The 64,548-nt window shown below is 51.5% G+C and overlaps 2 protein-coding genes across 2 annotated transcripts; both read right to left on the reverse strand.

Annotated features, from left to right (window-relative positions):
* Positions 1-35,966: 35,966 nt before the first annotated feature.
* Positions 35,967-37,283, reverse strand: FOXD2 (forkhead box D2). Its single transcript, XM_062581600.1, is given in 3 exon segments — positions 35,967-36,452; positions 36,454-36,494; positions 36,497-37,283. Coding segments are annotated over 3 exon segments (1,314 nt in total).
* Positions 37,284-55,686: 18,403 nt separating this feature from the next.
* On the reverse strand, positions 55,687-56,883 carry FOXE3 (forkhead box E3). Its single transcript, XM_062581874.1, has one exon. The coding sequence runs from the start codon at positions 56,881-56,883 to the stop codon at positions 55,687-55,689; it is 1,197 nt and encodes a 398-aa protein (XP_062437858.1).
* Positions 56,884-64,548: the final 7,665 nt, after the last annotated feature.

A 64,548-nucleotide genomic window follows, 5' to 3' on the forward strand; every position in this document is an offset into this window, starting at 1 on the left:
TTCTGCACAAGATCTCAGCAATTTTTTCATAGTTTAAAGGCAGTCAAAATTTGTCTTGTCCCATTTTTCAAGTGAAACTTGTGGTCTCCAGGTATCTAGGAAACCTTTAAGCTATACACAGAGTGCAGAGCAAACACAGGGTCTACATCTACTCCCCTCAAATCAAAGATAAACCAAATGAAAGGCCCAGCTAGCCCTGTGAGGCAGTTTCAACAGCGGAACAGCTAGAAAGTACCATGTATTGGCTAACAACTGCCGTAGGACCATGGTGGGTGTCAGATAAATAATACAAGAAATCAGGCTTGCACAGCACATTCCTTCTCTTGATGCACTTTTTCCTACAAGCTTTGTTACTGACTTGCAAAGTAAGACACAAAGAACCTGCAGCATCAAGACAGACTTCCAAGATGGAATCCAAAAAGAAATCCAAGATACTCAAGTAAACTATACCCCTACTACGGCTAATTTCTAATCCCATTTGGTTTCAACCCTGCCTTTATTCCAACAGCCAAAAAACCTGTGTCCATAAACTGGTACTTTAGTAACCCAGAACAGCAGCATCCGTGGTCAGAACCCAAGGCAGGAGACAGAATGAGGTGGCTCTGGTCCGGGCTCCTTAGCCACTGAGCTGCTACCAGATGCTTTAGGCAGCACTACAGGGTAAAGCTCTGCAGTGATACCTGAAGGAAGATAGAAAGGTAAACCAGTATGGTTATTAAAATACCCCCAGGTCTTAGAAATCAGTCCGAGTAAATGAAAGCTCAGACAGGCATGGCCATGAAAGAGGTTCTGTTTCCCAGATCTGTGCTCTTGGGCTGCTAACACATGTGAATTATTAGACCACACTCTGCCCCATAAGACAAGTTACTGTAAAACTTTCTGTTCTCCGTTGCATTTCAGATATCCAAAAAGGGAAGGCAAGGCCCTCCAAAGTAACATGTATAACAGCACTTTAACCTCCAACCAGCCAAGACAGGCAAGATAATTTCCCCACTGATTTTAAGACAAGGGATGAAGACACCATAATTTCCCTTTGTAGCTTGCTCCTCATTATATATGTATATATATAAAATACATTTTTTTTAAAAAAAAAAAAAAAAGAGAGAATTTTGTTTTCATTCTACTTTGGATATAAGTCTAGTATACAGCCACTGCTTTTCTTTTCCTCTCAGGGAGGAAAAGAGAGGCTTTTTCTCCTGGTGATGGCACTTAACATTAATAAATTCATTTCTCTGGCTCATTTTTCTAAGCTGAAGATATTGAACTCCCTTCTCTTAAGCTTATCAATTAACTTTAATGGCATGAATGCAACAATTCTGTCGATTTCTCCAGTTCCCCTAAAAACATTGAGCTCTTTGTCCAGCTTCTATCCTTGTTGAGTCTTCACTAAATTCACAAAATAAAACTGCTGTGAATTGGATGAGGAGGAGGCAAAAAACAAAGGAAAGCAAGCCCAATTTGTGTTCCTCAAGACAAAGAAAACACAGACAGTTCAGCTGTCCCACAAACACATAGATATGGCCAGCTAACAAACACAGCTCGGAAACAAGATGCAACTTCTGCACGCTCCTGCCCAGAGAATCATTAGGATATCAGAAAAATGAGATACCACTTGGGCAAGGGTATGTGAGGTGTGAAGGTTGCAATGGTGTCAGTGTCACTAGACCATTGCTCAGGAAAGTCTCATTTTCCTTCATTAAAATGCAATTGCCTGTATTTCAGGAAAAGGGCAAGACAAAACCTTACCATTTGAGCTAGCTTCTCCAGATCGTAGCTCTGGAGCTCACATGCCAAAGAACTGGCCAAAAGACTGCAAAGCAGTCAGCATCATTTCCAGTAGAAGACATCCTCCCTAGGTACAGGGCATCATCTCAGCCCTTCATCCCCAAAACTGAACACATCAGAAATGCTCTACTCCCCTCCCTCTGCCCACCACACACACAATACCAGAACCAATGTTGCTTTTGGCAAAAAATCAAACAAAGCCTGAGTAGTTCCCATATTTGTGGGCTCTGATCTCCAGGATACAGAGTTGAAATTGCCAGAGACTGGTTCTTTTTTGTAAAAGCCATATCCTATTTTGTTGCTGAGTCTTGGCCCAGCAAAACTTGATCTTTGGCATATCTCCCCTCTCTCCACCACTTAAATATCACTGACACATATAATTAACACCAGGTCAAACATACCACTCTAACATTTTAGAGAATCTGGTTTCAGCTGCTGTGCTGAAGCTCTTTGATTGTGCCAAAGATGGGTAACAGACACCAGGACATATAGCAGGGTCAAGAAATATCTGCAGAAAGTTTTTCACTCAGAGAGGATGTTAATCCACGTTTTATTAGCTAATGGAAAAGTGGTTTGTTAGGATTACTCTCTCCCTACTGATATGAAACCTGTTTTCACACAAAGAACTCTATTTTATATCTAGATAGGTCTAAATGAACACCTGCCAAACCTAGCTAAATTTGAATCTAAAGCTAAAGAGACTTATCTGGGTCCTGACAGTTTGTCAGGGAGAGAAATCATCCAGAAGAAGAGGGGGGAAAAAAGAAAAAAAAGAAAACAACAACAAAAAACCCACAGCCCTAAATTCCTTTCAGGCCTGCTTGAGTTCCATTGACAAATCTTTATTCCTTCTCAGAGAAAATGCCCAATGTTGTCCAGATACCTGAACCAAATGAGTGAGACTACGCCAGAAAATCTCAGTAGAGCGTGAAGTTAATCAGAGGAGTAGACCATTTTTCCAACACTTAGCTATGAATTGAAATCAATTTTCTTTCTATGACATATGACACTGGTCAGCCCAGGACTTTGTGCTGGATGCAGCTCTGGCCAGAGACTTCACCTAAGCATGGAAAGGCACATTAGATGCTGAACAGAGCTTCTACTCGTAATTAAGCCCATCCAGAAGAAGGAATTCCCAGGTACCCCAAATGCTGCAAAAACCTCCTTCCCCAAGAAGAAAAGGCATATTTTCAACACATTTCCACAAATCCAAGAGACCCAGCTTGTTGAATCAGTGTTTGATTACGTTCCTAGTTACACTTGACCTTCTCCACAGCTTGTTCATCACCCCTGAAAAACACCTGCAGCAAGCCCTTGTGCCATAAAACAACATCACTGGTTTAAAAACACACACATGCACAAAATCATACTTAAAGAACTGTTACACACACTCTTGAAAGGCCTGCTTTCCCACCCTGAATCTCTGCAAGCAAGTCACAGGCCCACATACATCATTCAGCAGGTTTGTTCACTATGAAACTTCAGCCTCTGCAGGCAACTCTTTACATCTTACATGCCCGCCTTACTAAATGGGACAAATCAGCAAACAGCACAGTAGATACATCCAGTTCCTTATCTCCAGGAGGCCTCTAAATACCACACAATACAACAAAACATTTCTTTGCAAAAATGAACAACCAAAAAAAGCAAACAAATTCCAATAACATTTTCATTCAATAAAAACATATATCAAGATAACTCAATTAATTAACACAATAAATAAAAGAGAATACTGTCTATATCTCATCCCAGTCCTCAAACCTACACAGAACCCTGTTCATCAGGCAGGGAGAGAGTTAGCCATAATCAGCATCACAAAGAACTTATCTAGGACGAATTTGTAGAAGGACACATGAGAACTGCAGCCAGATACAAACAGGGTAGTATTGTGAGAAGCCCCATATAAGTACAGCAAAGCCTCTGGCAATGCCCTTACCTTGTAATCCAGGTGTATGTTTACGAACAGGTACCACTGTCCTGCTAGATTGCTGATCCCATCTGCTGGCACACCAGAGGATGCAGGCAAAAGATAAAGCAGGGCACAGTCCTAAGTTCACCAACACGCTTCTCTTCCCCTCATACTCCAATCTTCAAGCTCTCTGTCAGTCGCTATAATTTTTCTAAAGCAAGTCCTAGTGGGTCCATGAAACATGGGTTGCCCTGGTAATTGAGGCTTAAAAGCAGCAGCCAGCAGCTCATTGCAAACAGGCAAGGGAAGCCAGGGCACTTTCCCCCTTTTCTCATATGACATCCCAGATGGTGTCTCCTCCTGGAGCTGAAGGTTGACACTTTGGGCAGATTTCATTAGCTAACGCTTTTCACCTGGGATACTCGTAGCTAAGCCCAAAATGGATCTGCTGGCAGTGCTCACCCCTTACTGTCATATTGCTGGCACCTGGCCATACCCTTGAGTAATGAAGCAGACAAAAGCAGAGAGAAAGTGATGGGATTGCTTCTCTAGGAGAAGCAATAGGCTTGTGCTAGAGTTTCAAGCCCCTTGTGTGCAAATCAGCTCTGACTGACAGTATGGCAACCAGGCCACAAAACTCTTCTCTTTCCAAGAGGAGGGAGGAATTATAGCTCTAGTCCCATAGCTTATTGCCTTCATGTTCAGCACTAAAAGCTTTATTCAGACTACAGTTATTTCAGTATTGACTTACAACACAGTCAGGTTTAGAAGATCATCAGGAAAAAAGCATGTCTACTCAGCAGCACCTCTCTACTGCTCTGCCTGAAAAACAGATATTAGAGTTTTTAAAAGGCAATGGAAGGAATTCTAAGCAAATAAGACAAGTGCAATTTAAGATCCAGCACTTAAACAGTGGATTGTTTGCCAAATATGGTTTTAAAAATTAGAAAACACATTCCACCAAAACTCATCAATTTTCATCCTATATGTTTTAGGAAGGAACAACATTTATCCTCAAAAACTATCTTATAAATACCTTTAACAAACAGACTAGGGAGATGTGCTAGTTTTCTGATGTTGTCATTTTTGTTCTCTCCTACTTGTTTTTTTCTTTTTCCTCTGTCATTTCAGTATTGGGAAAATAAAACAAGAATACTGGTCATACATGAAAAGTTCAACTTATTCCTTTTTTAAATTTCATTAAAAATAACTATAGAAAGTAAATAAAACATTTTTCTGCCACAAAAATTCCTGATCTTCCAAAATAAAAACTTATATTCAAAATAGAACAATTCCAAACAGCTCCACTTATTCACAAGCAACCTGGCTGTTTCCACAGTTAGGGCTCCATACTTAAAACCCTCTAACAGAGGCATAACAAACAAACATTAAGATAGTTTATTGTTACTTGCTAGCTCAAAATTTTTGCTTTCCAGTTAAAACACCAGCCTGGATTCACAGCCTAAGAAGAGCTAGATCCAAGGTCAGAATACCTAATCCCAAGGCCTCCTTTAATTTTACAATCGACAAATCCATTGCTTGTGAACATCACAGAGATTATTCGCTGAACAGCAGAGTGAGATTTTGTTCCTAATTAGAGAACAAAGAGAAAAAAACTCACTCGGGATTTGCCACCAATCTAAACTCCACCCTGAGCCTCTTGGTCTTTTCCTCAGAGCAAGGCACGTGCCAATGGAGGGTTATTTATACAGTAAGTTCCTGTGGGCAGTACATGTCATGAGTGGGTGCAACATGTTTCAAACAGTAACCTTGCCACCACACTGTGATAGACAATTTACAGGGGATATTGCTGTCTGGGCTTTGGAGTAGCACTGCTCGATAGAATTTGGGTTCTTTAAATAATTCTCTTTTAATGTACAGTCCATGTTAATCACACCTACTGTTTTCTGTGTTAAAATCAAAGCCAGACCAGATGATGGAGCACTGTTCAGTACTGGACAGCAATACTTGGCCCTAACCTCTGAGTTAGGGGGTGCCTGGCTGATTCCTCTGTTGGGATGTTTGTCTCAACACTGTTCAAAAATAAAGGACTCCAGGCCAACTCCTACAACAATTAATGGCTCCAGTATTATGCCCAGTAGAATCCATGCTAAAACTTCTGTAAAGCCTGTCCAAGTGCTGGCGTAAAAAGCAGGATAGAAATTCCCCTGTTGCATTCTGCAGATGCTCAGTTTTAGTTCAAGAGTGCTGCAAACTGATCAGAAGAGATGGGAAGAGTCAAACATACCTTGACTGACTCTCCCTTCCATACTGAGCTCTGTCACACACTGAGCTGAAACCATGTTGGCCAAGAGCCTTCTGGACATGAATGTGGAAACTGCTCTGTGATGGCTGAAACCAGGCCAGGACTTTGGTAGGCTCTGTGTGGTGATTCTGGAGCTTTCCACCCAGAAGAGATCAATTAAAGCTGTGTTTTTCCAGTATTTGTGAGCTAGGAACAGGGAAATAGTGTCTCCATGCTGCAATATCTCTTCTAATAATGGTGTCCTGTCCCCAGAAGCAATGGCCAGATATAAAGGTAGAAGGACCAGAAGAGCAAAGAAATATTTGGCTTCACTTACTACGGGCTCTCCAGTATAAATTTGGGGCAAATGTGCCCCTAGAAAGTCTCTATTACTTTGATGTCCCTGTACAGGCACAGGCAGCAGAGAAAGGGGCTGAGACAGGCAGCCAAAGTTCCTTGGTGAGCACCCAGCTTGATCGCTATCTGCCACCACAGCACATTTGCAAATAGGTCTCAGACTTGAGACCATTTTACAGACATGAGATCTTCCTCATGTTATTACAGGCACCATTGCTGGGCACAGCTGGGTTCCAAATAGCTGTATTTACAACCAAATATACCAAGCCTCACTACATACAGATGCTACACACAAATTTATTAGAAGGTGGTGGGAAGAGAAAAGGGTCCATGACTCACTCCCACATTTGCATTGCTTAATGCGGTACATATGTGCCGCTTTAGCTGTAGCGTCTGTACATCCTTCCTCAATTCATTTAGCCTTGGCTGCAGACATACAGTGGCTCTGCTGGGTTTCTGGTGGCTTTTGCAGGAGAAGATGAGAAGGTTCATTTGAGGGCTTATGAACTATTTAAAACATCCTACCCCCTTCCTTTACATTACAGTGGCTTAAGAAATACCACTGCCCTATCCCTGCACAACACAGCAGATGAAGGCTCAGGAACTTTAATGCAGCTTTAAACTGTTGCTACAGATTCATTGATATTACTGGTCTTTATCTCCTCTTCCTTCACACAGCCCCTGATTAAAACCGAGGGGAGGATAAACAGCACAAACAGTTTGGAAACACTAGGTATTCCTCTACTTTCTGCACTACCACCGTGGGCTCATCCTCCTCATTTTCATAACACTCCCCAGACTCAGTTGTTCGTTTGAGGTCTCCACTCTTGGCTTCTTCCCCATACTGCCCCACAACTCCTCACAGCTGGAGGTCACTTTAGTTCAAACTGCCAAGTCTCCCTGGGACCCTGTCCTTCATTCCCAATGCATGAGTCACTTCTCCTTGTTAAACTTCACCTTTCAACTTCCATTTTTTTCGTTTGCTTATCATTTTTTCTCTTTCGCTCTATAGGGCTTTTTACCATGTATTACTCAATCACAGCCCTGTTGGTCCGGATGGGAGTGCTGTTACTGGTTGCAGCAGGAAATGGAGGTGTGTAAAGATGCTACTCGAACACGCAGGGCTAGATCTTCCTTTAGTGCAAACAGGTGCAAGCCTCCATGGAGCTGTGCTGACTTGCATCAGCTGAAAACGTAGCCTGTGTTGCAGTGATCACTTGGGGTTTCCTTTCCCTCAATAAAACATTAATATTAATAATGTTAATTAAAGATAGAAAGATATCCACTTGTAAAAAAAAAAGAAAAGAAAAAGGAAAGGAGAAGGAAGGAAGGGAAGGAGGGAGGAAGGAAGGAAGGAAGGAATTTCTATATTGCTTCCCCTTTACCTGCTTTGAGACTGGTACTTTTTCTTTTTCTATAATTTTCATCAATGTTTTTTGCTGAAATTATTGTTATTTTTGGAAATCATCAGAAATATGACTTTTGGTAAGAAAATGTAGGGTCAAGCCAATAGAAGAATTACTATCAGGATTTCAAAAGCCGTAGTAAAAATTACCACCAATTTCATGAAAAAATATGAAAATATAATTAGTGCTAATGTACTTTCATAATGTTTCATTTAAAAGGAGCTTAAAAAATCTTTTTGCATGTAAAACACCAGAAACTTTTAGCTCATCATAAAATTGCGCACTCCACGGTTTGGGGTTTTGCAGTCCTCAGCCCCTGGCAATCAGCAACGAAGGGACTTCCAAACTGCAGGATAATTTAAAGCGTTGCATCTCATGTGGCATGATCTCAGTACAGCAGTCCCCATTCTTTTCATTGTTTATGAAGGAGAGGATCCCTCTGAAAGCAACAGATGTTCAACCCAAGTGAGCAGAAGCATAATCAGCTTCAGGATTTTAGTATATGAAATAAGTCAGAACAGAGGTCCAGATAGTCCAGCATCTGCTTTTTGCTGGGATCATTAAGTCTTCTCAGAGCCTTTTTCAAATATTTCTCCTATTTTTAGCATCTTCAGCCTGTGTTGTCTTCCCCTTGTGCCTCAGGCCACCAATGCTCAACTTCACTCAGAGCCATCCCCTCAAGGACTTTCCGCTGAATCGTCTCTCTCCCCTTCACAGAGGCGATGGTCTTGCCCAGACTAAGTTTCTCCTCACAGAGTCTCCTCTAGCCTCTGTCTAGACCTCATCAGCCAGGTAGCTCTTCCGAGAAGCCACAGAGCAGAGGCACACCTAAGAGATCACTGAGCAAGGGATGTATATCAGCAGCCACCCCAGGAGACAAGAGCATCTCTCTTAATTATGCCATTTCCTGACAGCCAGTTCAGATTCAGTAGATTCTGCCCAGGATTATTTGGACAGGATAGGAATTATAGCACATGCATGACCTGAAGTACAAATGCTTATGGCCATCTGCCCAGGACCTTGACCAAAAAGCTTCAGGCTATAACAGAGACTGAAGCAGTTTCTCTGTAGCTCACAGACACCTCAGTTTCCTCCTTCTTGTTACACCTGCTCTGCCCCTAATGCACTATTCACAGCCCTTTCCTTAAGGCAAAGGCCATCCTGTTCCACAGTTTGGACTGCTTGATCATGCTTAGGCTGTCCCTCGTCACCACTGGTTTGAAGGTTGCAAATCATGAAGTACACAGCAAGCCTTGCCATGGATCGGAGAACATCCTCACATGGATGCTCCTCTTGACTCCCTGGAGGTCATGTACCATGCAAAAAAGAGGAAATCAGCTTGGAAACCAAGGGGGAACCAGGAATGGATGGGGTGCTGGTAGCTGTGCTCTCCTCCTGTGGGCACACTAGTGTGCAAGTGTCTTCTCTGTTCCTAGCAAAACAAGCTGGAGATGAATTACTGGGGACAGCTGAGACAGAAGGCAAATGGCATCACTCTGAAGCTGAACAAGGCCTGTGACTGTGCACTGTGGGATCCTAAATATTTTGAGAGCAAAGGTCAGGAGAACAGGACACTCCTCTGCAGTGATTGTCTTCCCACCCCCACGGCAAGGACAGGGGGCTGCTATGCATGGAATGACTCCAGGCATCAGCCTGCGCGAACACCCCAGTGCTGGCAAATCGTCTCCATGTTTCGCCCCTCTCCAGCTGCCTGCAAGGTACCCGTGGGCAGTTCTGTGCTCTCCTTGAGAAAGAGGGAAGCAAGCACAATGCCTTCACCACGGTATTTATGATGGGCTAGACGCAGCACAGGCTGAAGCCAGGAGCGAAGTTCCTTCTGGCCCTGTCACATCCTGAGTGGGTCATGGTGGGAGCTGCCACTGGGAAGCTAATCCACCTTACCACATCCCCCCAGCCTGCTGGCCAGGCCTCTGACTGTTACCAAAATAAACATTCAGGCATGGCAACGTTGACATTTGCTTTCTGCGAACAGGCACTGGGAGAAGGAGGCAGCCACGTTATTTTTTGCAGGCTGATCACGAGGCAGGAGACAACCTACTTGACATAGAGCATCTGGGATCACGTGTGCCCTGGTGACTTTCCATCCGTCCCCAGAGCACCTCAGCAGAGCACTAGCTACTTCCACCTGGCCCCCTTCCCTGCATCAAGCCCATGTCCCTTGTCTCAGAGATGCTCCTGGGCCCTCTCTACAGAGTAAACTGTCTCTTGTCACTCATGCTCTTTTTTGTTCTCCCCACCCTGGTGAGAGGGACTCACCATTGGCAGGACTGCAGAGGGCTGAGTGGGGTGCGAGCAGGACCACAGCAGATATTGCCCATCAGGCCTTGGTAAGGTGGAGCCAGGCACAGAGAACGCAGGGGGCAGGCGAGCCAGTAGCTAAGTCCTCCCACCTGCTGCAGCCCTGAGGGACTGGTCGCTCCGAGCATCCCTGGAGACAGTGCCTCTGAAGCCTACCCACTTGCACGTCTTCTGCCCTACTGCCCCCTGGTGTGGGGCTCAGGGCCATGTGCTCACCAACTGGGTGGTGTTTAGAGACCCTTTCCAGGGTTAGAGACCCTTTGCAGAGTTTCCTCCTCTCTGGCCCTGCACAGAATGAGGGAGATCCTCTCCAAGCCAGTGCTGGCTGCACTCAACTAGGGCTGCCTGGCTATTAGGTGTTGCTAAGCTATCAGCAGCCAACTCAAGAGAAATCAGAGAGGCTGCAGGAGTAACGAGGTGCCCATCAAGCCTGGGAGCTGATGGAGAACAGGAAGAATCAATCAACTGGTTAACACAGCGAGTCCGCTTCCACAGACATGCTCTAAGTTGTCATGCAAGTGACCAAGACCATCTGAGAGGAGGAGAACCAGCCTCATAATTTGTTGTTTGTACAGACTTCACACACCACAAGCAGCAACGGTGGCCTCATTCCTCCCCCTTGCACTTGGGCAGGTGCAAACAGCAACCACTGAGGTTACTTCCACACCAGCAACCCAGAGAAATGCCTGTGTTGCATACATCTGTCTAGTGTATGTTGGACACAGGGGCTGGAGATACATGCAGCAGGGCCCATCATGAGGTACAGACCATGCTGAGAGGTTTCGGGGAGGAGCTTTCCTGACAGCCCACCCTGGGAACTGTCAGGATCTGTGGGCTTTCCCAGCAGCTGGACACACTGGAACTGCTCAGCTGGTCTCACTGGGGTGAGTTCAGGAGTGGCACAGCAAAAGGGACAGCCTCGGGGGCAGGGAAAAGCCATGGCCTAATTCCTTATTCCCATTCCAGCTCAAGATTTAAGAATCAGGCAAGATCTGCTGGTGGAATGCCTCCATCCTATGCTGTCCCCTGGAGGGATGGCTGGGGACAGAGGGGATTCCCCGGGAATGTGGTGCCATTTGATTTTATTCTGGGAGAGATGCCAAAGCATAGAGCAGCTGCCGAAACGTGGGGTTTCCTCATGAACAGGCTGCTGTCCTGCAGCCCGGGGCCTTCCCGGGAGGGGAATCTCCCCTTGCCCTTGGCTGAATTTGATAGGGAAATCTGCAAGGAAATTGCCCCGTCCACCCCCAGCATCCCAAAAAATGCTGTGCCTGAGGGAGAGGGCTCAAACTGCCCTGCTACAGCCACAGCCCCAGCTGCTCAGGACTGGCTGTGTGAATATTCATGTCACATTCATTAACTACCCACACCCTTCAGCTCAGTACAAAATAAAGGGGTTTTATTTTTCTACTAGTGGTACAAACCGGGTTAAGGCATTTAAAAGCCACTTCTTCAGGGACTGCTTGCTATCCTTGGGAATCACAGGTTTTCCCATTTTCATGCTGAACTGTGAGCCCTGGCATGAAAGGAAAAGTTGCATCAGCAAAAGATCAAACTGTTAAATCGTACATCTTTTTCATTAAAACTCAAAGCACGTTATAGACATGATTGGGAAACACAGAATGAAACAGGGAAACGGAGGTACAGAGAAGCAAACTGCCATCCCCAGGAACAGGCTACATCTCTGCAGCCTCATCCACAAAACCGCACAGTTTTTCAGCTTGGTGGAAGGGTTGGGCAATGCATTTTTTAATTGAACTAGCCAAAAGTCCCATCCCTTATACCACAGCAGGGCAGCAAGATCCAAGGGGTATTCAGGGCACAGCCACTGGCATGCAGAGCCCGCATCAGTGCTGCGGGTGAATTCCTTGAAGCCGCTGGATGCTTCTTGCAGCTGCAGAACAAATTCAATAACAATAATATGAGCAATGCCTTTTTAATAGGCACGAGGTGAAAAGAACCCAGCAAGTCAATATTTGTGGATGAAAACAAAATAAGCTGAGCTGTTAGCACAAAGGAATGCAAGGGAGGCCAGGAGACGGCTGCGGTAATTATTATTTCCTCTGCCAGATAGCCAAGATCCTGCCCTGGTCCGTTAGTCACCCGCTGCCCACGCTGACCATGGCTGGATGGACAGGGGCAGCAGAGATGGGACGGAAAAGAGCAAATGTTTTCACTGCGGCAGCACTGGGCACGTGGCGAGGGATGGCTCAGTGCTTTGTCCACCGGAGGTTTAGGGCTGTCCTGGCCCAAGTATTTAATGTCAGCAGCTGGAATGTGCTTAACATAACATTTTACAAGGGAACATTAGTCAAGCATCCACACTGACAGCGCAGGTCAGCGATAAGGAGCCGGGCGCATGAGGCTCTTGTTTCAGGCAGAGGGAGGAGTGCAGCATTACTGAAGGAAGCTGTGAGCTAGGAAATGGGCTAAAGAGCCCTGCTTTCGGTCCAGCCCTCACACAAGGTATCCCATGGGTGGGTGTGCTGTGGAGAAAACCTAGCTCTGCTAAAAGCCATGTTTGCACCCAAAAGCAATGCCAGGGACTGGAGCAAAGCCATCAGGCATTGTTGTAACTCCTGTTGTTGCAAACTTGCCCCAGACTGGTTCACACCTTGGGGAAACATTGACGTCTTCTCAGGGCAGTGAGGTAAAGGAGAGGGGCTGGGGGGCTAGGGTCCTCAGGGCATGCATCACTGGGGACAGTGATCAGGGATGTGAGCGGCAGCGTCCTCTTCCTGCGCTCTCCCAGCTCTCGCTTCTGCTGTTGCACCATCCCGCAGTGTCTTTGAAGACACTTGCAATCCCAATTCAGGCAAAACTGTCCAAAAGACATTTGCAAAACAAATCTCATCTAGGGCTCTCATTTCCAGGACCACTCATGTTTAGCCATGCATGATTATTGGGCACATACAGGTGCCCTTTGGTACCACAGCTTGGACCAGGGTCTCATGAGACAGCTGCTTGAACCTGACTCAGCACAAAAGCAGTGAAACAGGCTGTGGCAAGTGAGTACCCACCCTTAAAAAGGGAGAGGGAGACACGCCACTGCCTGGAAGCCTCCCAGAAACCGAGTTTGTGAAATGTCAAACAGTTTTGCCTGCAACCTGAAAATGGCATCACCCTCCATCTATTCCTAGAGTTATCCCTATTCATTAGCCTTCCTGGCCCCCAGGCTTAAAAAAATCCCCCAGTGTCATGACTCTTTAATAAGATGTCATCTTCAGCCATGACAAACATGAGCACTTGGTAAATAATAGCCCTGCCATGTAATGTCATGCCTCTCCCATCTGTTGTAGTAATGATTGTGCCTTTCTCACCTGCCACCCGCTCCCGGCTGCTCTACGGCAGTGACCGAGCCAAGACCAGTGGGTTCCTCCGGCTGGAGGAGCAGCTCGGATGCCCGGTGAGTCATGGATCCCTCTGACAGCTGCTGGGGTTTTTATTAGGACGGACAGGGTAGTCAGCATTTTTTGCAAGGGAGGAAATGTGTTTTGATGCACATGTCAGTACTCGTATTGGAGCAGGGCATGAGCAGTGTGGGGCAAGGGTGAACACATGTCCTTCAGCATCCAGTGGAGCCCAGCTGGAGCTGGAGAGTGTCTCTCTCTCTGTTTTTCACTCTTTTTTTCTCTTTCTCTAATTCTTCCTTTTTTTTTCCTTTCTTTTCTTTCTTTCTCTATTTCTCTGTTTCCCTTCCTTCCATCATCACCTTCCCTTTGCATCCCATCCCATCCCTTTCTTCATTGCAGCTATTCCACATTCTGTGCTTGGAGTTTGTAGGTCTGTTTGTAACACGGTGTCTCTGCTTTCTCTGCAAATCCTTTTTCAAAAACCTTTCAACCATTGTGTTAGGACAGAAAAAAAACTAATGAATTTGAAAGACTTACCCTGGAAAGCATGGAAGAGTTCCCCTTCTTCCCCCATTCTCTTCCACAAAATAGCATTGGCCTCTTTGTGCCTCAGTGTACCCATCTGCAAATCTAGACCAGTGACCCTGAGCAAACCTGTTTCCACAGGTTTTTCACACTGGTTATTTCTGTGGGCATTTAACTCCAGTTCCTCAAGAACCAGGGTCCTCTCTGAGCCATGAAGAGGAGACACCACTACAAAGCAGCTATTTCATGTCTCTGCCTAAATAGCTCCTATTTGCCGTTCCTCACCCCATAGGTCCTGTTACAGCATCTGCTTGGTGCAGCCCTTTCTGGGGGGACCGAAGAGTCAGATGCATCACACTGGAGTTGCAGAGCTAGAGTTAATAGTTGTTAGCAATTAAAAAAAATAAAAAGGGTATGCACCAATCAAAGCTATGAAAGATGTGTAATGTCCTCGGTTTGAAGTTAATGCATAGACAGATGCTGCCTTCATAAGATCCCTTTTCTTTTCCTCTCTCTTTCCTATGAAACATGACTTACCCTGGGTGTGTAAAGGATAACAGGACTTGGCACTGCTTTTTGCCTTGAAAACTAATAGGGCCATGTTTGCTTTCATCAGGAGTGTAATCAGAGCTCCAGATAATGTTTTAAAAGGCACAGCAGCTTCAAGTGCAAGCAGGGATTTATTAGTGAAAATGAAACCACACTCAAACCTTTGCAAGTTTTATTTTAAGAGTCGGAAAGGGAAAGGAAAGGGCTGGCTAAACAGTTCTAGGAAGCAAGAAGGCCACTGAGCAGTGGTGGCTAGTAGTCACAGCACCAGCGGGTTGTAGTTCCTTTCTCCACCACAGACTTTCTACACAGTCTTGGCCAAGATACTGGGCTTCACTCTGCTTCAGCTCTTAGCCTGCACGCAGAGATAAAAATCACCCCTCTCTGGTTCTAGTGGGTGGAGGTTACGCTCCTGCCTAAAGAAGTCATACACAAGGGACACTTCCAACCTCCATGCTCCCTTGTGGGCCCCGCAGGACCTGAGGTGGCAGCCAAGGGGTCCCACAAGATCCCATAGGTTTGGAGAGCAGTTCTGGGACCTTCTCCCACTCTGGCATCACCATGTGGCAGCCCAGTCAGCTGCAGCGCACAGAGACAGAAGGAGAAGGGGAAAAACAGCCCAGGAGCAGGTCATAGCAAGCAAACAGATATTCCAGTCCTGAGAGCAGAGCTCTCTGGTTCTGTTAAGGACCCAAAAACCTTTTTAAACAAGGAGCTTCCATATTTGATGGCTGTGGTTTCTGCAGTGCTGAAATAGAGGCAGAACAGCAGTCCTGTATCACTGGTGGAAGGCTGAATTCCCAGTTTCAGCTGGACTCTGTACTCCAGATGGTACTCAGATCAACACACTTTTAAAAAGCTCTACTGTAGCGATGGACGGACAACATCTCACTAGTCCTAATTTAGACTAAGCTAGGCAGCAGTCAGCTCCTCTGGGTTCAGGAGTCTTGGAGTACGGCCCAAAATTGCATTTAGAGGCTGACTCTGGCACTGGAGGGACAGGTGACCATGACTTTGAGAACAGGATGCATTCCCAGGGGCTGTTTCACTGTCCCACCGACAGCATGGCTGGGCAGCACTGGAGACCTGTGCAGGAAAGATAGTCCTCCATCTATTTATCTCTTTCTGAAAGAAGGGGCAGCATGCAAAGAAGTGGGTAGCTTTGTCTGGAAAAAGCCTACTGGAGAGGCTTTCTTGGCCTCAGATGCCCTTGCCATCTATACACGAGAAACCCTTCATAAGGTTCTCATTTCCTCCTTACCTTTTTTATATAACCCATAATAAGACCCCTAATTTTAATTGACTGTATGCATCTCACTAACAGGGCATGACTCCAGCAGAAAGGCTTTAATGGTCTGCTTCAACATGACCAGCAATGAATGTTTTGGTTCCCTGCTTGGCTCCACTGCAGATGGCGGTAGTATTTCTGCAGCCTCCATCCATCAAAGTACCTCCCTCCTGAGCTCCCAGGAGATGCTCACAGCATTCGGTGCTCTGTAGGGTGTTTGTGGGCACACACTCCTCTTCCCCAGATGCTCGTGAAGTGGTACAAGAAAAAAAATGCAAGTACATTGACAAATTGAGGGGCTGGAACACATGATATACAAATGGAGGCAGGGGGAGCTGGGTTTGTTCAGCCAGAAAAGAAGGTTAATGGATGGTTATAGAGAAAAGAGAGCTAGACTCTTCTTGCAGATGCAGAGTGATAGCACAGGAAGCAAAAGACACCACCAAGAAAAATTCTGATTAAATATTAGGAAAAACAATTCTGGTGAGATTAGTGACAAGAGAGGTTGAAAAGCGAGTGGAAAGGTTACATCTCTGGGCTGATCCCCTAGAGAAATAAGAGCTGAGAGAAATGACACTGACGGGCTCCAAGCAATCTCTTGCCAGCATCTTCTGGGCCAGATCCAGAGCTGCATGAAAACCCACCTAACCGCTTGGGTCAAAAGCGGGGGCAAGCATAATCCAGCCTGAAAGGTGTGACGGCAGAGCTTGACTTGGCCATCAGTGGCCTGGCTGGGATCGCAGCTGGGGTAAGTCAGCACACAGGAGCTGTTGGAGTTTTACAATAGATGAGGAAAAGAAAAGCTAGGCAGCAAAGATGCACAGAGCATGTGCCTGGGGTTTGGCCTGGTTTCTGACAGCCTCTTTCTTCCAGTGCTCCTGGACACAAGACAAAACGTGATTTCTTGCTCCTTGCACTCAAAGGGGGCTGTGAAAGGCTGATTTATGCTGAACACTCTGGAAAAGAAAAAAAGCCTGGCTGTGGAATCAAGTTCAGCTCCCAGCCAAGAAAACCTCGTACATGATCAACAAGTTTTAATCATGCAAACTGAATTTGGGTCCAAAGAGAGCCCTGTTCCATGACTTCTGCCTCTCCCTTCTTCACTGCATGGGGTCAGGCTACCTCTTCCCTGAACAAGCCCTCACATCAATTCCCAGGGGCAAGGACATGGAGGGATATTGTAGAAAACTTTTTCTTTTCTTCTTTTTTTTCCCTCCAAGGTACAGCCAAACATGTCACAGCTCTGTCTTTCACTAAGATGACTTCCAGCTGCTGAAATATACTGGAAAAGGTCTGCCTGCCTGTGAGCCTGTCACCAAAAGCTGTGGCTGGAGCAAAGCCCTCATGCTGTGAGTGCCCAGGCAGAGTGAACAAGCAGTCAAGACTCTGGGAAGAAGGAGCTGCTTGGCTCAGCTGTCAGTGAAGCTGGCGATGGTGATGGCCAGGTGAGCCTTTTTTTTTTTTTTTTTTTTTTTTTTTTTTTTTTTTTTTTTTTATCTGTACCTTTGCTTCCTCAACTGGCTGCAGTAGACCAAGGGCCACTGTGTGTCCTTTTCTTTCCCCAGATCTTTCAGTGATCCTGACAATAGATTCTGGGAACAATCTTTGGGCATATTTTGAAGTTCTCCAGCCAGAGCAGTAACACTGATGAGGCTGCTGGAAATTATCACCCTGTCCTTACACAGGTGGGACTGATTCAACAGTAATAGTGACTCATTTGGGAGAGCTGAGACCTCCCACCCAGATCTGCACACACAGTCCTGGGCTCAGCAGTCCCAGACACACTGTCCCTGCTGGGATCATCCCTGAAGTACATCTCCCAGATAACACGGGCTTGCTGGGCAGGTACTCCAGGACCTGAATAGGTCCCTAACACACCTTGAAAGCCACCAGTGCTCAAAGTGCACAGTGATAGGAGGAGAGGCAGTGAACGCAAGTTAGAGAAGAGAAAACTGGTTAACAATTAGGGAAAAAAAATAATCATCTTGAGGATGGTCAAACATTGGCACAGAGACCCAGAGAGCAAGGGGAGTCTCCAGCCTTGGAAATGGTCAAAATTTGGCTGGACAATGTCCTAGGGCACCCTGATCTATGTTGGCTCATCTTAAAATGGTATTGGACCAGAGACCTCCAGAGGTCCTCTTCAAGCTATATTACTCTGTGACCTCATGTCCAGAGCACTACTCAAGAGGCTCTTGCATCATTCAGAGTTCAACAAGTCAGTTTGTGTATCATTCCTGCTCTTAAATCAGAAGGATCCTAATTCTCCCTTATGACTTTATTCCATAATTTGTTCGTCATAATCCTGTAGTATGTGGCTGGAAGAAAAGGAAATGACACAGCAAAGCAAATAGAGAAATAGAACTACTTCCCCTGAGAATAGTATATTACTCCTCTTCTTTCCTGTTTGCCTTCTTGTTGTTCTGCTTCCATGAAAATTTGAGTTTTCATCCAAAACTCCATGTCTCCTATCCAGCAGCGGCTGTTGACGGATGCTTAGAAAGAAAATATGAGAAACAGTGAGCACAGAGCAATCCTTTCCCTGCTGCACCCTGCTGACCCTGGACAGGTTGTGAGGGCGCAGCATGGTGCTGCTTCAAGGACATCTGAAGCCAAAAGCCACATCCAGACTCCTGTGCTTGTGCTTAGTAGCTGCCAACAGAGCCACCATCCACAACTAAGTCTAACTCCGCTCCAAAACCATCTCTCATCTGGGCTTGAGGAGCAGCCAGCAGAGTGAGTACCGCAGCAGAGTGAGTCTTACCAGGTGCTCTGGGGAAAGGTATTTCCTCCTCTTCATTTGAAACAGGCTACCTGGTATTTTAGCAGGTATCTTGCTACCTGTGCCCTCTTCCCCTCAGCTCTGTCCCCAGCTCTTGGGCTGGAAACTAGAAAGGAACCAGCATGACTCATTCTTCTGCATGTTACTGTGAGTATTGCAGGCCTGACCCACAGACACAGACCCCAAGGGGTTCATCCCTTTTTTCTCTTGTCTTTTTCTTTGTCTCTGATCCTCCAGAAATTTCAAGAATTTCTTAATAAAAACCAACTCAGAGGTAAAATACAAAACCCCTTCCCTTGATAGGCGGCATTCAGACGATTCTCTGCAGAGCTATGACTCAGACCGAGCCGTCGTTCCTCCGAGAAGTGCCATGCGTCTTTGCCGTTGCACATTCAGGTTTAAGAGCCCTTTGTAGCCAATTTATCCACCAAGCCAGAATGAGTGTTTTACACTTTGCTCTTCCATTGTGCTGCTAAGGGAGCACTACACACACATGCACACACACGTATGCACACATGCGTGCACATACAGCCAAGCCTGCAGCAGCAACAACCAGAACCAGCAACCTGCTGCCAACTTAAAACATCACACCTTGTGCGGAGAAGGGAAAGGTACCCCTGCGCCCAGTCCTGGGGGTGCTGAGCACTACTGACCTTGGGTCAGGGTGCTGGGAGACAGGATACACAGTGCTGAGCACATGCAGCAAACAGAGGCAATGCCACACAGCAAATCCTGCCAGTTCACAGAATTACTGGTGGGGAGCAAAGACGCTGCAGCTAAGCATATGCCAAAAATCCCTCATGCGCACCCCCAGCTCAGCGCCGTCGTGCGTGCTGGTAAGACAAGGGGAACTCTATGCCGTATCTTTTCTCCCTCACTGACCTTCTCGCTCGGTATCCCAGACCATTCTGCTTCTTCCCTCACAGCACCAAGGCTTTGATCCTGACCTGGCAAAGGTCTTCTCCAATATGGTTAGCTGATAACCTGGAGTTAGCCATGTAGGCGTACTTGTACACCCCTGCTTCTGCAGAGGTGTGAATAAGCCGAAGCGTAGCTTGACGTAGAATAAAGTACACGCACGCTCACCATAATTGCCCTCTAATAATGGGCATAGTGGCTGTAGGAATTCCTCTTTGTGGCATTTCTGAGTACACAAAAATTCATGCTGGAGGAAATGGCTGCAAGAGAAGAAGTGAGAGGACACTTCTCATGCCCCTGTGCTGACACATGGGCCTGGCTTAGAAAGAACTTTGGTGGAGCTTTGAAAAGAAGCAGAAATATGTATTTCCCCAATAATTTGAAAACTTCAATAAATGTTTTTCCTCAGTAGGACATAGCTGTGGAATCTCGGGAACCGTTGTGAGAGCCAGCCGATTCGAGATGAGAATGTGGAAAGCCAGTCCAAGTGCAACAACTGCCAGGACAATAAAGGGATCTGAAGGGGTTCAAGGATAGGAGGGGTTTTTGTCTCTTTGGTGGTGTTTCTTCATTACTATTTGCATGTCAGATCCAGCCAAGCACACCTTCAGGTCACATAAGGAATCTTTTTCTCCTTTCTTGGGCAACAGACTATATAATCGCCACAATTGTGAAAACAAAGGTAAGTGCCAAGCTCACCGCACCGAAGGGAAGAAAAAAATATTAGTCATTTAAAACACGTGTATTAACAGACGGGTTCACCTCTCCCCTGCATCTGCACTCTGCTGACATGGCAGAGGTGGATGAAAAGCCTAGTTCCCGGGAGATGGAGCAGCTCCCCCAGTCTTCCAGGCTCCCCCGTTGGCACACATGCCCCTCTGCTCCAGCATACCCCCAGCCTGCAGGACAGGACACCAGTGCTGGAGGAGCTGGCTGAAATTCCCACACCTTCCCTTTCAGGCAGAAGCAGAGCCTTGATTTAAAAAGGGAGGAACAGGAATGCTTCTCGCACCAGCTGGTGGCAATGGGGGTACAAAAGTCCTTAGCTGCTCCTGTGGCTGGGCTACACGTACATGCATTTTGCAACACCTCCTAGGTGCATTCACTGAAAAAAGTGGTTGGTAACAGCCACTCAGGGACAGAATCCAGTTAAACAAAATTCTTCTCACTGGGGACTCCAGCTCCATCCATTATAACCATGCTATAAAGTCTCCCCAGACTTTTTACCTGTCCCCCCCCCTTTCAAATGCTTCAAAATATTTAGGCCCAAATATTCCCAGGCCCATCTGCTTAAATGCTCTATTCCCATTATTTCTGCTTTAAAATGGGCACAGACAGACTGAGACTAGCAAAGGCCTCACCCCACTGAGACCCTTCATACAGCCTGGCTTTGCACCAGCAGACCAAATCCTGGATAGAGATGCAAAATCCTACCTAGGGGTCCTCAAGTCTCCGAGATTATGAAGATGTAAGCAGGTGCTTCAGCACACAGTGAAGGGGGCAACACAGGGCCCTGAGGGGGATAATAAGAGCCAGAAGGTCTTATCAGCTTCTTGGAGGGCAGATTCAAGCCCTTCAGATGAAAGCCCTTGAGGGAGAGGAGAGGATCTTTCCTCAAGTGCCAGGCACATTTCAGCACCTTATAAATACTGATGTCCTCACTCTGCTGTGACTGGCCTTGCAGCACAGGCAGTTCAGCTGTACCCTCAGCCTTGGGTCCAGTCCTGATGACACTGAGCACCTGAGCTTGACTTAGCCAAGGAGACACGCACTCCAAGCAGGATCAGGCCGCAGGTGTGCGCACCTTCAAAGTCATCTTCTGCAGCCATTCCTTGCTTCAGCCTTCTTGCACAGGGGGTCACTAGCCTCACACGCTCTGCTCTGGAGATCAGGCTCTCTCCAGGTCTCTGCTCCCCATGGCTCCACTGACAAGGCCTCTCCTAGTCAATACTCTTCTGGAGCTGCGATCCCAAGGGGGCACATGTGCACCCAGCACAGACCTGCTCACTCAGCACTGCGAGGGTACACATTGCCCCTCTGCTTTGGTGCAGTCAAACCTGCCAAGACCTGGAGAGGAGAGGAAAAAGACTGGGATGTTCCAGGGTGGCTGATGAGCCCCGCATATTGGGGGAGAGAGTTGGATCTGGTCTTGCCTTTGCCAGGAAACAGAAGGATTTTAGCAGCACACCACCTTCTGCCGTCTGGGCTCACGGCTAGTAAAGGGGTCTGTGTTTAGAAAGCAAGTAAATAGAAAGATCCTAGGGCAATTTGGCACACAGATTGGAGAAGGAGATTATGTACAAGCATTTTCCTGAGCAGCCCCAATACTCTAGCCTCCCCTTGGGGCCCCTAGGAAGGAAGAAGATTTGTCACTGGTTACAATCCACATCCAGGCTGCAATTGCAGTCCTTTACTTGGGGAAAAAATGAATTGAGTTCCCCTGCTCAGCTCAGCCTTCCCCAGCTCCTACTATCTCTTAAGGGCAGGGGTCTGACTTGGGAAGAAATTAAACCTGGCTGAGCTCTCCCAACCTACCTGTGAGTCACTCAGTGCTAGAACCACTTGTTTCTAACAGGGCCCCAGGCCTGGGTCTCCCCGGGATCCATCCCATGTTCAAAGTCAGGGCAGTGGTGAGGAGCTGCCTCAAAGACTGTGTGAGACTTCGAGGTCTGGCATTTTAACTCCTCCAGTTCTAGGAACACAAGGAGCATCTTGCAGGGGAGACCTGTATGTTTGCAAAGGGAGGTCTAATCCAGCTTCCTGATCCCCTTTGAACCCCTCGAGGGTGATTTTGGGGTGGCCCTAACGCACAGAGGGCCAGCAGCGCATCTAGGCTCCTGGGTAGCAAAGTGCAGAGGAAGTCAAGCAGCAATGATTTCCTGGGGCAGGGGAACATGAGCTAATTAATGTTCCCCCACATCTCCCGGCTCCTTCGCAGGGAGCAAGGGTGAGGAGCGGCGCTGACCCATCCGCCCAAGGACTCGTGTCCCTCGCTGTCCCCGGCCAGCTCCTGCCTGGCCCCGCGGAGGCTGGGGCCAAGCCTCTCCCGCCGGCTCTGGAAAGCGGTGTGCCTCCCTCGGAGGGCAGCGGCCGGCCCTCCCCGCCTTCCCACCGCTCCTCCCCGGGCTCCTCCTAACGAGGTTTCCAGCTCGGCTGGACCCCCGGGTCGCCTTCAGGATCGCGGCCGGCCGGGGCTGAGCGGGTCCGGGAGAGGAAACCAGCGCCAAGAGCCGGGAAGGCTGCGGGCTCGGCGGGCGGCGCCTCTCCCCGCCCGCGGGCGCGGTGCTCGGCGCTGCCGGCGGCCCAGCCCCGCGGAGCAAGGGCGCCCGGCCGCTCTCGTCCTGCTCAACCTCCCTCCCGCCCGACCCCAGGAGAAGAGCCAGAGCCCCCACCCTCCGATTTCGCCTCTCGAGTATCACAGAAGGGTCGAGTTACATCGAACAAACACGAAAACAAGGCAAAAACTGCGAGGAGAAGAGGGAGGTCCAGCAAAGCTTGTCACTGATTCATGGAAAAGCGGCGGGAGGGAGAGCGAGGAGGGAGTTTTCAAGAGATCTTACCTTGTCCTAACGCCTCCGTCGAAAGCGGGTGGTTGGCGAGCAAGGTTTGGGGTTACTTCCCGCGGCGGTCCCTATGCCGTGTGCAGGAGTTTGTTATGGAAAGTCTGCAAAAGCCATTAGGACTTTTGTGCTGGGGCACTAGAAAAGCAACACAGACACCACTCACTTTTCTAAATAAACATTAGTCTTAAAAAGTTTGCACTACTGACCCCCGCAGCTCTGATTACTTGTAATTCTCTGAACCATATTTTAAGGCTTCGAGTTTTTTTTTTGTTTTGTTTTGTTTTGTTTTGTTTTTTTTTGGGGGGGGGGGGATTTTCTTCGTCCCTCCCTGTGTCCATGCCGCAGATCTGCCGCCGGTGCTCTGCGCTCCGGGGGCAGCGGGCCGAGGGGGAGAAAAGGAAACTCCCGACGCTGCTAAAGGCAGCTCCTCATTCCCCAGCCCCGCAGAGCCTCTCCGTCCCCGCACAACCCTCCCTCCAAGGCTCACCTCCCCAGGCCGTGCCGAGATGCAGAGGGTGTCCCCCCCCCCCCCCGGCTCCGCAGTCGGGTCGGGCCGTGGCAGAGCCCCCAGGACCGAGCCTCGGGCGCACCGCACCGCACCGCACCCCCCCCCCCCCCCCCCAATCTCCGCTCCGCGGAGGCAGCTGCACCGAGGTATCATCAGGGTAATTGGAAGGGTCACATGTTAAATCCGCACTGTTGTTCGCGGTAATATAGCTGTGTCCCTCCGTTGCACATTTACTGATTTCTCTAAAACCAGCCATTGTCACAAGGTTCGCTCCGCGAGGAGGGAGCTAATGGGTTGCCACGGCAACCGTAATGACATTAAAATAGAGCCCACCGTCCCCGTCCCTTCCCCCCCCCCCCCCCCCCCCAAGGCGCACAGACTCGCTCCTCTGCCTCTCGCCGAGGCGGCAGGAGAATTGCTGGGGGACGGGGACACGCCGCGCTCGGGAGCGCTCCCCTCTCCCCGCTTCGCTTTAAAAGCAGAAGCAGCCCGGCAAAATCAGGCACCTTTCTGGCTGCCCAGTCTCTATCGGGAGCCGGCAGAGCCAGGCAGCCACGGAAATAACAACAGGAATCAGGTGCACCCCGTTTGCAAAACAGAGACGTTCGGAGGTTTCTTTAAATCTTCCCGAGCGGGGGAAAAAAGAAAATAGGCAACGGAAGGGGAAAAAAAGTCAAGCAGAAGGAAGGGAGGCGAAGCCGCTCGTGGCGTTCGCCGCGCTGCCCCCGGGCGCGGGGAGGAGGGGACGCGGAGTTGGGGCAAGCGCCCCGAGTTTGGGTCTGCAAACGAGAGAGGGCCTGATCCGTGCCGCTGGCACTGCGACACCCACCGCTTTCGGCGTGCAGACGCAAGCGGTACAAATCTGTCGGTTGTAAAAGCCTCCCGCTGAAGCACCTGCAGGTTTGGGAGTGAGAACCCCTCCCTCGGCCCGGCCGCGCACAAAAAACCCGACTTTTTACGACTTCGATTTCAGGGAAACGTTCGTTTCCGATTGATTTACCACGGTTATTTCTCATCCGCTGCTACGCCGATTTTTACAATTTCGAAATTGGGAGGAGAAAAAAAATGTTTAAAGGAGGAACCGTGTTTCCTATTATCAGAAGACACTATTCCTTCTCTTTGAATATTCCCCATTTGTTCTACCCCTGGTACATAAAACGTAGAACGACCAAAGAATACGGTGCAAAACCTAAAGGAAAAAAATGAGAATAACCTCTATAATATCAGCAGGATCTGGCAGGTGACCCTAATATGTGTATTTTACATATAGGAGAATGTACTTCTCGTCTTTCATCCCTGGCAGCCACATAGCAGTGTCTGAAATAAGGCTCTCAAAGATTTCAGCAACGCACTCTCGAATATTTTTTCCGATCTCCGCGAACTGAATGGGGCAGGGAAGGGCGTCGTTTCTATCAAACTCTTCTCCTTCACGAGAAACGCTCCCAGGAGCCCCTGGACACGAATTTGCCGAGCAGGACGGAAGGGAAAGACTAGATAGATCCGCTTAGGTTTGCAGTTTCCTTTCCCCCGCTGAAGCGTGCCCGACACCTGCCTTGGGTTTAGGGGTAAATCCCACCTCTGTGCAGGGCGCACGTACTAGAGGGAGCAATTTGGGGATGTCGGTAGCTCTGCGGCAGCCTACCTCTGCCGACCGCTGTCAGCAAAAGCAACGAGCTATCTTTTTATTATTACCGTTATTGCTCTCGCAACTATTTTATTTGCTGGCGGTGGCTTCCCCCACTCGTTGCGGTGCTGGATCCTAGGAACCTGCCCTCGGCCGCTAGAGCAAAAGGGGGTTTTTCGGCGAAAACCAACCCCGAGCCGCCCGCAGCCTGTCCACACGCGATTTACTGCGGCGGGGGGGCTCTCTCCAGCCGGCCCCGACGGCAGAGCTGCCGGCATGGGCACCAGTCCCCGCCGATGGGGCGGCCGGGGGAGCCGCGGGCCGGGGCAGGCGGCCGGGTCCCCCCTCGGGGCGCCCGTCGAGGGCAGGGGAAGGGGCCGGGAGGGCCACGCGAGGCAGCGGAGGAGCCCGGCTCTCGGCGGTGCAGGGTCGCGGGACACCGCTTGCCCTCGGCCTCCCTGAGGGCTGGACGAGCCGCCGGAGCCTGCCTTCATCGGGTACAACATCCCCCAGCGGTGCCCTGGGGGAGCGGGGGCTGTTGGACCCCCCCTGCCCTTTACCATCCCTGCGGGAAACGACATTGCCCCCGCCCCCTGCGCCCTGAACCCGGGCAGGGGCCTCATCCGGCTGCGGCCCCGGGACCCCCGGGAAGCGCTGAGCCGTGTCCCCAGTGCGCATCCCACCAGGGGAGCACGGGGGAGCACAGGGGAGCACGGGAAACTTTTTTTCCCCCTCAATTCGCCCTTTAAAATAAGATGATGGCAATTTTGAATTAGCGCTGGGATGTGCAACCAGCGTCCAAGCCAGACCGCAAGCTCTTGGCCAGCCGTGCAATGACTTCTCCACCCCGAAGGTGCCCGGCCCCGGAACAGGACAGGACAGGACAGGCACAGCGACACCGGCCTCAGACGCTGCCCGCACGGGGCCGCGAGGGGACCTGGAGGACACGGGGCGCTGCGCGCACGGGGGGCTCCGCTCGCCAAAGCTCCCGGGAGGCCAGAAATGCCCTTTCGACGAGCTCCTGAGCTCGAGAGCCGTCAGAAACCTCCCTCTGAAGTGCTCCTCCTGGCAGGAGCTTATTGAAAGAGATATACGGAGTAGGAGCATGCCCGAGAGGAGACGTGAGCGCTGTGAGGCAGGAGAAGGAAAAAAAAAAAAAAAAAAAAAAAAAAAAAAAAAAAAAAACGAATTATAAAGAAGGGAGGAAGAGGAAAGGTGAGAAAACGAAGTAATCGTCCTTGTGAAATGTGCCGGCCTTCTCCGGAGCAACTGCAGAGAGGAGGCCTTTCCACCAGGGTGGATAAATTTACTCGTGTTCCACATGACCAAGGGTGGGGGGACTCGGGGCGGGGGGGTGGGGGTGGCGGAGAGGGAGAAAGGTCATGGGACTGGGATTTGGGCTGTAAGTCACAGAGGAGATGTGGATTTCAGTGCCGGGATCCGCGTTAGGTGACAGCGGATTCGGGTTTTGCAAGAGAAGCAATTAAACATAAAAAAAAAAAAAAAAAAAAAAAAAAAAAAAAAGGAAAGAGAAAAAAATAGAGAAAGAGCGGAAAATGACTTCAAAAGCAGCTCCAGTAAAACCTTTAAGTTCCAGCCGTGGGGAGCTGAGTTTGAGAGCCATTGCCCCAGGAAAGCCTCCCTTGGAGATCTCACTCGCCTTTAGTCTAGGGAAGAGATTCAAGGGCCGCCGCTGCCCCCGATCCGGCCGGAGGTGCTCGGCGCTGCACGCCGGGCCGGCTCCCAGCGCGCCCTCGCCCGCGGCTGCCGCGGGCTGCGGCGGGGCGGCCCCGGCTCTCGGCCCTCGGCCCTGCCCGCTCCTTTTGTTGTCTCTCTTTTGCGGCCACGTTTCTGTCCTGGAAAAAGGCAGAAGAGCTCACAGGAACGCCGCAGATTCACAACAGATGTGACGAGGAGGAAATGCTTCACGCACACTCCTGCACCGGCCAAGCGAGGCTGCGAGGTGGAAGCCAGCTTTACCCCAGCGAAGTATTTAACATCTCCATTCCCCCTCGGCCAGACAGCCGGGCAGGGACCTGCCGCGGCGCTCGAGGAAAAGCGGAGAGGGTTTCGCCAGTCCGAGGAGAGGGGGTCCCGTATGGCTACACCCCGACATTTGGGGCCTCATCCGCAGATGGGAAGTTTTTTTTTCTCCATCTACTTTGTGAATTTAAAGAGACGGCGATGGGAGGGGTCCTCTACCCCGGCATGTCTCGGGGGTCTCTCCCCACAGCTGCCGGCCTGTCCCCAGGAGCAGTGTGTGCGTTCAGCTGTAGGTGCCCGAGCACGCAGTTCACAGCACCAAACCGCGGAGAGTGGGTGTCGGGTTTCCAACACTGGGGGATTTGCCCCTCGCTCCCGTCCAGGGGCTGATGGGGGAGGGCGGAACGGGAATTTCTCCCCCGCGTAGGGCAGCGGCGGGGCGGGTGCGAGTGGCTGGGCGACCCCCGCCGCCGAGCCCCCGGTGGCCCCGCAGCCGGCACCCCGCGACCCCCGGCCTCGGCCGACCCGCGCAGGGGCCGGGACGGACGGAGGGGAACCGGGGGAGGCTGGCGCGGAGCCGCGCGGAGCTGCCCGCGCTTCGGCAGCGCTGCGCGAACCTGCAGGACCCGCACGCACGGAGGGGGACCCTGCCCGCCCGGGGCGGGGGGCTGCGGGCAGGCCGTGCCTCGAAAACCCAGCAACACACCCGGCCCCCGCACTGAAACGGGATCGAAAAAAGGCCAGTCGTTTCCTAAGATCCGCAGGAAACAGGCACCGGATGAGAGAAGCCGAGTATAGCCTCCTCCGAGAGTCTGACCCCTTCCCTCCCCAGGTATTTTCGTCCAGAAAAAAAAAATATATATATAAAAATAAACAAAAAATAAAAAGGCATTTCCATGGGATCTAGCAGGAATTAAACACGATCCTTCACTCCGCGCAAGATTCTCGCTACTGCTGATTTGGAGTGGAAAGTGGGGAATCCATTCGAGTTAAACAAAGTTTGCGAGGACTATGCACTCGCCTCAGTCTGCAGGAAAATTTGGAAATTCTGGGAATTTTTGAGGAATAAAGGAAAACGGCCGTTATTTTAACCCATTTCAATTCGCCGTTTATAACGAATGAGGACTATTGCTTCATTTAAAACGCAAGATACAGCCAGAAAATCGAAATCTAATCGAAACGGACAACGACTCTCCCGAAAAGCACTTCTCCTGCCACGCTCTGACTCAGAGCCCGACCCTCATTAACTAGAAGGGATCGAGGAATGGAGACAAAAACTGGCACTCGAGTAATTAGAAAAATCCCCATGCACCGACATGCGCCCTCCCCTGTAGAAACCGACACACAAACTCGTTACACACGTTTTGGCTCATTCGACCTTTCCCGTGGAGAAAAATCTCCCTTGTAGATTTTCATTAAGTTTTACGATACTTGCCTTGGCACACGGAGAAGATACGTATACATACACACAAGTATATATATGTGTGCGTGTATGTGTATATACATATACATACGTATACATACATATATATATACACACATGCATTTTTTATATATATACACACACACACATATATATACACATATATATCCCAAAGGGAGGGGACCCCGGCAGCCAGGACAAACGCAGGGCAGCCGGAAAGCGAGGCATCGCGCAGGATGGCGCTGGGCAAGGCCAGCGGAGCCGAGCTCCGGGCTGCGCGCCCCGGGCCGGCCCCGAGCCTGTCCCGGGCCGGGAGCCGGTCCCGGGCGGCGGCGGGCACCGCACCGAGCGCCGCATCACCCGCGGGACCATCCGAGGAGAATTAGTAGGAGCCATCAGCATTAGCACTGAAATGAGGAGGAAGAGATGGAAACGCGAGATCGGGCGCTCCCGGGAGCGGCGTTTGCCGGCCCCTGATCGCAGCGTCACCTGTTGCTGTGATCGGCTTGGGGCACCAAGCTGCATTTTACTCAATAATGAAGTGTAAAAAAGGTGCACGAGGAGTCGGCAAAGGGGGCCGTAGGGAGGAAGAAGGCGGCTGCAGGTCTCAGCTCGCCCGGCGGCCCGCAGCAGAGCCCGCACGACCCACTCCCCCCCGGTCCCACAGGGCTCTCAGCCGCCGTGTGTAGGGACGAGGCACCGGGCAGCTCCGGCAGCCCCGCGCCGTGGCCGGGCACCGCATCCGGCCCGGGGGCTCCGTGGGGCGCCGCCGTCCCCCGTCCCTCCGGGTGAACGAGCGAACGAGCCGGTAAAATGGGGGAGGAGAGTCGGAACGACCAGGCACCCGCGCCAGGCAAGGGGCTCCGCTCCCTGGGGCCCGCGTCGGGCCGCCTCGCTGCCCTCGGCTGGGCCGCTTTGGGCCCGAAGCGACGCCGCCGGTGCCCCCCCCCCCCCCCCCGCGCCTGGGGAACGAGAGGACGCGGCGAGTGTGCGGCGGCCGGGGGCAGCTCTGCCAACGCGGCGCGTTTGGAAGAGCTGCTCTAAGGAAAACCCGAGGCCGGCAGCCGCGGAAGTGCCGGGGGAGAGCGGACACCCCAGCTGCAGCAAGTGCCCACTGCGCGGGAGCGGTCTGGCGGGACGAGAACCAAGCCTCTCTCTCTCTCTCTCTTTTTTTTTTTTTTTTTTTTTTTTTTTTGGGGGGTGGGGGGAGTACGGTATTTGGGTTTCACTGGGCTGCTCTTGCCACATTTGGCCAGAGGGCAAAAGCTGCTTTGGCCAAGGAGGGCACGTGTGCCCGAGGGGGAGCCGGCAAACCCGGGCAAGGTCGCTGGGCTCCTGGGGAGCCCGCCGTGACCTGCCCCCGCCACCCCCCCACTCTCTGCCGGCGGCCGCCCCGTCTAGCCGCCCCGGCCGGGCGCCCGGGCGCCCTCAGCCGCGCCGGGGCAGCGGGGCCCGCGGCAGCCGCACTGGGCGCCCCGGCCGGTCCGTCTCCGTGTGCAGGGCCAAAGGAGGGCAGACACCCCCGCTGCGGCCGGGCCACCCACCCGGGCCCTGGGCTGCCCAGAAGCTGCCCTGCCGCGGGAGCGATTCCGGGGCACGTCGGGGCGCGGACAGAGCTGAAAACCTCGTGAGGAGATCGGTAAACTGGCCCTGGAAAAACTCGAAATTAAGTGGATGAGATTAGAGAACCAGAAAGAAAGCGAGAAAGAGTAAGAAGGAAGACAGAGAAGAGAGAAAGAAAGTGAGAAAGAAATGAACAGAGAAGGGGAAAAAAAGAGAGAGGGAAAGAATGAAAGAGAAGAAGAGAGCGAGAGAGCAAGAGAGAGAAAAAGTAAAGGGACGAAAAAAAAGAAAGAGAAAAAGAGAGAGAGAAGAGAGAGAAAGAAACAGAGAGAGAAAGAAAGATAAAGAAAGAGGAAGAAAGGGGGAAGGTGAGAGGGGAGAGAGAAAAGGAAAGAGAGAAAGAGAGAGAGAAGGAAAGAAATAAAGAGAGAAAGAGGAAGAAAGAGAGGGAGAAAATGAGAGGGGGAGAGAGAAAAGGAAAAAGAGAGAGAAAGAGATAAATAGAGAGAGGAAAAGAGAGAAAGAAAGGAGAAAGAAAAAAGAGAAAGAAAGAGAGAAAGAGAGAAAAAGGGAGAGAGAAGGAGTGCGAGGCGTTAGACACCGAAATGACAGCGCGGGCACCGGTCTGGCTGCGGCTCCCGCCAGCCCGGGTCCCCCGCCAGCCCCCTCCGGGGACACTTCCGCGCGTCCCGGCGCGGCAGCCCGCTGCCCCCGCAGCCCTGTCCTCGCTCACCAGAGATACGGAGGGGAAATGGCATCGGGATTCAACCTACCGCAAACATTTCGAGGAGTATTTCAAAAGCAAGAACTTAATTTCCAGGGCAATTTTCCTGCGGCCAATTCGGCTGCAACAGCTCCCCCCACCCTCCCTCTTTTGGAAAACGGATTTTTTCAAAAGCCTCATTGCTCTGCTTTCAGACCTGCCAGAGGAGAGAAACGAAAGGAAGACTGAGAGAGAAAGAAGAAACTGGTAGACAGTTATTTTTCCAAAGCTGCGAGGCAGGAAAGTGTTTTCAGATGGGGGCAATGGGGCACAAGGAGACTGGGCGTTATTATTAAATCTTAAATCCACCGTGAAAAACGGAGTTTCTCCGCACTTACAGGGAATTGGTCAGGCCAAGGCCTGGAGGAAGAGCTGAAATATTGGAAAAGATGCTCTTGTTGTTCAAAGGTGATTTCTATAATCCAGGCTGATTTATTTTTGATCAGGGCTCCGATGAACTAGAAAGAGAAAACCAAAAAGCTACTGAGGAAGGGAATAAGATCTTGACCTTTCCTAATTCTCCAAATCGGCAGTAATGGAAACCAGAAGGTGCCAGGGGAGGAAACCGGAGAGAAGGGCCGAGCGGACCGTGCAGCGGGAGCCGGGCCGGGCTGACGGCCCCGAGCCCCCGGGAGCAGAGGGGCGACTGCTGCCTTCCTCGGGAGATCCGCTTTGCTTAGTACGGGCTTAGTTAAGCGAAGGGACAGAAACAAATTGTCCTTCCCCCCCCCCCCCCCCCCCCCACACACACACACACGGCCGTCCCGATGGAAATATTCCTGGGCAGGATCGTTTCAACCTGCCCCAATAAATAGGCAAAACCGTCTCCGGGTGATAGTTTTCTGCATAGCCGTGTCTTCTCACGGGTCTGTTCACACACGGAAAAATGCCGCGGAACAAACCTGCATAGAGCATCGCGTTTTTGCTGCAAACCCTTCAGCTGACACACAGAAAGGAGAAATGAGAGGGAAAAAAATTAAAACAACAACAACAACAACAACAAAAATCAGCTCCACAGATGTATGAGCAAGGCAGGAGGCGCGGCGAAATCTAAACTGCCCCTAGCACCTCGGAAATAGCAATCGTGAGGAATCGCGACACGAAAGGGAGAAGGGAAAATCCCAAACCTGCGACCGAGGATCAGGCCCTGCGGTGGGTGCAGGGCCGCCCCCGGCTCGGTTTTACGCAGGGTTTGCACTGCAAAACAACCACGAAAAGCAACGACAGGGAACAGACGGATTCGCCTGCGATCTTACGGGGAAGAGGGAAAGGAAATGCCGGGTCGGCTTTTTGGCCAGGGACTCCAAAGCGGGGACTCCAGCAGCTAATTATTTTCCTTTCGGTGATCAGTTATTGCTGGTGTCCTCCACGCCTCCCCCAATAAATAAATAAAACCCTCCTTTAGCCAGCGAGGCGTGAAAAATGATCCTCGCTGAATGCTTAAAAATAATGTCCCGTGAAGATCGGAGCTGCGGAGCCAGCCAGCCCCGTAATTAGAAGCCATTATCCCTCCTGCAATATTTCGCATTAACTCCCCTTGCCGAGCGCGGCGACGAGTTCCCGGCCCGAGAGGAGCTATCTCGGGGTCTCCCCATCGCCCCCTCGGCCCGGGGGTGGGGTGGGGGGGGGGGGGGTCGGAGAGAGCCGGATTTCAAGGCCTTTCCCCGGAGCCCGGGGAAAAGCCGATTCTCAGCCCCGGCCCCCGCCGGCTCCCCAAGCAACGCCGGTATTTGCAGAGGGTTTCGACGGGAGGAGGGGGACGACGACATAGAAAGAGCTCGTGCTTAGAGGAAATTTAGGGGAAAGAAAAGGGGGGGGGGGAGGAATCCCCTCTAAGACGAGCGCCCCTCCTCGCCCTGCTCGGGGACTTTCGCCCCAGGGCAGCGGCGCTGCCGAGAGTAGTCGCTGGCGGATCGCCGCAGGCCCCTCGCGGCCCCGGCACCCGGCAGCCTGCCCGGCACGCACACGCGCGGCATTTCTTACAAGGTTTGCTACGACCCCCGGTTAAGGGGGAAAAAAATAACCCCGCTCCGAAATTAGCCGAGCTTCAGCCGCGGCCGGCGACCGCGGCTCGCCAGCGCGCAGTGACTTCGCAAGGCGAGACACGGAGAAGCGAGCCGGGGGAAGGTGTCCAGAAACCACGGAGCCCCCCGCCCCCTCACATATGGGGGGGGATTTTCTCCGGGGAAACACCAGTCCCCTGCAGAGAAAACCCCCCTCCTCCAAAACACGAGACCACCAACTTGGAGACCCCCCCCGCAAAGCAGCCGCTGCGCCCAGCGGCGCGGGGAGCGCTGCCCGGACGAGACGCACTGGGTCATGCCCGCGGGCATCGCCGGCTAGTTCTTATCCGATCCCCGCACTCTTGGCCCATTTTTTTTCCCGCACACACTTCGCAAACAAACAAAGCAAAAGCAAATCGCTACTTTATATTAAAATACTCCCCCTCGCCCCCCCAGACACACAACAACCACCCAGCCTCAGTGCACATCGCTTTCTTCCTTCGGATCCCGTCTCCTCAAAGCAGGCTCGGCTATTAAAGGAGGCTGAACAAAGATAGCCGAGAGCAGCTATCAGCGCATTTTAACTTCATCAAAGACTTCGGGGGAGAGGGAGAGGAGGGGTCTGGCACCTTCTAGTAATGAGCTTGTCAGGAACACCCCTGCCAGAGCAATTGAACAATTTGCACACAGCAAAAGAAAAGGAGCCGGGAGGGAGGGAGGAAGGGGAAATGCTACAAAAGCCCCTTCAATTTTCAACCATGTGCTTGGCAATCTGGAAAATAGATTCATTGGCCTCCTCTTTTCTCCCATGTCGAGTCTTGTAGCCCCTTTTGTAGGAGCTGGACATGAAAGGGAGACAACCAAGTGCCGGACACGAAGATCGCTTTTCAAAAGCAAATGTGTGTGAAGCAGAGATGTGAGACCGCTCGCTGCGGGGAGGCGGCACGTTCAGGAACAACATCAACAAACTGCGCGGAGGTTCGAGGTGGCACAGACAGGGGGACAGAAAAAAAGTGGGGGGGGGGGGGAAGAAACGCCGATCAGCTCCCAGTCACACTGCCCGGTGCCTGCCCTCGCCCCGGCGGGCCCCGCCGCCCCTGCGCTCAGTGCAAGACTCGCCGAGGGACTAGATCGGTCTCTCTCTCACTGTCTCTTATTTTTCAGTATTTCTATTTCTCCTTCCCCTCCTGCCCCTTCAACTCGCTTACTGGCTTGGCAGAAAGACCTCGGTTCTTGAGATCAGAGTCTCTTTCAACAAACAAACAAAATAGCCACGTTTGGTCCCTGTAAATAAATGGGGGGGGGGGAGGCACTGGAGGAGAAGGGAGCGCTTAAAGATGTTTATTTACTTTGTAAGTTGTTGCAAAATTTAGGCGGAGATCAAGTTTCATTTGGTCATTCAAATGCTGCAGGCCCAAGGGGGAAGTGTGTGCGGGGGGGGGGGGGGGGAATCCTCCGACTTATTTTCTCATGTGTCAACTTTTCCAAACAAAATAAAGGGCCGCGGAGGGGGGGAGAAGGGATAACCTTTCTCCCGGCCCTCACCTACCCCGGCAACGGCATGGAAACAGGCAGAGTTTTCAGGGAAGGGGGGGGGGAGGAGGCGTAACAAAAAACAACAACAACAACACCCAAAAGAAACGACACCAAAAAGAAAAAAAAAAAGGAAAAGAAAAAAGAAAAAAGCAAGTGGGTCCTTTCCCTTGCCGACCGTCGAGAGGGAGCCCAAAGCGGGGACCCCTCGCCCAGCCAGCGAAGGTGACGGCGGAGGCATCGCCAGTTTCCCGTCGCGCTCCGGGAGGGGAAGCGGCCGGAGGCGAGGGGCGGCCCCGGCGCCGCCGCTCGCAGCGCGCTGCCCCCGGCGGGGCCGAGCTCCGCCGCCGCCGCGGCCCCGGCCCCGGCGCTGGCGCGTTTAGCAAGTGAAAAAACTCCGCGGCTTACTCAATTTCGCAAATCCGAGGGTTGGAGCCACTCGCTTCCCCGAGGCCCGAGCAGGGCTCTCGGCTCTCAGCGTGACAAAGGACATAGCAAAGAACGATTGGGATTATGATATTTTTTTTAACCAGGTCACAAACATTTATTAATTTACACCAGCGGTGGACAAAATTCTTTTGCCTTTTCCACATCAAATTATTCACAGATTCTCTCAATAAAATAGATATGACGGATGCACAACCAGTGAAGAGTTAACTGGACTCCGCTCATTAGCTCCCGAATAATCTATATACAAATAATTACCAATACACCAAAAACCCACGCATGGAAGGGGTGGGAAAATGGGGATCAAAAAACAATATGGGAATTCTCCAAACTTCCTGACGGATCAGATTTTTTTTTAACGTGCATTTGAATGTCTCACTGAAAAAAAAAGAAAGAAAAAAAAATAAACACAGTCCTGAGTTTCACTGACTTTTTTTCTTCTTAAAAATAAAGAAACCCTAAAGAGTGCCTTTTAAAACCAAACCCAAAGCTTCAAAGAAACTAAAAATAAGATCGACCATTAAAACATTTTCTTTGAGAGAAGGGGAGAGACAGACACACATGGCAAAACCGCTTGAGAGAGAGATTTAAAGGAACGAACATGGGTTCGTTTCGATCATTTGAAACAACACTTGAAACTCCCCTCGCGAGTTTCCGAGCCAATTTGTGGGACACCCGCGGAATATGTGCCACTCTCAAAGAAAATATTTCAGATCCTAGGATCATTTCTTTCTTAACAGCTCCTGCAAGACGCCCTGTGTTAAACCAGCTCGCCCAGGTCCCATCTTATATTACGGCCACTTTATAAATACGCTTTGGCGCTTGTGGGATGAAATATTGTTATTCTTTCCCCCTCCCTCTCTCCCTCCCGATTTTTCCGAGCAAAGAGACACAAACAGATCTGGATGCCACAGAAATAAAGTTAAAAAAAAAAAAAAAAAAAGGAAATATTTCCTACCTTAACACAACAGGAGGAGGTTTGGGGGGAAGGGGGGAGCACGGGGAGAAGAAAGGGGAGAAGACGATTTTGGAGGAGCGGGGAGAGCTGGGAAGGGACCGTTTGGTTTGAGCCTCCCGCCCCCCTTTTTTTCTCTCTCCCCCCCCCCCCCCCCGGCACACTTCAAAAATGACAGCTGCTAAGGTTTGTGATTTTACTGGCAAAGTTCTGGGCGGGCTGCAGGAGCGGCTCGTGCGCCAGGCTGCCCGGGGTGTGCGGCGGGGCCAGCGCGGGGCTGAGCACGGCCAGCACGGGCGCCGGCGGCGCAGCCTGGCCGGCGGGGAAGGGCGCGGCGGGCGCGGCGCTGGGGTGGGTGCTGGGCGGCGGGGGCACGGCCCCCCCGATGATGTTGTCTATGGAAAAAGAGGGCCGGGAGGGGTTGCCGTTGCCGCCGCCGCCGCCGCCGCCGGCCGTGGGGTCCGGCTTCAGGGTCTGGAGGAGGGCGGCGGGCAGGGCGGTGGGGCTCAGCTGGGGGTGGTAGAAGGACTTCCTGCAGTTCAGCTCGCCGCCCAGGAAGGAGGGCAGCCCCGAGGCGGCGGAGAAGACCGAGGCGGCGGGAGGCGGCGGAGCCGGTAACGGGCAGTGCGGAGCCTGGAAGGGGAAGGCGCCCGCGGCGCCGCCGCCGCCGGGGTGGTGGTGGTGGTGGTGGTAGCCCTGGAGCTGGAGGCCGTAGTTGTAGCCGTAGGGTCCGTAGGCGAAGCCGGGCAGGAAGGCGGCGGGGTCGGCGGCCCCGGCGCGCAGCAGCAGCTCGGGGTGCGGCGGGTGCAGCTGCTGCTGCCGCTTGAAGCGCTTCCTCCGGCGCAGGAAGCTCCCGTTGTCGAACATGTCGGCGGACTCGGGGTCCAGCGTCCAGTAGTTGCCCTTGCCGGGGTTGCCGGGCTCCCGGGGGATCTTGACGAAGCAGTCGTTGAGGGAGAGGTTGTGGCGGATGCTGTTCTGCCAGGCGGGGAACTTCTCCCGGTAGTAGGGGAAGCGTCCGCTGATGAACTCGCAGATCTCGCTCAGCGTCAGCCGCTTCTTGGGGCTCTGCAGGATGGCCATGGTGATGAGGGCGATGTAGGAGTAGGGCGGCTTCACCAGCGGGTTCTTCCCGCCGCCGCCGCCGCCCGCGGGCGCCTTCTCCCCGGGCGCGGCGCCGCGGGCGCAGGCCGGCTCCGAGCCGCCGGCGGGGGAGAGCCGCTCCGGGGACCCCCCCATGCGCGCCTGGGCGGCCCCGCTTCGCGGCAGGGCGAGCCCCAGCGGATCGCCGCCGTCCTCCTCGTCGTCGTCGTCGTCCTCCTCCTCGTCGTCGTCCTCCTCGTCCTCGCTGTACTTGCCCCCATCCTGGGGCGGGCCCACCACGTCGATATCCGCGTCCTCCACCTCGGAGAGCGGCTCTTCCTCCGGGGAGCGCTCGGACATGATCCCGCAGCCGCCGCCGCCGCTGCTGCCCAAAGTCATTGTTGTGCGGCCGGGGCGGCCGGGGCCGGGCTCCCCCCCCCACCTAGCGGCGGCGCCCGGGATGGTCCCGGGGCCGCGCCGGAGGGCTGCGGCCGCCGCTGGGACTCGGCGCCCCGGCGCCGCCGCTCCGCGCCCCGCTCTCCTCGCCGCTGCTGCCGGGCTGCGGGGTGGTGGCTGCGCAGGGAGGGGCGGCGGGGGGGGCGCGGGGCGGAGGAGGAGGGCCGGGACGCCCGGGGGCTGGGCAGGGAGCTTGGAAGCCGTAATAATAAATAATAATAATAACGATAATAATAATAAAAAGTGGGGGGTGCGGCGGCTCCTTGGCAGGGCTGGGGGGGAGGGAGGGGCGTGCGGAAGAGGGAGGGGGGAGGGCAGAAGTTGGGAAGGCGGCTCCCCCCTGCCCACCCCTCCCCGAGCTGGGACCTGGTGGAAACGCTCCACACTGCGCCGCCTGCGAGCGCTCCCCAGGCCTTTATACCGCAGCCCCAGCATCACGTGTCGCCCCGCCGCCCCGGGCGCAGCCCGAGCGGGGCGCAGCGAGGGGCTGCTCGGCCCGGATCGGGGCTCCGGGCTCGGCTCCCCGCAAGCGCGGCTCCCGCCCGCAGGGTGCCGCTCACTGCGGCGGCGTGCGGGGCGCAGCCTCCGGCCCGGCCCGCCTGCGGAGGCGGCGGGGATGCTTTCGAGGAAAGGCGCTGCTTGCGCCCACGGAGCCTCGGCCCTTGCCAGGATGCTCCCGGCTAACGGCTGGATGGAGACGGCCCCGAGCCCGCTGCACAGCAGGGCCGGGAAGGGGGATCGGCGCTGGATAAAGGCTCCCAGCCCTCCCGCCCTCCCCTCTAAGCCAACCCGCGGGGCAGGAGCTCTCAGGATCGCCTGCAAACCCAGCCCCGCGGAGGGGCTCTGCTGCCTCCTCGCTCCTCACCACCTGGGCTGCAGGGCAGGACGGGGACGGCGGAGCAGCCCCATCTCCCCGCGGGGGATGCGCAGCCCGCGGCTCGGGGCTCAGCCGTCCGCCCTGCAGCAGCCCGGCCGGGAGCTGGGGGAGCGGCGCGGCATCTCTCTCCCCCGGGCTGGGCTCTCACGGGCCGCCCGAGGGGGGGGGTGAATTTGGGGATCCCTGCTCCCCTTCTCCAGGCGCCCTTACGTCACCGGCACGTCACTGAGCCCAGAGCACCCTGCTAAGAAACCCGCTTCTCCTGCAGGCTCCCGCACTCGCGCCCCCGGGGAAGTGATGCTGCTGCCCGACAGGTGCCGGGCAGAAAGAGAGGAACCAACGTGCAGACAAACCTCTCCTGGCTTTAAAAAATCAGCCAAAGCGAAGGCTCTGCCCCAGAGGCTGGACAGCCTCCGAGCACCACTCCCCTGCCAGGGTACCGCTGCGCGGAGCGGGGGACATCCCCGCGGCGCCCCGCCGGCCCAGGCACTCTCCGGGAGCCCGAGCGGGGAAATCTCGTCCATCTCCGGAGTGTAAGGTCCTGAAAGCAACAGCTCATCGGCTGACCAGTGCCTCGGAAAAGCTTTTGCTTTTTTTTTCTACCAACACTCATGCCGAGCCTTAGCGTCTCCACGGCCGCCGGCAGCGCACCTTCGGTTCCCCTCGGCCCCCTCGGGAACCCGATGGTGAAGGCGCCCCCTTCTCCTCCTGCAGCCTAGAGGGGAGGATTTCTCGGGGCGCAGAGAGGCGCCCCACGGCCCCGCAGCCGCAGAAACGCCCCTCCGGCGGCGGAGCCCCGGCGGCCCCTTCCAGGGGCGAGACCGCCGCGGCCGCCCCGGCGCGGGGCTGGGGGCACGGGCACTGCCCCAACCGCCCCCCCCCCCTCGCCCTGGGGGTGTCTCTCGCAGCCTGTTGTTCCTGTGTCTGCTGCAAACCCGGCCGAGTCACGCTCGCACGGCTTTTTCCTTTAGCGGCTTTGCAAAATGAGGCTTTGCTAATTCCACGGGGGTCTCTCTCTCCCTGCGGAGATGATGCCTGGGAAGGAAGGGATGGTGGAAAGGGTATGTTAGAGAGGTCTTTCGGGTACCATACACTTGCCCGAGGGCAGGTGGCCGTCGTGTGAACGTGGGTGCGGGCACGGCGACGGCTCGGGCTCGCCTTTCCCCGGCCGAAGCGTTTGCAAACGAGCAAACGAGCGATCGGGCTCGTAAGGGGGGGGGTCCAACCTCCCACCTCCGTCTAAACGCAGCTCCCCACTACCGAAAGGTAAACCCGACCCGGCCACCTTCCCTGCTCCCGTTCATGTCCCCCAAAGCAGCTCGCCGCTGGGAGAAAGCGGGAGGTCGGCGAGCTCGAGTCCCCCCAGCGGCCTCTGCCCATACAGCGGTGTGGGGGGAGCAGGGAGGGGGGCTTGCCTCGCTTCGCCAGGTAAAGGAAAGTCACTGGAGGTGGAAGCTGTGAGGGGAGGGGAAAAAAAATCCCTCCTGCTTTTCATTTCTAATAGCAAACAACTGGAATTTTCACTCTTGGAATTCGGGGGCGGCGAGGCGGGGGGGGGGGGGGGTCCCAACCCCAGGCCTCATTCAGCAGTGTGAGAATCTGCAATGATGAATTGCAAGTCGCTGCTGTTAACAGGTGCGAGCATTTGGTGATAAAATCTCCAGCACTAATACTGGGGAGCCGGGCCAAACAGCTGCACTGCCCCGCTTCCAAATACCGATCACAATTATTCAAATCCTAACGACTTGGTACACAGGGCTCGCCACAATTAGGGAGATCCCGAATAAAGAGCAGAACTGTACGCCAGGCGCTTTGCCTGCACTTTTCAAGTTTAAACAGATATTAAACAGCCAGCTCCTCTGCGCTAACTCGATCGCATCCTCCTCCCTGTTTGACAGCGCCGCGATCGGGGAGGATTTCACTTAACGGGGGAGAAACACATGAATAACTGTCCTAAGCATTTCTCACGAAGGTGGGAATCTGCCTGCGGATGTATATCCATGTTGGGGCTGGGGGAACTTCTCTGAGTTCTTTCCCTTTTATGCTCCTTCAATCTTCATCACGCGCGTTTGGAGCACACACACACGTATCTCTCTCTCATATGTATATATAATGCATATTCATTCTCTCAACTAAACTAGCGAAATGCTTTGGAGACGCTGCATCTTTCCTACCCACTTTGTTTAAACCCTCCGTTAATGAGATCCTTGGAAAGGCGATGGGAAGAACAAATGGAAGAGAGCGAGGAGGAGAGGGGAGGGAAAAAGAAAAACCAAGCCGATTTCCACTTTTATTAAGTAAAATAATAGTTATGCCTCCCCTACATAAACGAAAGTGTCATAAAAAATTCCGAAGCAGCTGCCAGAGATTTCGACCACACACACAACGGGCGATTGAATTTCCACTTTGTGTATTTCATGGCAGAAAGGAACTGCCGGGAGCAGCGCGTTGTGTCTTTACCCACTCGGGCAGGGAGGGCGGAGGGAAGCAAAGCGCCGGGTTTCCGAAGCATCGCGGGCGAGCGGCGCCCGGGGGTCCCCTGCCCCGCTCCTGCCTCTCCCCCCCTCTCCTCCCCTTCAGCAACGCGCATCCCGAGCCGCTGCGGCTCTGGAAATAGGGCGCCCCGAGCAGCCCCGGCTCCCTGCGTGTTTAAAGGCAAAAAACATCATCGCCTGTAAGGTCGGGAACGGCCCGAAAGGAAATGATAGTGAAAGGCTCCCTGTCTCGACATCTGCGAGCGGCTTCTGTTAGTTGAGTCGATATTAGCTTCGGTTTTGTCACGCAAGATCGACTGCAGAAACAAATCAAAACGAGAAAAAGTACCTAAACTACAACTGGCCTGAAATGATTTAGAAAAGGGAAACCCTGGACTGAAATAAAACAGATGGTCGGATTGCAGACATGTATATACATATACACACATGTTCACCGCTGTATTCCCGGACATTATGTATATAATGTACACACACACACACACACACGATTTGATTTTTTTAAAATTAAGAGTTTGTACGCAGAGGGAAGAAATGACGCCGTCCATTGAAATAGAAACCCTATCGATCTATCCGAAAAGATTGTCTTGTCATATTCCCACTATTCCCAGCTGCAAAAGAGTGGGAGGGAAGCATTTTCTCTAGGAAGGTTTTTAATTTTTCCTGTTCTTCTGGCCGATGTATTTCGTAAGGAAAGTCTCCCTTTCCATCTCCTGTTTTAATCCTGTTTTAATTCGTTTCTGGTTTACATTTGACGTTAAATTTTGCTATCAAAAGCGGGGAGGAAAGACTAGACTATCAAATCTCAGGGATTAAAAAAAATCAGCCGATCGGCACGGCTTTTTTTATTTTTTTTTTTCCCTTTTCTTCCCCCCCCCCCCCCCCCCCCCCCGTCTCGCCTCGTCCGTTTAAATTGACTTTCACCGTTTCCCCCGCCTTGGGTCCAGGCGTGCCGGGTCAGCGCTCATTGCACTGTGGACCCCCCTGGCAGCGGGACCCCTCTCCACGCGAGGTTCCCCCTCCAGGGCTCGCCGGGCCGGGCCGCACCGGGCCGCGCCGGGCGAAGCGGGGGCGGCCGGGCCAGGCGGCAGCTCCGGGCACTGCCGAGCACGGGCTGGTTTAGCTCCGGCTCAGCCGACCTTGTTCCCAGGTCCCCGCAGATGACCTGTTGGCTTTGCAATATATAATCGTTCATGTTTCCTCTGCCGAGCAGCATCTAAATTCGTTTATTCTGATGAGAACCGCATCTACAAGTCCCCCAAGGCTTGATGATGGATTTTTCTGTATTACCTCGTTATCAAGCTTGGCTGACCTCTAACTTCTCTGAAAACATGAACAAGACAGACCTGTTGCTGCCCGGGATGCCCCAGGGGGCTCTTTTTCCACTTATGTGATTTCCTTTGATATTATTTCTCTTCTTTCCATATCCAAGGCTCAGACCTTTAGTGCTCCCTGCAGTTCAACCTTTTTTTCCACCCCATATCGCCCAGCTCCCAGCTTGCAAAGATTACACCTCAGTCTGCAGCCCGTTCGCCAGGAGTTCCCAATGCAGGAAGACAAGCAGAGATGGTGGGTGCCACATGCTGGAATATGTGTAAAATTCCCCATTTGGAGGACACCGGAGCCAAGTACCTATATCCATTTCCTCAGTGCTTGGATATTGGACACTTCATTTTTTTCTTGACTCATATTTTCAAATATGGGCATCCCCAAATCCATTCCAAAAAAGGCCTGGATTTAAAGAGAAGCTTTTTTATTATTATTATTTTTCTTTCCCCCAGATTTTCAACAATTCCCGTGAAACTCTGGAGAGCAAGTCTCCTTATCTTTCTTGCTCTCCTGCCCTCTTCCTCACCTCTCTTTATGTATTTAGGTGCTGTGATCCAAGTTTAGGAGCTTGGTTTTGGTTTCAGGGTTCAAAAACTTTGCCTGGTGCTCTCCCTCCATAACTGATCCCATTTCACATAGCCTTGGAGCCCACCAGGCAAGCTCACATGAAGCTTAATGTTCAGCTGATTAACCTTGGCTTGGTATAAGCTTTTCATACTGCTTCTTGGCAATCTGATATGAAAAGAGATGGATACACACACACTTGCATGACTCAGAGGAACGCAGTGATTTCAAACCATAAAGCACCAGGTGCACTTTTGAGACTCACCAAATCCAGCCCTCCTGGTTGCCATAAAAAACACATTAGCCAAAGGCCTATGCATGTGGAAGCCAATTATGTTCTGGCACATGGCAGCATGTGCAGAACAGCCTGGTAACTGTGCCTACCACACAAGGAAAAATATCCCTGTGAAAACAAGTCTGCTAAATCACTTCATTCTTCCCCAAATCCCCTGAAAATAAAAGGGATAAAAGTTTTGGGGAGGGGGGAAGAGGATCTATGAGGGAGGGAATCAGGTTTTCCAAGAGTGGGTGCCCCAGTGAGAGAACCTAAATAAGTGGCCAGATTCACAAAGCTGTAGAACCTTGTGATGAGGTTTTCAAGGCCAAGTTTTCCATGTTCACATTTGATCATGCCTAACGTGTCCAGACCTTTCCTGCTGCTGAGTTTGCTGCAGCCAGGAATTAAGCTACCCAAGCGCCCACTTGACGCACTGAGATCGCAAAGGCCCATGTCAGCTATAAACACCAGCTGAGGACCCCTGATTTGGGGGCTAGGAGCAATACTGAAGAGAAAGCTTTCAAAGAAGGAAATTACTGAGAAGACGGAAAATTACTAAAGCTTGGTTTGATTGGGAGGAAAAGAAAGCACTTGACTATTTCATTTTTTTTCCTGCATATAATAAATTGCTGGGAATATGGTTCTTTGAGGCTAGAAGTATCAGGCAGTCTCAAGACAAGTGACAGTTTGGAATGAATCTGCTGTAACCTTGTAAAGATCAGCCATGCCTATATATGCTGATATCTGCAGATTTGCTTCCCAGACAGGTTTGTAGATATATTTGGCCAGCTGATGTCAAATAAGACTAAATTTCAGTCAGCTAGAGGCTGTGATGCTAACACTGAATGAGAATTTTCCTGTGTTGGGAAGAAACTGAATAAACAGAGGAGAAAGAGTCACTACCTAAAGTCTGGAGGATGGGAGAAGGGAGGGAAAGGATGTAAATGGCTTATCCAAGGCCATGCAGAGGAGCGGAGGCAGAGCCAAACACCTTCACTCTTGTCTCTTATAGCTGAGCATGCACAGCACTTTGCCAAAACCCCCTTCTCCCAGGCACCCTAGAGAAACACTTTGTGGGGCCTCAAATACCTCATCTTTGACTTTGCCTTCTTCTGACACAGTGAAACGACCACTTTGAGCTTTGTCTTAAAAACTGTGGTATTGTAGAGCAATGACTTCACAGAGACTAGTAAATCATCCATTTCCTTGACTTTTTGGCTAACTCTGTACTGCACCCTGCAAGCAGCCCCCCGGGGCCTGGCCTCAATGTCTAGGGGAGATCTGGCTCAAACCCTGCCCTGGGTCCAAAGCATGCGGCTTGACTGAGACACTTCTGGAAACCCCAGTAAGATCAGGCCACTCACACCAGGCCAATCAATTGTCTGAGAGGGCACAGCCAGGACCCCACTGCTAAATCTGGCCCTTTGGCTCTGCTGTCAGGGTTTTAATAGTTCCGTTTGTTTGTTTGTTTGTTTTCCTGGAGCACAAAGCAGCTCTCCGAAATCTCAAAGACATGGGGTCCCTTAGCTCAGCACCATGGGAAGAGCCTTCAGTGTTGACATTAGGTACTACTGGGACAGCCCTGCCTCATCCTGGCATCAGTCACAGCCAACGAAGGACAGCCAGGCAGAAAAGGTGGTGGACAAGAGATTATCAGGATTTCATCTGGGTCAAATAACAAAATATCTGACCAGGAAATACAGTGCCATATTTTGGGGCTGAATTTCTGCAGTTCCAGTATCCTTTAGCACACAGGTTCATCTACTGCTTTGTCCCACAGACTGGCACAGGTGCTTCCATACCCTGGCAGATCCTTCCTTTGGATCCAAGACCCAGAGCTAATGCCTGCTTTGCACTCACAGGACGCACAGCCAGGCTGACACATCAGTGTCAATGTGCCTACAAGGGACAATTCTCCGTTTCTTATAAAATGAGTGCTCTGCAGTGCACAGCGGGTTAAAGGGACATGCAAGAAACCCACCCCCAGCAGCTCCAGACCAGGATAAACTTTCCCTGCTCCTTTCTATAAACTGCCAGAAGAAATCACTGCCCCAAGCTGCACAGAGGACCAGCCTGTCAGCGCACAGACTAACATTAATCCTGCCACTGTGGGGAGGGCGTGCACACACACACACACACACACACACACACAAGCGAGTCTCTTGTCATTCTTGCTATTAACAGGAAGCTGAGCTGTTTATATAGAAGAAATGACACCAAGACTTGCTAAAGGGATGGCTGAATTTTCACACTTTATGTTTCTTGGAAGGACTTGTTTTCAGCAGGACAGATATTCAACATGCCCAGCTAGGCGGATCCTGTCAAAGCTTATTTTGAAATAACTTTTTATTACTATTTGTATGAGTTTTGTGTATTGCAGATGCTAAATGTTAAAACTGTTTAATAAGGTGCTGGGATAAGTAATCCACTCCCACGAAGACATGTCCCTAGCGTCCCTCAGGGGAACTGGGCACTTGCAGTGCTCCAGCTGGGGAGATGTGCAGGTTGATGAATTTGCTATTCCTTCTTACCCCCCAGGTCCAAATACATCCTCAGGCTAACCCCAGGAGCTTTTCCCCCTGTGCTCTGCACCCTCACATGTGCTGGATTGTGCTTCTCAGCAGCAGGCTGGCAGGACCTTCCCTCCCAGCTCAGAGATAAGCGTGCCATCTAGAGGAAATCCCCTTTATTACCAGGACTGGCAGCTGAAAATTATCCAATAAAGAATAATTAACCTCTGGCTTCAGAGCAAATCCTCCATCCATGCACTGCTGCTCAGGGCTGCAGCGCAGGCACGCCGTGGCTGGCAGGCGATGCACTGAGACGTCACACCAGCTCGGGAAGCCCCGAGCCCTGGAGGCTGCGAGCACACTTGGGCCATCGCAGCGCACACTAGCTGTGCTCTGACCCATCTCCCTACATAGTTGCTGTCGGAAACAGCTGCTGTGACTCCCAGCATGGGCATTTTGATGTGAATGAGGAGAAGGCAAAGCAGATCTTCTGTATCACATGCTTTTGACCATGTCTGCCTTTAAGAAAGATGTGAAGTCTGTATATACCACAAAACGCCCTCCAGCAGCTGCTAGCACTTGTCCCAAATCCTATAGGTGCCAATGCCTGAGCCTTGGGTGAAGACCCTGCCAAAGTAATAGAGGCAGCAGCAGGGCCATCTCCCAGACCAGCAGCTCACACCTTGCAGGACATAGATCCTTCATGGGGAGAGTGGCTCTGTGCACACTACGTACAGCTCAGAAGGGGCTGGGGTACCTTTCCTAGGGCTAGCCCAGAGAGGTGAGTGGAGCTCTGCCCTCTCATGAGGGAGATCCACATATCCACACATTTTTTCATAAGGAAAAATCTTCTTAGAGTAGAAAAATTTCCTTCACTGCTGACTGCCCAGGGTGGACACAGAACAGGCTGGGTCTACTCTCATAGGGAGCTGCTGTAACTCCGTGGCAACTGGAGAAAGGAGCAGAGCTAAGATCACTCCCTCAAACAAACCTGCAGGCACCTGTAGGTCTGGGACCCATGACGCTGAGCATATGGAGGCAGCAGGTACCTGTAGATTGTGCACTCACCTGCAGTCAGCCCATCCACTGATGCACCCACTGCCCACATCTCATAGTTCCCTCTTTTTCCTCTTTCTACCACTCCAACAGGTAACAGCATGACCACAGTCACCAGCACAAAGTCTTTGCCCCACTAATAAAAATATGTCCCCGAAGCCCTAAAAAATAATTGAAAACCAGCAGCCCAGATCCAAGCACAGGGACAAGTGCTACTACCCAGCAGGTAGTGCTCTTATAAAAGTGGGAAGCCTTGGGAAAAACAAAACAAAAACAAAAAGAAAAGAAAACTCAGAAAAACTCAGAGGTGTTATCCTAAAAAAAAAACAATTTCCCCCTGCTGCTTTCAGGATAGCAGCTCTCCATAATTGACATAAGGAGCTCTCAGAGGCTTCAGGAGGTGGGAAGTGTCTATTGGAATTGGAAGACAGAATCTGAAGGGGATAAGGGAAAAACTATCAAAGGAAAGATTATGAGTAACAATTTCAAAAGTCACATAATTTGGGTGGGGAGAAACAATTACTGCAGGTACTTTAAAAGAAGGGCTTGCTTTGCTGAGTAACCCTGCCCACGCACACCTCAGCGGGGAGCACCTCCCGGGCTGTGGAGGCCGTGCATCTGCATTTCTGCCCTGAGTGCCCTGTCACCCCATCCCGCACAGCTCCTCCTGTAAACTCAACCCACAGCCCACCCAGAGTAGGCACAGTGCTCCTCAGCTCCCTCTGGGTTTTACAGAGCCCATCTAATGAAATTTAGTACTCCTGCCTGCCTCCAGGGAACCACTGAGAGTTTGGAGATCCCTGCAGACACAATTACTTACAGCTCCACTGACAAAAGACAAGGAAGGGAGCGACACAAAGAAGGCACAAACGCTTGGAAGCACTTGCCAGCAGAATAAGTGTAAGGACTCAACAGCCACCAAGGTAGATAGCTTTGCCAAAGGTGTACCTGGAGCTCTTGACACCACCGGATGCCTGGCAGAGCTCAACCACAAGCAGATACTTTTCTTATATAGACAAATGGGGAAGGAGAAAACCAACTCTAAAAAACTTAATGGGTTGAGAAACAGAAAAAAAAAATCCTCTCCAGTATGGCCACTCTAGATGCAGCATAGCTACTCACTGCTCGCCCATATTTGCCAATTAGCAAAAGGTAAGAGGGAATGGAGATGAGCAGGGATGGTGTCACAGAAGAGAAAGAGGCTGCAGAAAAAATGAATGCATGCTTACGAAGAGAACATTTGGAGAGGAGCTACTATTGTTTTAGTTTACTCATGTTCTGCAAGATCATTTTTTCTTTCTTCACTTTTTATACAAAGATTATTTCCCACTCCCCCCCCCAACACACACACACTACCTTAGCAGCTCCTTAGAAGCTGCTCTCAGGTGCTCCTAAGCAAGGCTGGCTCCCAGCACTGTCTGCGTGGCTTTTAACTTTGAAAGGAGATCCTGCCTTGCCTGCTTCTCTATATCAGCGAGCTCTTAGGACTGACTCCTAACCCATGTTAAGGAGGCTGCACTGGCATTTCATCCAAACTGCTCCTCACAACCTGGGCAAGAGTTGTTCTCTGTTCTCCTCCATAGGGAGTGAAGGCGCAGGTGTCCTCACAGTCCTCTAAAGTGCTCTGTCTTGCAGGTGCTCACTGTTGCTACGGAGTGAAGGGATGCAGAGCTCTCTGCTAGAAACCTGTATTCCTCACAGGTCTTCTATTTCCTATCATTACTGAGAGGAGTTTAGTTGTAATAAAAATCTGGGCTCCGATCCTACAAACACTTATGCCTGGGCTTAACTCTAAGCATGTGAACCGTCAAAGGGGACTATTCATGTGCTTAAAATTTAAGCATCTGCTTAAGCGTCTGTAGGCCTGGAGTCTGTCAGTGCAGGGATTTGTGTGTTAAGCCCATATTCTGGGTCATTATCCTTTTCATGTCTTCTCTGGTATTTCAGAAGATGCTTCAAAGAGGAATTTTCAAGTTCTTCAGTAAACTTTGCCGTCCTGAACAGCCGAGATTCTTGGCTATTCTATGGGGGTAATTCTGCTCCTTTCCCTCCCCTCCCCCCTTTTAGTGATAATCCTGTGCTATTTCATGCTTGGCCAGACAATTAAGCCCTCTTGCTGCGTGTCTCTGTCTTTGTTATGTATAATTGTTCCAAATAATTAGCCACTATTGCATGCTATTCTGAAACTACCTTGTATTGCAATTATACTTAGAGGGTGAGCATCAGCTCAGGGAGAATCCAGCAGTAGACAGCCTAGAGAGAAACGGGTTTGAGTTGAGGGAAAATGGATATGCACTGAACCCAACACTGCAGAAAACATAACAATAAGTGTCCTGTGAGGAGTAGAACTCTGCTTGGGGCTGTTCTGCACTTGATGGAGTCTGGGCTTGTACTGGCAGAAAAGCCAAAGGTGGTGCTGGGTGACGCTGGGGATGTGTTACCTGGCTGCCACCTCGTGGGTGCTATAGGTAGAGAGGGCTGGTTGACCTGGGCTTACATGCTTCCTCCAGTAGAAATCTCATTGCAACACCAAATCTCTCACCTTCAGTCACCCAAATTGTTGCCGTTTCCTTCCGTAGGCTCCTGCACTGGTGGTGCAGCTCTCGCTGACACTGCTGGCAAAGGCACAAGGAAGCACAAAGCGGGTTTAGTGGCTCGCTGATGTAGTCTGGGTGATGGAGCAGATCAGGGATAATGAGAGGTTTTGACCTCCTGCCTAAAATGGAGCTCAGTGCCCCAAGACTGCTGTGCTTGTGCCAAGAAGTGGGGGGATCAGGCCCTTAAGAGTAGATCATTTTTTCCATGTAAAATCGTATTATGCTTGAATCACTTTAATGGTGATTTGCAGCAAGTACTTTGGCCATGTGGTTGGTTTTACCATTTCTGTAAAATGTAGGGAATATGTGGCTGGATTGGGATACATTTGTGTTCTGGCAGCAAAATGTTCTCTAATGGTGTCTTCAAGTAGTTCTGGGATGGTGACACTTCTGATTTCCCAAGGGCAGGGACTCCAGATGATGAGATTGAGTCAGCAGCCTTCCATTTTCCCACTAGTGAGTGCATCTCTGCTGTGGACAAGTGCCAGACAAACAGGCTGCTTGGAGAAGTTACTTCTCCATGTAAAGCATCTTTTTGAAAACAGTAGTGTGGTGCAACAGAATCCCCTTAGCATTAGTGTCTTCTTTTTTTCTTTTAAGAAAGAAATATCTGAAAATGATCTAATCACAGACATGAGTTGGCCTGATCTACACTGGTGAAACCCATGGCCTGCTCTGAACAGAAAACAAGATGGCCAGTAGAAATGTGCTTGGATGATTTTGTGCTCTTTGAGATTCATTCACTACAGCCAGGTTGAAACCTTTTGAAAATGGTTCTACAAGCACAGCTGGGTTTAGTTTCAGCTAACACCTGGTTAGCTAAAGGAGTTTTAAAATGTCTATATGTAGAATATGACTATGGTGCATGAGAAAAATTTGTTAAAGGAAGGAAGGAATTGTGATGGCTCATGAAAGTCAAAATGAGTCCTGATTGCAATGCATTGGAAGAGAGCATGGGAGAACGGTGAAGGACATGTGGGATGGTCAAACACAACTGGAGCAAAGAACAAGAAGGATGTCAGCATAAGTGGGGCAGCAATGGGATCACAGGGTGTATGGGGCTGCTGGGAGCAGAGGACACATGACCAGGCTGGATGAAGGAAGCATCCAAAATGTCTGAGATGGTTGGGCCCATTTGCTGCAGGCATCATATGCATCCTTCTCCCAGGCTCCCATTCCTGAGGTAACCTGTGCAGCTGCGTGCCCCAAAGGGGCAATCTCCTGCAGGTGTAAATGAGTGTCACTCAATGCTACTCAGCAGAGCCCAAGTGAACAGAAGATAAACTTTTCCAAGGCAAGTGCATAACTGACTTAAGTCCATTCCTCCTGCCTGGAGCATCCCAAAGTGCCATGAGCTGGGACTGTTCATTGGTTTGGGGATTGGTGGAGATGCTTCAGTGCATACAAAAAAACCCCTGACTGTCGCAGTGTAACCACTTCAGCAGTCCCTGCCAAAAGACTGTGAAACAAATGAGCCTTGGACATTCTCCCAAGAGCTTACTGGTGTTAAATTGCCAGTAGGCAACCTAAGCACAGCCTTGCTTCCCAGGTGCTTCCTAGGCCCAGTCCTCACCCTGCCATTCACATACACTAAGCATCACATTTCAAACAAACACAGGTGTGAATGAACGCTGATGGGCACTGGGCAGCATAGTCAGCCTGCCAAGAAGGCTGGCTGCTGCAGACAAGTGCTCTTCCATCACTGCCTGCTTGTCTTCAGCCTAGGACCCAGGTTATTGCTGTGCTTCCACTTCTGTTGCCTGTTTTCACACTAGAAAGTCCTACAGAAGAACAACTGGACCGGCCCAGAACAGCCCCATCCAGGTCTTGTAGCCTGTTTCCAACAACGGCCTGTGGTGAGTGCTTAGGAAATGGGTAAAAGAGACAGGGTATACACAGAGAAATTCTTCCCTTCCCAAATCTTTCCATCTTTGATGGTCAATTTTGCAGGGATTTCCCAGCCTGCACATTGCATCCAGCCTGTTACTTTCAATAATGACCTTCCCTGCACAAGTTGAATCCCCTTTTGACTGAGCCTGTACTCCAGGTCTCCATGATATTCTGCCCTTCACCATGCAGTTGTGCACTGTGTGAGCAGGAAAGACATCCCAAAGGCCAGATTACCAGTCTCCCTTTCACCTGGCTGCATGCTCCTAAGTGTGCCCTGTCCCTCATGTTTCAGAAGAAAGAATCAAAATTCGTGGCACATCAACCTAGGAGTGTCCCCTGATGCTGTTTGCTGAGATCTTGGTGTCTTTGCAAGCTTGCTACTGCTGTCATGCTGAAGACACCCACACTGACTCCAGAGTTCAGTCTGAACACGACAGCCCCCTGAAGTGCTTGTTCATGACTCTTAGAGGACATAGGCACCTGGGGATGAACTTGTTCACGGGACACCACAAGATGCACCCAGACCGCTTGTGTTAGCAGGGTCCAGCCCGCTCGGGCAGCAGAGTCCGGGTGGTATTTTATGAACCTCAACTCAGGAGCGGCTGGGAAATGCCGGCGCTCCGGGCGCCCCCGAGCCCTCCCTGGAGCTGGAGAAGTTTCTCCGTGTTTTCCCCGTGCTTGCCCGGGCTCTCCGCTGGGCGGCAGTGCGGGCCCGAGCTGGGCAAAGCGAAGCAAAACGCCCTCGCAACGCTCTCGCAAATGGCAAAGCGTTGCACGGAATGACACCGAGCTGTGGTGTAAAATTTGCAGTGCTGGGACTGCCAGTGGCCGGCTGGCAGCATCCAGGAAAGATCTAACATTACCAGAGGGACTGGCAGAAGTTCTTCCAGAAATGCGCTTCTATGAGAATTTCAGCTCATGTTGTGTGTGTTTGGCACTGAATGGAAAGCACTATTTATAGCTTGTGAATGTAAGTTAAAAAGAGCTTTTTTTTTTTGTTACTTGTTTTAACCTGTAGGGAAGCAATAGGAACTTGGTACATGCACCAAACGTGCAGAACGCTGTCATACGCAGACACAGTTGATCTTCTCCAGGCAGCTAGTACTTCTAAGAGGAAAGTATCTTTTTCAAAGTGGCAGCTCATTTTGGTTGTTTTTTTCTGAATGTCCAATCCAAGAGATTTGAACTCAGCTTGATTTTCAAAGATTGTTTTCTGAGAAGTCAGACAGTCTCGGGGATAGCCCAAATCAGTAGGCAAATCTCCTTAGCATGATTGGGATCAGCTTCTCGTTGCTACAAAAGTCCCCCTGCTTTCGCATGCGTTCAAGATTGGGGGGGCTCTGCGCACCACGTAGCAGCCACACGACCCCTCTTGGTTACTCTGAGGAATTGTTGTTTATTCCAGTTTTGGGGAGCAAAGAAAGTTTTGCCTCTGGCTTTTGTGTGAGCAAGATTAGGTTAGTTATGACTGTCATTACTCAATATTACCTAAATTCCTTGGATATTGCTAAATAAAGAAGGGAGGATTTCAAAGGAGACTTGGTTTCACAACTGAAAACTGGGTGATAACTACTCCTGTTTCATTCAAATCCCTCTTATTCAGTGAACGGGGACATTCAAAAGACACTAAAACAGATGAAGGACGCACGTATAAACTTTACAAAGCTTAAAGCTACTCTGCCCCAGCAAGGCTCATGCTTTACATGACACTTTAATCCTACTCATTTGCTAGATTCACCCTAACTGTAAACAAAGCTTTGAAACGAAAGCTTAAAAGCCTAGTTGGGATACATTAAGTTAACCAGCAAGACACTCTTAAGGCATTAGTTTAATGACAACCACAATACAAGTGCCAGAGTCTTGTGTATGTGAGGATTAATATCTATAGGAAAAAGAAAAAAAGGCATTTGTTCCCTGTACTTTCCAGCTTGTTTGGCAGTGGAAGGCCTGCATCTATGGGTGGCTTAATGCTGCTCACAGGAGGCTCTGCGTTGGGACTGTCTGGCAGACAGGGAGATATGGGTCCTTAAAAGACATGCAACAGTATGCCACTTGCCAGGATTTGTCCTGACCCCCCCAGGCTAGTGTCCGCTCAGCGTGCTCCGAGCCACATTTGCTGGGATCCAACATGCTGTACTACCTCTCATCTCAAGCCCAAGCTCATGGCTGGTAACCTTGGCTGAGGAGACCCCAGTTTAGGGGAGGAACCAGTTTAGTGCTTCAGCCTGGCTCCATCGCATGAGATGCGGGCAGCTAAGGGAACCCCACGTGCAACAGCATGGACCCCCAGACACCTGAGCCCCACCAGCACTTGAGCTAAGCCCAGAGGTGCCAAGAACTGGAAAAGCTCTTTCAGATGCTTCCCGCTCCTCTGAGGCTCCATCCTGCTTCTGGGTGACTGGAAGTGAAGGGGCTCAGCACAGCATGCTGGCTCAGGGGTCTCTTCCCCATGCTTCCCACTAGGGCAGATATTTGCTGCGGGTGACGCTCTCTTTAAACAGTGCTTCTGGACCCCACATTTCCCTGAGCCAAGCCACAGCACAGCCCGCAGACCCCATTCACCCAACTTCATCTTGCTTTTACATCACCGCTGGGTTCCCCTCTACCCCCGCTAAAATCCTCCCAGTTGCAATACAAACCAATAACATCCCAGCCCAGCACCTAGCAAAAGTTATTTTGTACGCGAAAGGACTGCAGGATCAGGCCCTGGAAATGAATGTGAACTACTGACAGGAGTCCATTCAGTGAACCATCCATGTAAATAATTATTTTATGAGTTCCAGCATCCCCCTCAGTCCATCTATACAGATAGTGTGTTATATACAAGAACGGCACTTTGCAAACTTCCATTAGATAGATACAAAATACATTTCCATGGATATGGCTCTATCTCCTATAAAGAACACAAGAATGTCAGCAGATACTCTTCTTTCTTTTTTCTGTTGAAAAACGAAAACTAACGAAAAAGGCTCTACAGTTTGCGAGTCAGAAAGTGCGTCCGGGCAGGACAGCCCTTTCCGAGCAGGGCTAGTGCTGGGGGCTGAGCGCACGGCTGGGAGCGGCGGGAGAGCGGGACAGGCGAAGCCGCGGGAGCCAGAGCTGGGCAGCCCAGCCGGGGCACCTACACCCTTGTGACCACGGGGCTCCCAAACGGCCAGGGGCAGCAGCCCAGAGGCGGCTCGGTTTTTGGAGGCAGAGCGAGTCCCCGTCTTAAGGAGGCCGAGAGCATAAAAGTGTCTTTCCCCCCTCCCTTCCGCGGTACATCCGCCCTTGGTTTCTACAAAGCACGTGGATCAAAAGAGCCACACGTGGGAGCGCCCGCGGCGTGGGCGAAGCCGCCTGCGTGGGCACCCGCCCGTGCGCAGCTTTCAATCACAGACAGCGGCCGGGGAATTAGATGCTCGATTTTACACCAAATGTCACCTGATCTCAAACTCCTCCTTAAGAAGCAGGAAGGTGCAATAGGCACTATGGGAATCTAGTCTGCTTCACATGAAGCCCCTGAGTAACAGGAGAGAAACCCTATCCTGTCACTTTTACCTGGAGGATGTGTCAAAAAACCCAAAAAACTAAACTAGCGATGGAGAATTCTGCCTTCAAATCTGGCTGAACGGTCTGGCTGGACAGTCCTATAAATAAAGATTACCAGACCAGCTAGTGAACAGGTTGGATTTTTAATTGATTTTGTTGCTAGGAAGAAAAGCTATGCTCACTTAATTTGATATAGTAAGTCAGAATTTCACCTCTGAAGGAAGACAGGCATCCCCTGCTCCGCAAACGAGAACGGCCAAGCTCAACCAGAGCTGCGCAGGGCAACCCTCACCTGGAGAAACCTTGCAGGTGCCTCGCAGGCGACGGAGAGCTTGTAGCAACCTTTGCACACCTCGGCAGCAGTTAGTTACTACCAGCTTTCTTTTTTTTTTTTTTTTTTTTAAAAAAAAAGAGTAAAACAGACAGCTTTAAAAAGTGTCACTGAAGAACGTAAGCTGCGTGGCAGCGTTACAACAGCAGCATGAGTCTGTCTCCCATCCACTACAAAACTGGTACTTCTCCTTTTTCCAAGGTCCGGCTGGAACCAGAGGAATGGCAGCACTGAACACATTGAAAGGAAAAGTTTATTTAAAAATAATCCTTTCTAACAATGAAAGTTATTTTTAAAAGCAGTAAAAAGAAGTAGCTGGGTTTTCTCCTACAGGGGAAAGAAAGGATAACCATCTTAAATATTTATTTAAAATGTAGTGAATTATTTTTGTCTTTTGGATTTTCTTTGTTTTGGTTTGGGGTTCTGGAGGGGTTGGGGGTATTTTTTTTTTCTTTTTTTTGGTAACTATCATTCCAGCTACAGGTGAGGAACGCAGAGAAGAGAGGAGAAACCCCGTTTGGGGAAGATTTCTTGCAGCCTGGCTTCCCGGGCGCAACACCTCGCACCTACCTCCCAGGTGCTGCAGCTCGGGGCGCCCCGTGTGCCGTGCCGCGCCATGCCGTGCTGGACGGCGGTGCCGGGAACGCCGTGGGCGCTCCCCGCCGCGGGGTGAGGAGAAGCGCGTGACCCCCCACCCAGAGGGGATGGGGCAGAAGAAGGCCAAAAAAGAAACTGCGTTATCTCCAGTTAAAAATCAGCGCGGGAGGAGAGGAGGTCGGAGAGGCGCCCGCTGCCCGCCGCAGAGGCGGCGCGCGCCCGGCCGCTGCGTCCCCACGCCGCCAAAGGCCGGGCCCCCTCCCCGGGCGTCCCGGCGGGCCCGCCGGAGCCCCCGTCACATGTACCGCTCCAGCCCGGCGGGGAAGTTGGGCTGCCGCACGTAGGCGTTGCTGGAGCCGAACTGGCCGAGGGGCGAGGTGGAGAGCCCCAGGAGCTGGTCGCCGTGCTCGGCGCAGCCCGCGGGCCGCATGGCCGGCAGCGCCAGTCTGTTGGGAGCCCCGTAGAGCTGCGGGCTGCTGGGCGAGTAGCCGCCCTGCGGCACGGGCAGGTGGGGCGGCGAGGCGGCGTAGGGGTAAGCCAGCGCGTTGGGGCCGGCCCTGCCCAGCAAGCCGGGGCTGACGGGCTGCGCTTGGAAACACGGCGGCTCGGTGCTGCCCACGGAGCAGGCGGGCGGCAGCTCGGCCCCGGCCAGACCCAGCGACGGGGGGCCCAGCTCGGAGGGCGGCGAGGGCTGCAGCGCCTGCTGCCCGCTGATGAGGCTGTCGATGCTGAACATCCTGGGGTGCTGCGAGGGGGCCGACGGCGGCGCTCCGGCCGCGTACGGGTGGAAGACGGCGCCGGAGAGCTGGGGGCTGTAGGCGGGCGAGCAGAGCGCGTTGGGGTAGGGGGCGGCGGGCGCCACGGGGCGGCCGGCGGGCGGCGGGGTGAAGGCGCTGGAGTTCTGCATGTAGCCGGGGTAGGTGGTGATGTCGGTGCGCTTGAAGCGCTTGCGGCGGCGCAGGAAGCTCCCGTTGTCGAACATGTCCTCGGCGGCCGGATCCAGCGTCCAGTAGTTGCCCTTGCCCGGGTGGCCGGGCTCCCGGGGGATCTTGACGAAGCAGTCGTTGAGGGTGAGGTTGTGGCGGATGCTGTTCTGCCACTTCTTGGGGTTCTCGCGGTAGAAGGGGAAGCGCTCGGTGATGAACTTGTAGATGCCGCCCAGCGTGAGCTTCCTCTCGGCGGCGTTGGCGATGGCCATGGCGATGAGGGCGATGTAGGAGTAGGGCGGCTTGCCCCGCTGCACCGGCCGCTTCCGCCGGCGGCCCCCGGCCGCGGGCAGCGGCTCCTCGCCCGGCGGCGGCAGCGGCGGCGGCGGGGGGGTCCCGCTGCCGCCCCGCGGCTCCGGCTTCACGGGCAGCGCCTCGGCCGCGGGGGGCGAGGCCCGGGGCTGCCCGGGGGAGCCGGGGCTGGCGGCGGCGGGGGGGCTGGGGGCCGCGCCGCCCGCCGGCAGCGTGCACATGCCGCGCAAGAAGGGGAAGCCGGCCGCGTTCATAGACGGCCCCGCGCCTTCCTCCTCCTCCTCCTCCTCCTCCTCCTCGGAGGGGGGGGGGAGGTGTGTGCCAGAGGGAGAAAGACCCCCCTCGAGGGGAGGGGAAGGGGGGGAGAGGGAGGGGAAGGGGAAGGTGGCAGAAGCCGCGGCAGCTCCCGGCCACGGGGAGGTCGGCCCGGGGCTGCTCGGCAATATATAGGGCGCCCGGCTCCCCCCGAGGGGCGTGCGGCGGCCCGGCCCACCCCGGCCCCTCTCCCCCCCGCTGGCTGGGGGGGATGAGGCCCTCGGGGAGGGCGTCCTTACTCCTGAGGGTAAATTCCCCACGCTCTCTTTTGGGCTTGATTTTGCAGTAAATCCACCCCCCGCGGGGAGGGGGGTCTTTCCCAGGGCGGGGGGTAGCAGGGGTGCTAGTAGGAGGCCGGCTCCACTCCCAGACGAGTCTGGGGATGTGTTGTAGCTCTCTCTCCCTCTCTCTCTCTTTTTTTAAAGTCATTTTTCCTTCAAAGAGAAAAGAAAAACAAATTCTACCATCCAAATCAGGGCAAGTTTTGCCCCCTCCCACCCAGCCTCGACAGAAAACCAGGTAGGCTCCTCCTGGAGTCCCTTGGGGCTTTGATTTCGTTTTCTTTCTCCCTGGGAAAATCGCTCAGACTGCGGGGCTGCGGGGAGGGACAGAGCAGCCGGAAAGAGCCAGGGGTTTCCCTGGCCAAACCGACCTTCGGGTTCAGTCATTTTGCAGCCTGGCGGGACCCTGTGCAGAAGGAAACCAGACGTAGGTTGCTCACAGGTACCTGCCCGCTGGGTGTGCAAGGGATATGGGGCAGGGATGGCATTTTGGGGCTGATGGGGGGAAGCAGACTCTGCACCGCTGCAGAGGGACCGACCCCACGGCAGAGGCAGCAGGAGGACATGGCACTGGGAAAGCCCTCCTGAGTTTCAGAGAAAACCCTTTGCTTTTCTCAAGCGCCATCCACAGTCACTGCTGGAAACCTCAGCACCTCAAGCCTGCTGGGCAGCACAGCAGCCCCCCCAAGGCATGTGCTGGTACCAGGACTGATGGGCCTCCTGGCTGCTTTATAAGCACCAGAAAAGCCTAGGGCTTCTCTTCATCCTCTTCCATTGCTGCTGAGCATTGCCTGTAAGCCTGACGCCTGCCCGTGGAGAGCACAGCCCCGAGCAGGTAGGGAAGCCAGCACGTTAAGGTGGCCTAGACAAGCTGGGAGGACTTTGAAACCCAAACCATACCCATTCTATGTAGCTGCATACCCCTATCCTGCACCTGATAAGGTAGGTGGGAACATCACATCATGAATGTGATGGCAGATGATTCTACTTTTCCCTCTAGGAATAAAAATCACAGCCATCAACTCTGTCAGTTGGTTGAAACTATTTCCAAGAGCAGAGCAGGATGAAAGCCCTTTTCTACGGACAGAATTAGATATCTGGTCCAGGTTGTCTCATCCTCCCCCCCCCCTTTTTTTTTGAAACAAAATGCCATATAGCCTTTTGGAAAAGACTCTCCATGCCTTTTCTTTAAGCATTTCCGACTGGTTTTATTTTATAGTCCAAATAAAAATTCACTGACTCTATTATTTCCCACTATCATTTGTTCCCTCACTTGCACCTGTGCTTGTGTTTTTGTTCTTAACTTATTTTTCCTGCAGGCATTTATGGTTCATTTTCTGGTCTCTTTAGGGCACAGGCAGAGAAGTGTGGGTCTAACAGAGCTGTGCCAGGTCCAGTCTTGGTCTCCCACAGACCAGCTGGGAGTGTTTGGGTAAATTGCCTCAGTTTCCCTTAAGTCAAATGAGGATAAACAGCAGAGGGGCACCGGGACTGCAAACGTTGGCTGGAGCACAGATAGTAAGGTGAAAAAGGGTAAAATGCAGCCAGGAGTTCACCACAAACTCTAACAGATTTTTAGAGGAAGGTGTATTTCTCCGTTGATTATTTTGGCTTACATAAAACAGAAGACACAGCTCTTCGGGGAGGAAAGCATATAAAGAGCGTGGCAGGGACCGTTCACCTTGGGAAAACGGAGGAGAAAAGGAGTGAAGATTCATTTATCTCCTAGAGTGTGCATTTAAATCGAGTATCTGAACGTTGGCTAGTTTATTCCAGTCAGAGGATCTGACATTTCCAGTTGTTCTAGACAGTGGCAGGACAGACCCCCACAAAGGTGAAGGGACCAGCACTAAAAACCACTTAGTGAGGCAGAAAGAAAATGAACCTACTGGAAGGAAGCAGAAACCTACTCTGCAGCCACTTGCTAGCATGATTTTCACACAGAGCCAATGATTTTTACATATTCTGATCTAGCAAGAATTGGTTTGTGAGGGAGAAGGCTTACTGGGTGGGAAGGAGGAACTGCTTTCCTAATTCAACTCCACAAACACATGTATCCAAAAACTCTCACATATCTCTCACTGTCTCCTTCTTGATCGATATAGACATCAGGAAAGGAGTTGGAAACAGAAACCCAGCAGTATCGCTTTGCCTGGAGCTACCTGCACCTTAGATCACGTCTACCAAAAGAAGAGAGGTCTCATGTGGACAACAGGATACAAAGACCCAACTGCACGAAGAGTTTATAGTCCAAGGCCCTGATCTCATGTAATTTTATATACGATGGGAGAAGTGCTGGCTCTGTCTCAGGCTGGCTGAGATTCCAGCTGGTGAGTAGCTACTTTAAAGCTGATGGGACCATTCAAATTGCACTCAGCTTCACAGGGTTAGGACCCAGATGTCAAACTAGTTTTGACTGATGGAGAAAACAGCAGGACAGAGGTGGGCAGCAGGATGCAGGCAGGAAGCAAACTGAGTTTTGCTATTGAATAAGGAAAGCCAAACAAGACAGATGCCAATTCCCACATAGGCTTTATCACTCAAGGTACTCTTCCTGCCCAGGATCTTCTATAAGAAGGCTGGAAGATGATAATAAAGACAGCTAGCAAAATAACGTGATCTGTGTCTCTCTTTAAAATGTGGCAGTGAAGAGGGAGTAAATCACATTTGCTAAGTATGCGTAATTTTTGCCAGTATCTGCTGCCTTCTGCATCATTTCATCCTAATAGAGTACACAGAGCAATTTCAACCGCTTTTTTACCTACAGACCCTGCCCTACACCATTTTGCAGTAAAACTGCATGCCCCTTAGAAATGTCACACACACAGAGATCACTGCAGAGCACAGATGAATTTACTTCTCATAGTTACCTTTTGTGCACCTGCAAGTGGCTGCGGACAACAATTTGCAAACCAGTTGTGTGTGTGAGAAATAGTAAATACAGAGGGAGCACCAGTCTATGTGCTATTAACTGAGCACAGAGGCTGAACAGTTGGCTGGTATAAAATTATGTCACATATTATGTTCCAGGCAAGCTTGAGCTGACTGAATCAGCACCTTGGTTACTTGACGGGGGCACCACAGGACTCTCTTCTGAACTCTGCTGGACCAAAATAACCAATACTTAATGATAATCCGTCTGTGAAGAAGTTTCTTTTGGGATGGGAGGATATCATCCTTGTTTGTACCAGGAGAGGATGAAGAGAATTATGTCTCCTTCTCTAACACTCAGTTTCTCTAACCCTTAGAATAGGAGTGGCCAATCAATCATTTATGTGGCACAAATATTGCAAGCTAGGACCATAGCCCAGACCTGATGCAGAACTGGGCTGGCGTGAGCATTTCTGGGTGACCCAAATGCTCCCCGAGTTATGATGGGGCAACCCAAGAGGGTCTGATGAGGCCACGTGGAGCTGCCTGGTACCACTCGGTCTCATGGCACAGCAACGAGATCCCGAGGGATGTGGGGGGTAGACCCGAGATGACAAGGCACCAAGCAGAGCAAGGGGGCTCTAGAGGGCTGTGACTCCAAAGAAACAAGGTTGCGCACCCTTGGAGATACGCTGCTTCAGCATCCCTGCGAGGGATGCCACCTCTCAGAGGAGGAATAGGTCATGGCGAGCAGCAACAGGGAGCAAGGCAGGAGGGCTGGCTCTGAGGGTTTGCAGCCCCAGCTAGTACACAGGTGGGAACTGAGGCACCACACTACTCAACTACAGGATCAGGAGCAGTAGCTGTGGAATAAAGCAGCTTGGGGCACTTTGACAGCACGATGTCAAAGACATCACAACTAAGTACCTCTATTGAGCTATCGCATTTCTTCCAAGCCCAGGAAACAAATAATTAGAGAGAGTGAGTTTGTTTCTTGTCAATTAACTCTTTCAGTTTTTAATGTATTTGTAGGTAATTGATTTTTGCCTGGGCATTTTTTTTCACAAAAACAACTGGTAAAATAGCATTAACCAGACTGAGAAACAGCAAGGAAAGAGTCCTAAAGAAAGGAATCATGCACACGATCCTTATCTTTGTGAGGAATTTTTTTCATTACAACTGGTCAAAACTTAACTTTGATTTAAAATTTGTGAAGTTGTCTTTTAATCACAGGGACATAAAGGGGGTGGGAGAAAAACTTTCTTTTTGTGTTGTCTGTTTACGAAAAATTATATTCTTAAGAGAAAAATCCATCTGTTTAAACCTACAGGCAAAGCAAAGAAAAAAAAAAGAAAGAGAGCGACTTGAGCTATTGAGACACCACGATTTAGGGGCAAAACTTTGGAGTTTTGGAGACTTAGCCTCTATAAATTTGGTTTCGTGCTTCCTTGTCCAAAAGAAGCCTGAAAAATGGGGAGAATAAATATACAATTTTCTTTTTTTTTTCCTGGAACAAAAAAATGTTTCTGCCTCAGCTCTATCCCTCATAACCCGAACCTAAGATTTCCAAAAGGCCAAGATCAAAGGACAGGCTGAACTGGTGCCTTTCCCTGGTGTTCTGCCCAATAACTTCAACATACTTAACAAAGCAAAGCTTGGTCAATTGGGCAGTTGTAGAAGGCACATTAAAATATTCATTTATAAAAAGCAGTGCAAACACTCTAAAAACTCAAAGGGGCCATTACGATCATTGTACCACAAGCACAGCCCATGTCCCAAAGAATATCTCCTGGCAAATCTGACCTAGGAAGAAGCTGCTCAGAGCAGGGCACAGCCTTGACTGTCCTGTAACAATGGCAAAAGCCTCCCTGACCTCAGAGTAGTCCATCCTCCCCCTCACCAGCAGGATTCAGGCTATGCAGCACCTGGAGACAGTGGAAGAAACCATCGCACAGTTAGCGAGGACCAACCCAGCAGGAACAGTTCCTCCAAAGGAGCCTTGGTCTCCTTATTTTCCAGCCATCACCAGCTCTGCTCCTTATAAATAGTCCCTCTGCAGCAAAATGTTGATGCCCATTGACCAAATTTCAGAGTTTCTTTGGAGGATCTGAGGTAGGTGATTAAAGTGCAGTGCACTGCAGGTCATGCTGTGAGAGTCTCCCCAGCAATGTTGTTATTTTCACCATGTAAAAAGGCAACTAGGTCCCTGGCTCCAGGGTTCACTGGGAGGTGAGCCAGTAGCAAAGATTAGAGCCCCCTTAAGGGAAAATCAGCATTCTCCAACCTGTTTCTCGTTCCCCCAGCTTATTTCTTTCTCCCTGATCCATTTCAGAAATCCATGGATCCTTGCCTCTGCCCCCAGTCATGCCTCTCCCCTAGTCATCCAGCCAGCTGTCAGATAAGAGGACGAAGCAGTTTTGTTGTACAAACTCTGTCTACATCACAGCTCCATCTAGCCCTCGAAACCCACCAAGGCTTGTGCTTCCCAGTGAAATCAGGGGACTGATGCCTAAATGCCCCAGACCACTGCAGACCAGGGTTCCAGGGCAAGATTTTCATTGTAATTTTCCCCTTCATCCTTGTCCATTTATTACTCTCCAATAACTCTCTGATCAATTAGTTGTAAGTCCAAGGAGACGGTTAAAATCCCACCTTGCTAGCTGACTACCTGTTCTCTTTTTCCCCCCTCTGTTTAATGCTCCTGCCAGGAGCAATTTCATTCACTTGGAACATAATGGCCTTTTCCTTCCCCTTAGGCGAGGAGTGCTCCCCTGTCATGGAAAATTTCCCTCTGTCTTGTACCTTCAATACAATCTGCCTACAACCAGGCTGCTTCCCCCCCACCCCTTGTGCTGCTTAAATGCTTTTGAAACAAAGGATCTTTAATCTCTCTGCCAAGCCAGGTACCTCTGTCAATCTTCTTCGGGTTGTACAGGTTGAGCCCAAGTCTTAGCTAGAGATACAGGATTCCCAGTGAGCTAGTGGGACCAGGTAGCCAGCCCTGGGTAGGCCATTAGGGCTCCCAGGATGGCAGGGGTGGAGGAGCTGAGCAGGGCTGGACACACTTCTGGAGCTGTTTGGTGGGAGTAGAGATCCCCTCCCACAAAGCCCCCTCACTCATGTACCACTCGGGAGAGGGGTTCCCAACCCCATGAGCCCTGATGGGGAGCTAGAGGTTGACAGCCAAGCACGATGCTCTGGCCAAGCATCCTAAAGGCCTGACAAGAGAAGAAACAAGTTCAGGACATCTACCTTCCACTCTCCAGGAGTGAGAGGAAGGCATACTCTCTTCCCAGCCTCCGACTCAGAAAGGAGACATGTCCTCACGTAGCTGCGCTCAGCCAAATTGTAGGGACCTTATCTGCCTCGCTCCATAGAGGACTGGCAACTAACACTTCTTGTAATGTCTTCCAAGAGCAGGTGGTGTAGGAAAAAGGTCTCCAGCCATAACAGGCCAGCGTTTATCACACCATTTCCTCATGATAAAGCAAGAGAGATGATTCAGACCCAAAGCAGACTAGACGAGTGTGAATCACAGTTTTGTCTCACACTGCTCCTAGCCAAAAACATCTCTGCCTAGTGCTACTTGGAGAGAATCAATCCAGATGTTTCTTTATTTTTGAGGTTCACAGACATTCAGCAAACTAATCTCCACATGTCTTTTCTGAAGTGCTGTGTGCATTGGGATTCTTAAGCAGAGCTGGGAACCTCTATGTCACAGCAGTGTTAGTGCAGGTAAGCAGCTAGCAGCAGCCTTCAGATCCTTGGCTGTTTCTGTCAGAGCTGCATGTGCCCTGGGAACGTATTTGCTGCTCATCCATCACTGCTTGCTCTGGAATAGTCACTCTGAGGAACTACCTGGCATCACGTCTTTTCTTACCCCAGTGGTACCCCAGTTAACATGGCAGTAGTGGGCACGAGTAGAGCTGGATCATAGTTAGTCAAGATCTGGGCTTTGCTGAATTACTTTTGTTTGGATAAGAAACAGTCAGTGCCAGTCAGCAGCATTTTTGGTCCTGTCCTATTAATTAGGGAGGTCAGTTCCCCTGAATGCAGCACTTGCATCTCTCCAGCCCTCCAAAGGCATGTGACCTGTGGAGGGCCTTGGCATCTGCTTGAGCTCCAAGTACCTCTAACACCTCTTTCCCTTGGTTTTCTGTCTATGCGCCTCCAGGTCCCAGGGCTGTCCTGAAACAGTTTCCCTGCTCAGAAACCCCAGTCCAGACATTACAACTACTGCCACAGATTTGCTCATCTCGTGGCAGGAAACGCTGTTGGCTCACACAGAGTTAGCACTGAGGCAAGTTCCAAGGCACACTCAAGAAAGTATGGTCTCAAGACAGGTCCAAAGCACTCCCAGTCCTTCCTGTTCTCTGGTCGTGTTGCCAGCCTTAAGCCATATCATAGCCTGGACTAGAACAATGGACTGGTGATACGACGGAGGACCACGGG

This window comes from Rhea pennata, chromosome 8 (genome assembly GCF_028389875.1).
Source record: "Rhea pennata isolate bPtePen1 chromosome 8, bPtePen1.pri, whole genome shotgun sequence".
Taxonomy (NCBI): Eukaryota; Metazoa; Chordata; class Aves; order Rheiformes; family Rheidae; genus Rhea; species Rhea pennata.

Bases quoted from the DNA above. Each gene is read 5' to 3' on its own strand.
- FOXE3 (XM_062581874.1), bottom strand. From the start codon at position 56,883: ATGAACGCGGCCGGCTTCCCCTTCTTGCGCGGCATGTGCACGCTGCCG.